This window comes from Vigna unguiculata, chromosome 4 (assembly GCF_037176805.1).
Source record: "Vigna unguiculata cultivar grain cowpea cultivar isolate G323 ecotype 2 chromosome 4, ASM3717680v1, whole genome shotgun sequence".
In the NCBI taxonomy this organism is placed as follows: domain Eukaryota; kingdom Viridiplantae; phylum Streptophyta; class Magnoliopsida; order Fabales; family Fabaceae; genus Vigna; species Vigna unguiculata.
The window spans coordinates 33,656,276-33,719,398 of record NC_140795.1 but is presented as its reverse complement, the minus strand read 5'-3'; the positions used below and the strand labels follow the sequence as shown (position 1 = coordinate 33,719,398).

At 33.5% G+C, this 63,123-nt stretch overlaps 1 protein-coding gene and 3 non-coding genes across 4 annotated transcripts; 3 read left to right on the top strand and 1 right to left on the bottom strand.

Moving 5' to 3' along the window:
* Positions 1–42,091: 42,091 nt before the first annotated feature.
* On the top strand, positions 42,092–42,165 carry TRNAV-CAC (transfer RNA valine (anticodon CAC)). The gene has a single exon. It is a non-coding gene; the product is annotated as a tRNA-Val (tRNA).
* An 896-nt stretch (positions 42,166–43,061) lies between these two features.
* TRNAV-CAC (transfer RNA valine (anticodon CAC)) lies at positions 43,062–43,135 on the top strand. Its single transcript has one exon. It is a non-coding gene; the product is annotated as a tRNA-Val (tRNA).
* Positions 43,136–44,026: 891 nt separating this feature from the next.
* Positions 44,027–44,100, top strand: TRNAV-CAC (transfer RNA valine (anticodon CAC)). Its single transcript has one exon. It is a non-coding gene; the product is annotated as a tRNA-Val (tRNA).
* Positions 44,101–53,664: 9,564 nt separating this feature from the next.
* On the bottom strand, positions 53,665–55,973 carry LOC114181443 (uncharacterized). The gene is made up of 2 exons (XM_028067905.2): positions 55,336–55,973; positions 53,665–54,134 (listed from the first exon to the last, which is right to left on the bottom strand). The coding sequence occupies exons 1-2, from the start codon at positions 55,767–55,769 to the stop codon at positions 53,879–53,881; spliced, it is 690 nt and encodes a 229-aa protein (XP_027923706.1). The 5' UTR covers positions 55,770–55,973; the 3' UTR covers positions 53,665–53,878.
* Positions 55,974–63,123: the final 7,150 nt, after the last annotated feature.

Here is a 63,123-nt window from a genome sequence, read left to right as displayed (position 1 = left end):
CTTTGAGAGTCACTCTTTCTAGAGATTTCCTCTCTCTACCTCTAGCCACCTTCCTTAGGCTAGCAATGGTTAGGAAATCCTATCACCTCTTTCACCTACCATAGCTTGCAAGTGCCTTCAAAACTTGCCTCCACTCATTCATCCAATTTCCGCTGCACCATGGAGTTCTTCATGCACCTTTGGAGCTCCACCAAGAAGAAGAAGAAGAAGTATTAGTATTAGGTTTTGAAGAAGAAGAAGTAGTATTAGGTTAAGAAGAAGAAGAAGAAGAAGAAGAAGAAGAAGAAGAAGAAGAAGAAGAAGAAGAAGAAGAAGAAGTATTAGGTTTTATCCATCCCACATCTAGAATCTTTTAAATGACTTGAATAGGTCTTGCTTCTTTTCTAAGCTTAGTTCCAATATCATAGAACTTAAAAATAGAAAAGTCAGTCATATCATTATTCATTACTTTTATGGAACAATTACGTAATAGTTTGACGTACCCTTTAATAGTGTGTATGTTGAGTCGAGATTTATGTTTTATTCCTTACATGGTTTCTCATTTTGCATAACATCCAAAGAATACAAATAACAACTACAAGGTGAATATCCTTCACCAAAGGAATAACAATAACTTTGAAGAAATGAATAGTATCATTAGAAGGGGATAAATCACACTTGAAAAAGCTTGTTGAAGCTAAAACTAGATTTAAAGGGCAATTACATTTAAAAAAAAGGATTAAAATACTCGTTAGTCCTCGTTTTGGTTTAGACATCTCAAATTGGTCCTCTTATTTTTATCAATCTCAATTTCATCCTCTTTTTTGTTAATGTGGATTAAATCGGCCCTTTCAGTTATCTATTGGCAAATGACGTTTATATATGATGATGTGGCTATAATGTGTATTATTACGTGTCATTCACTTGTGGTTTAGCACTGGAAATAGTCGTTCTTGGTTTCCCTTTTAAGGAGAGGTATGTGCCCCTAACATTTGAAGGTAAGGGTTTGAAAGAAATGGAAGTTGTCTTCTCTGTTTTGATTTGTTAATGTCTGGTAATGTCTCCTTCTCATTCTTGCTCGTCCTACACTTGTAATGGTTGGGGGATGAAAAATTCTAGCGTTTCTTCTCATGCGGGTGTGGTGAGGAGGTTCGATTTAACACTCGTTTGCTATTGCGGTGAGAAGGCAATCACAAGAACTGCTAGAATTGCTAAGAATAGGGGAGAAAATTTTGAGATTGCCCAAAAGTTCAAGGTATTATGTATGGAACTGAATTTAGTTCTATTTTTTGGTGGATGTTGTTTGTATATTTTGGTTTTTGAAAATCTAATTTTGTAATTGGTGGTATTGCTTTTTCGTTGGATAGTGTGGAGGTGAAGAAGTTGTTGGCTACAACTTTTTTTCATGGTGTAGTGAAAATGTGATTGAAGAAAGATGTGGTCGCACTATGAAGAATGATGATGATAGTGATGGTACTACGATGAAGATGGTAGAAAAGGATGGGGAAAGGAAATTATTAAATATCGAGAAATATGTTTTGACTTTGGAAAAATGGGTCAAAGTGTTATTTGGAATAGTTTGTTTTTTGTATGTATTAAACATATTCTTATTCACAATGTTGCTGAAAATTCCATGAATGTGAAAGTTCCAGCATTTCTTAATATCTTATCTTTGGAATGTAATGGATTTTCATAATAAAATATGACATGGATTTATTTCAATAAACTGTGTTGAATCATGACCTAAATTATTCAACCAAATCCAAAAGTTCATCACAGCTTAATTGTTATTGAATAATTGTATATGATATTAAGTGAACCTAATTGAAAATGATATCAAAGCTTATGTGATATTCAATCATTGCACACATATTATTGAGTCAAATTAAGAAATGATAAATGATATATACTGACTACACAAAATATGGAGTCAAACTAATTAAAAAGTTCATCACACCAAAAGTTGTTGGCTACAAAAGTTAATCACACCAAAAGTTGATCATGACTAAAGCACAAATTGTTCAAAATATGAAACATTGTAGCAGATTCACAATACTGGAAAGTGGACTGCCTATCAAAGGCCCAAAAGTCTTCATGCCTACGAATCTTAAATTAAAAAAAGTTTGAAACAAGATCTACAAAGCATATTCAAATTTGTTATCTAAAACTACTAAGGGCTTCAAAACATATCCCCTTCTAGCCTAGATTTTGTTCCTCATTGGTTGGACAAATTGGTTGCTTGATGGGTGTTGAGATGGACCGTTAAATGGTTGGGAATGTTTGGCTGATGTTGAGGCATGCGTGCGTTGTTGTTGGGTAGTTTGTGTAGGTGGCACAGGTTGTGTATGTGGTGATGGGGTTGGCATAGATTGTGTGGTTGATGCTGGTGGTGGCCCACTTTGTGTATCTATTGGTGCGATTGTTGCTGGTTGTTAAGATGGAGCAACTGATGATTGAGTTGGTGGTGGCATATGTTTTTTGGGACAAGCAGTTTTGTTATGACCAATTTCCCTACACAGCACACCTTTTGCGAATTCCTCCCTTTCGTAATGTAGTTTAATCCTTCTTCAGCTCCAAGGTTCTAATCTTCTCTTCTTCTTAAGTCTTCCAAGCATTATTCTTTTGGTTGGGGGAAAGACATCAGGATAGGTTGTAACTTCCCACACTTGCTAACCATTAACCGGGTAAACAATTGAGTTGTATGTCTCCTCGTAAGTTGACTTCCTAAACCAATGGGATATGAAATCTTCTCCTTTTAGATTCAAAAATTTCATGACATAAAGTGCATGGCAACAAGGAAGTCCAATTATGCTCCATTTCCTGCATGTGCATTCCATTTTGTGAATATTTACCACAAACTGTTCGCCAAGATTTGAAGCATGCCCCACTTCAAACAACTTCTCTACTGACCACCTGCGTATAATACAACAGAAATAGATGACTACTAGAGAAATAAATTGAAGCTTCTAATGAAGAAAGCTAAAATCTGTTAAGTTTGTTGACATAAATATATTTCAAGTTCTTACCTTGGTAACTAGTGTCTTGTTAAGCCTGATTCCTGCTTAAGCCTGTCAACAATTTTGGGACACACTAAGCCTTTAAAAGATGTCACCTTTGATTTGTTTTGGCCCATCTCTTCATGATATAAACACGAATGTCCTCCAACATGATTATGATGGGCTTAGTTCAAGTCTTGAATAGAACATTATTGAATGTCTCACACATATTATTGACTAAGGTGTCATATTGAGATCTTACGATGAATCTAGATCTCGACCAAAACCTAGTATCAGGTAAAGAAATTAGTACGTTAGTATTACTCATACAGTAAATATGATGCAAGAATTGTGGATGTGTTACCTTGGAGGAATAATAATCAAGTGTTTGAATGAGTCTTCATTAACCTCCTTAATGTCCCTCATTACTTTCTCCCAAGCTTGTGGATATGTGGCTGTTGCAGCCTTCCACATGAGACATTTTAGATATTTTCCGGGAATTGCTTTCTAAAATTTTCATACAGATGCCTAACACAAAATCTCTGGTCAACTCTAGGGAGAAGTTCTTGCATAGCTGGTAGAAGACGTTTACATATGAAAAATAGTAGTGTTAAAATTTGCATACTACATGATGTTAAAGTAGAAAATAATTGAAGTAAAACATCAATGGTTTTAGGAATAACCTTTTGTTGGTCTGATATAAAAGTCCATGATGCCCAAAATGCATCCCCACCAAGATCATTAATCAAAAGATCCAAGAACCATCTTCACGAGTCCTTATTCTCAACTTTTACAATAACATATGCTAGAGGTAGAATCTGCTCATTCTCATCTCTTCCAATTGTTGTTAATAACTCACCACCATACCTACCTTTGAGAAAGAAACCATTCAATCCAATGAAAGGTCTGCACACGTGAAATTATCTTTGCATGTCTTCAAACATGCATAAAATCCTTTAAATATGACTTCACCTTCAATGTTCTCAACATTTACCTTTATTGTGGACCCTAAATTTGTTCTCAAAAGCTCGTGTGCATAATCATATATTCTTCTGAACTATTCAGAAAATGACCCATCCACGTGGTCTCTAGCAATAGCTTTAGCCCGAAAAGCCATATTTTTAGAGATACCTACGTTTCATTTCCTACTAACCTTGTCATGAATGTCCATGACCTTTATATTAGGGTTTTCTCTAACTTTCCTCCCCATCTTCTTACTTAACCACTTTGCATTCAATAATTTGATGTTAAAATCTCTAGAACAAGTATGCTCATATATTGTTTTCCTTAGTTGCCATGACTTCATTACAGCCATATAACATAATAAGCATACAATTTGCATTTTCCCTTTGCTCCCAAACATTTCACTGAAACCTTCTTTTTGTCATTTTTTACAAATTTCAAAATTTTCCCATTTGCAAGTGCATAGGTTCTAATTGCTTCCGTGAATTCATGTTTCTTTATGAAATAAGTTCCTATTTCCAATCTATATTCGTCCATCTTTTTTTGGCATTAAAAATGTATGAAATGTCCCATAACTCTCAATATCAACATTGACCTCATCAATGTCTGAACCACTAACCAATTCATCTGAATGTAACTCAAAATCTGACCCTCCACCGTCAATCCTTACTTCATCATAATCTGAATCATTTGACTTTTGTGTTGTGTACCAACCTTCTCCAGCGGATACACTTCCACATTACTATCCCATGAATCACTATGTCCATCACAATTAATGTTTACATCAACTAGACCTTCCTCATTCATTGCTTCACCCTCACCTTCATACCCTTCCTTTGTCACATGTTCACCTACACCGTCACCTTCAGCCCCCTCCCCTAACACTACATCAGTTCCACCATCACCCTCACCTTGAGCCCCTTCCTTTGCCAACAATTCACTTGCACCTTCTTCATGGTCATGACCATCATTTTCACACCCACCTTCATCAACATGCCCATTCCTTAACACTACTCCAGCTGCAACATCACCTTCACCCTCACCCCTCTTTCCCAGTACTTCGCCTGCATCATCACCATGCTCATCACCCTCATTGACACAATTAACTACATCAATAACCTCAAAAGGACCAACCTCCCCATACCAACACCCTCAATCATGTTTATTATCTCAAGTTTCGTCATTTCGTGTACCACATACAAATGAACTTCACCATTTAACCTTGCTAAGTTGGCCATATGCGTAACCCCCTTATCATCACAAAAAAACCTCTAACATATCTTTTAAAACAGTCCCACCTCCTAAAGAGTACCAAAACTCCTTCAATGTTACATGTCCTAACTTTTTTAATCCAGCAATAACCTCAAAATACCCCCACGTATCAAGGTCGCAGAACCACATGGTTGTTTCCCCATCATATTCCAATTTCCCATTACTAATAAAGTGGTCACTATGGTGGACCACCACTACAAAACGATCAACAAACATTCTATATATACACCTGTATATATTGCCCCTAAGTCACACATTACAATGCATACCAACACATAACCATGCATTCAAATTGGGGACCACAACTTAAACAAATTTCAATGTGAAGCATGAGGGGAACAACAACATTAAAAAACACATACTACAATCCATACAGTCACTGAACCATGCATTTGAATAAGGGACCACCACTTAAACAAATTTCAATGTCAAAAATGGGGGGACCAACAACATTAAATAACATAATATAAAAGCAATAAAACATCATACCCAACCACCATAACATCACAAAACCAATACAAACCCAAAACCTATAAACGTGAAAAAACCTACACCTAATCAACTAAAACAACCAATGATCATCCACAAATTCAACTCACGCTCACCTTCAGGGTTGACGCTCAATCACGATCACGATCAACGATGGTGACGCTCTGAAATCCTCGATCTCACCTTCAACTTCACGGCCTTCGCTCATTGTGACGGGATGAAGAAATCCCTTATTACCTAATTTAGGTTTTCACTTAACATCAGCCTCACAATCCACTTTTTAAATTTCAGTCTAAGCACACAATTTTCAATCATCAAAATAATAGATAAAGCCACGTCACAAATTAAAAAATAACTTAACATTAATAATTTTAACATTGTTAATGATTGGGCTGATTTAATCCACATTTACAAAAAAGAGGAAAAAATTGAGATCAATAAAAATACGAGGACCAATTTGAGATTTCTGAACCAAAACAAGAAATAATTGAGTATTTTAACCTAAAAAAATGTGTAATGAGTTGCAACCTACACAAAAAAAAAACACAAAGCACATAGAAATATATCTATGTTGAACATTATAATTTGAAGGAATTTTATTATGTAAAGTTTCCAATAATATAAGAGATTTTGTCAGAAGAATAAATTTCATCCAAATTAACCTTCCCCAATCATATGGATTGTGAGAATTAAGAAAGAAATCCTTAGCCACCTTCAAACTTAAAGTATCATAATCATCTAAAGTCTAGTTAGAAATGTCAAGAAACATAGTGAAAATCATGTTATCAAGATTATCCAATCTAGGAATATTAGACAAAGAATGAGATAAGACTATGTGGAAATTCAAAACTAGAGAAAAAAGAATAAAGTCAGAGAAATAAATGATTGATGAAAAATTCAATTCCAAATATTTGACCTTGATCCCTAAATTGATCCTCAAGAGTTAGTTATCAATGGATGAAGAATAGAAAAAAAAATAAGAAAATAAAATGAAAAGAGAAAATGAACAATTACTAAAATTGAAAAACTAAACTAATTTTTTTCTCTCCCCTCATTAGAGCGTATTTAGGTTATATATATATATATATATATATATATATATATATATATATATATATATATATTGTGTAGTGTGAAGTAAACATAGGCCTAAATGTTAGCTCTAATTAGGTCTATAAGTCGAATTCAAAAGTCTAAACTAAAATAAGAAAATTAAACTACATAAATTTAACTAATTGTTAGCTCTAATTAGGTCTATAAGTCGAATTCAAAAGTCTAAACTAAAATAAGAATATTAAACTACATAGGTTTTTATACAAAAAATTAGGAAATTTGCATTACTTCAAAAATACCATTAAAAATAGTAGAAGAATCTAAACCTAGAAAACCATGTCTCTATTTTAAAGACCTAGAATTATAGAACTTAATGCAACCGGAATCAACCAAAAATAATATCTATGAAAAAAATTATGGCCAAAATAGTGAGTAAAGGTCAAACGAGTTAAATTCAAAGTTAAAGAAATTATATATATTAAACCTATTTTATCAATTTTAAAAGGAAATGATTAAAAACTAAAAATGAAACATATTAGAAGAATTTTCAAATTGCAATAAAGTTGTAAATCTATCCAGAAAATATGTGTCATTAGTAAAGAATAATTTTTTAGCAAATTATGGATTGTACTGATAATTTTTAATGTGTTTAAAAGTTGTATTTGTTAAATTGTTTAGCTACATGAAGTTAATTTTATGATATTTTTGTTAGCATTAGACGAGTTTGATATTGAATAGATTTTGATGACAACAAATCATATAATGAAATAGAGAAAGATAAGTATATATATATATATATATATATATATATATATATATATATATATATATATATATATATATATATATATATATATATATATATATATATATATATGTTACAAGTAAGTTTAAGATGATTAGAACTATATCTTAGATAATGTTTTGCACATAGAGAGGATTAGTCAGATCACGGACTTCATTAGATACATGAACATGACCATTAGACGATCCAGGAACGTGTGCATTATATACTTATAAAGGTGAATGCATATATGTATGTATTTTATTCAGCTAATGTGATGTGACCCCACCAAGCCCAAGCCCATTAAAAGGCCCAATTACAAGATCAATGATGAATGGGATACAAAAGGGTCTCCCATTAGATGATCACAAATTCAATGGGCTTCTTACATTCTTTACATGGGCCAAAGAGATCACAAAGACTTGAAGAAGTACATGTAAATCTAGTAGTGTAGATTTAAATTGGGCCATTGTTTGGACTTTGCTTTCCAATAATACATAAGACATGAAAGGAACATAGGATGGGTTCAAATTGGGCTCGACCCAATTCTCTTCATACATGGCCGAGATTATCAAGATAATGAGGCTCCTTTACTTCATGGTTTGACTAAGGTTGGTCATCACATCTAAAGGCTAAGAATCCTTCTTGTTCTTCAAGCCAAGATCCAAGGGGCGTGATCTTGTCTCCTTCTCCAAGCTTGATCTAAGGGCCAAGATCAAGGCCCACTCCATCCAATGGCTCTCCTTTCTCATGTGTAAATGGCTTCATATAAAAGCCAAAATTTTAGTCATTTGTAGACACTCTTGAAATTTTATGCAATAGATGCAACTTGAGTTAAGAGCACTCCTCCCTCTATTGCCTTTGAGAGTCACCACTTTCTAGAGATTTCCTCTCTCTACCTCTAGCCACCTTCCTTAGACTATCATAGATTAGAAAATTCTATCACCTCTTTCACCTTCCATTGCTTGCAAGTGCCTTCCAACTTGCCTCCATTCCTTCATCCATTTCTGCTGCCCATGAAGCTCTTCATGCACCTTTGGAGCTCCACCATAATGTTTGGTCAATAAGTGAAAGTAAAAGTACAACAAAAGAACAAGTGACATAGAGAAATATGAAGCCTAAAGTCTGAAGCAAACACATGAAAGTGAAGCTTGAGGGGGTGTGGGGTTCCTTGCGCATTATAACGTGTAGATGTGTGATTTAAGTTATAATAAACACTACAAAAAAGTTGCATATTTCTAGCTAATTCTTCTCTAATCCCTCGCTAAATGAAGTGAGAAAGTTTTAGACTTTCTAGCTAATTTGTAGCTAATTTGTCGTAACTTTGATCTCGCTAATCTGTAGCTAATTTATCGCAAATTTGCTCTCACTAATTTATAACTAATTTATCGCAACTTTGTTTTCGCTAATTTGTTGTAATTTGGTTCTTTCTAATACGTAGCTAATTTGTCGCAATTTTGTCTTTGTTAATCCGTAGATAATTTGTCATAATTATATTATCGCCAATCCATAACTAATTTGTTGCAATTCTATTAATCCCTCACAGGTATTATTTTGCTAATTGCATTTACATCATAGTTATTCACTTTCCATGATTGGTCAAGTCCATAAACCTGTGCCCATAATGAAAAGGGAGATAGAAAATAAATGATTCACAAGAGCCTTTAAACAACTCCAATATTTGCATATATATTGAAAGAGGAAAGTAGACAACTAATCCTACAATGATCAAAGTATATCCATCAATTATAAAAAATAGTACAAAAACAACATAAAAGTTTCCATTAGTATATAATGGTTTTTGGACACAAAAACATTAGAATGTATTAACAAAAAGTAATGTATTAATACAATTAAAACAAAAACAAAGTTTTGGATTCTTTGAGGCACATCTTCACTCTCGTGTCTTTAAAGCAGACAATAATTCTCTCTCAAGATATTGAATTTGCTCTTGCATCTATTATTGCATAATTGCTTGCATTTTTGCTTGTTTCTTCATTTGTGTTTGCATATCAATATGTTCTTGCAACTGTGTTTTCACTTGCTCTTGCAAATTAGATATTTATGCAGCTAATGTAGTGATTTCTTTAGTTGTTCGATTTTGAAGTTGGGGAGAGGGGCCTTCAACTATTGAGGATGAAACATGTGGAATAATCCCAAGATCTAAATTGTGACCGATGCCATAAATTCTACCCTTACTATTTCCCCACTTATTTTTATCCAAACATCAAAGTCAACTATATGATGCTTTGCTGTGTCCCCTCCATATTTTTCAATCGTAGCATTTTCATATGATTCCTACATCAAATCAATATGTTAGCAATATTATAAATAAGTAGTTTAACATTTACAAAATATACACATACTTACAATAAAGCTTTTTGCTTTGTTAGACACATATTGACCATCTTTTCTTTTATGAACTTTGTTGTTCACCATAAGAAATAGGGCATTAATATTCCTCTTCTTGTGAAAAAATATGCAATTCAAGATAACAACCAAGTGAAGCAAGAATTAATCATACACATGTTAGAAACCATACATGCATGAGTAGGTGCAACTATTATATTAGTTGTTGTATATGAATCATGGGTAATACATAATATATGAAAAATATTAGAATGGAACAGAGTGTGAGGGAAAAAATAAAGAAAAAAGACAATATTACATTGAATATGACTTGACAAGTTGGGTTGATTGATGGTATGTTAGTTATGGGGTTTGTCTTATTATTATTTAAACATACAAAATGATGAAGAGGCAACATAAGATTGGTTAGCATCAATTGGTGGGCTAGTGGTTGTTGATTGATTACCACCGGTTGAATGACTAACATCAGTTGACAATTCAAGGATGGAAGTAGCACCTAAGACAAAAAACAATGAGATAAGACATTGTATTCAAATAACTAAAAAGTTAATAAATTGGATATCATTAAAGTATTTTTACTATACTTGTAAGACTCGGGAAAAATTAAATAAATAAATAAATATTTATTTAATATAAATGCATATAAAGGAACCTTTATAGTATTTAATGCGAAGAGTTATGACAAGGAGCAATGATAGTTCAAGTGGTTAAGTGTGTGGAATGGTGTTGAGAGGACTTGGGTTCGAATCCTGTGTGTGCCATTAGTTTGATGTTTTAATTATTTATTCTATTTGACATGTATACAAGATCACGATCTTTTTACGCCTGAGGGGAACTTTTAGACCACGAATCAGATTACTAAGATTCTGCCCAAAAACCGTCTGGCAGCAATGAAGGCCCCTTAGGAGATACCAACTAGATTGAATGGGTACCTTTGGTTGTGGGTAGTTTTCTGCATGATTGATGAACCTTTGTTAGATTTTGCATATTTGAGTACCTTTAAATTGACCAAAGTAAGTGCAATTACGATGTTTTTCATATTTTTTGTGTAGTAGGGACCGCCGAGCGGTGGTTTTCAATCGTTAGGCGCAAGGTCTCTGGTTTTGTTTCGTTGAGCGACTATGTTTTTTTGGTCTGTGCACTTTTCATACAATTGCATTTTCTGGTTCGTTAACCATCTAATTTAATTGAATTTTTTATAGTGGGTTCATAACATTTTATTCTTTAGTTTGAATAGGGTGATCTTAGTTTGGATGTCTGTAGTTGGAGATATATGATACACATGATTGCTGGTTTGGAAGTCTTTAAAATGCATGATCATGTAGGGATGATAAACTGTGGGCTTCACATAATGCATGTGAAGTTATTGTAAAATTAACAGATTGTTATTGTGGGATTCATATGTATGAAATTATTGGCATGTGACAAGGTTAAATTTGGGTTGGTATGCGAGATTCAAGGGAATGTTACAACTATTATTTGAGTTATTTTATAAATTTCATGAGTTGGATGCATATTGGGTTCCGATTTTGAGTTCCTTATAACATGAATGGTTCTTATTAAACCAAGTATTGGCATAGTATAAATATATGAGTTCTTGTGTAAAATTATATATGTTTGACTCTTATGACTTGTGGAATGTGCGTTGAGTTTCGCTAGATGTATAAACATCTTTTTGGTGTTTTGGATTTGCGTGTGGGGTGAGTAGGTTCATTAGAACCTATTTTGGAGTGCCAAAAATCAGTAACATTGACGCTACTAGTGTGGCGCCAGGCGGCATGGGGTAAACCGCAAGCAATAGTGGGTGCAGGAAAGCTCTGTGAGAACACAACATCAGGTGACATAGGTGACCTGCCAAGTGGTTACGTGGAATTTTGGGTCTGGACCAAATCTAGTGGGCTGAAGCCTGACGATGTGTGGTCCTCTGCCAAGCGGTCTGCACTAATTTTTCCTAGCAACACTAGGGTTGTGCCAGGCAATACTGAGGGCGGTGATGGTTTGTGTTAGAGGTTTTACACAACTTTGGATGAAGTCCTTGAGGAGATGACTTGTTGAGGGCCCATTTACGAGTCGTAACTTGTAATGGGGAGTTAAACACGTGACCATTCTAGGTTAGAGCCTGATGGTAATGGAATTCAGTGTGAGTGTGCTAGTTGTGGCTAATACGAATGGTTTGCTTGATTGCTATTCACGATTTTAGCCAGTGGAGCTGGTAGTCTCGTGATGAATACAAATTATGGTTCATATTGGGAGCTCCATTCGATGGTAACCAACAAGTTTGTAACTAAATAATTCCCGCGCGTGGACATAGGTGGTGGCTTATAGTCGGAGGGGCGAGATGTCACTTATTGCAACATGTATCAACTTAAGGATATCATCAAAGGGTGTAGAATCAAAAGGCAGACAATAGAAGAAGTGAATGGTTGGGACTAAGGGTTGTAGGTCTTCAGAAGAGGTTGAGTTGATTTTAAATACTTTGGATGATGGCTTTAGGGTGGAGACTTGGTGGAGTATTCCTTGAGTTGTGGCTCAGAATGACATCCCTTAAGTTATGGCTCAGGATGGAGGCTAAACACGTGGTGATCCAGGGTTGTGGCCTGGTGATATTAGTAACCGGTGTGAGTGTGCGAGTTGTGGCTCGTATAGAGGGTCTCCACTTGCTTAGGCAATCATAGGTTGTGGCCAATGATGTTGCTAATCTTGTGTCGAGAGTACGAATTATGGTTCGTATTGCGAACTCCACCAGCATTACGGATGGTGGTTCGTAACAGGATACACATGTAACATCTTAGCCGGATATTACTTATTTAAAAAATTAAATAAGGTAAAATAAATTCAAACAAAATTTATAAAATATACTTTCCCAAAAATCACGGGAAAATTTTCATCTTTATTTCATAAACGCCAAAATATAAAATCCATAAATGCGTTCAACGCTTACAATTATCCAAATAGTAAATAGAAAATGATTACAAAATAAACAAGAAAATCCATAAAAGAAGTCCATGAAAATTCCCCATGTTGGCCCCTCTCCGGCTCTAAGTATCCACGAGCTCACTTGCATCGACATCTGCTCCCATGTAACGAGTTACTTGATAATCTCTAAACACACATATATAGGGTGAGCTCAAATAAAATGAAACACAATTTAAAATACAATAACAACTTCAAACCCATGACCCTTATTAGAATCCCAACTCTTAAACCTTACTTTCATGTATTGCTCTGAACGCATCTTGATTCTACACCCTTTAATGATTCCATTGATCGATCTTTGTTGCCACAAATGTCTACTCGCCCCTCCGACTACAGGCCACCACATATAGTCCACACACAGGAATAATCTTGTCACGACCACAATCTGCAACATCAAGTGGAGTTCCCCAATACAAACTACAGTCGGTATTTTTCCTAAGACTACTACTCGTCGGATAACACCGAGGAAGGCAATCTTCCATAATCCATCTATACGAGCCATTATCTCGCACACTACATTGGACTTCCAAAACCACCAGGCTACAACCTCGAGTGGCCATGTGTTACCCCAATACAAGATACACTCGTAACTAGGCCCCTAACAAAACATCACATCAAGACATCCATCCAAAGCTATATAGAATCCCTCGCGTAATCCATCGCTGCATTTGGAACTGCCTAGTGCCACACATCCACGTCGCTAGGCGCACTCGCGCTCTAGGCGGCCTAGCGGCCACCTCACACTGCCAGGTGCCACGCGCCTTCCAAGTCTCTACCAGATTGCTTCCGCATGGTAGAACCACCTCTTCCGCCAGGCGCCACGCTCCCATTAGTTCCTTGTTTTACCCTTATCGTCTGGCAGCTCATCTTGTGCCGCTAGGCTCCACACCAGTAGCGTCACTACTACTGGTTTTTGGCATTTCAAAACTAGTTCCAAGGAACCCAACACTCCACATAAAATAAAGCATCACCACAAATACTTATTCCATAATAATAACATGATTATTATGCATTCCACCCACTCACAAGCATTATAGATTCATTACACCATTTATTTGCTCAAGTAAAGCATGCCATGAAAATTCCTACCACATCACAACTTGCACATACACACAATACTCAAACAGAGCATATTACCACATCACTGTGAACATAACACAACAATTACCTCATGAATTCAGAAGCTAGAATTATGCAATCACACATGTTGTACCAAGTTTCTAATCCACATTTTTATTTTCACCAAAATAATGCATAACTTATTAGATAACGTCAAATTATAGGTAGCACATAAATGAATTCCAGACCAAGGTAGGTTCACTGATACTGTCCAAACAATGACTACACCATTTACTCTCTTTTACCCCAAGTATCACATATTCATCCATAATTAATCAATCTTTCATACAAAAATCCCCCTTCCAATACTTCTTGTCCAATACTCCATATTATGCATACAAATATTCCAGATAAATTTTCCAGAACCTACGCGAAAGAACAAAACCATTGTCCACTTCTTCACTGGTACGTCGCTTGGCGACAACTTGAGTAATGCCAGGTGGGGCCTGCAAACTTCCCTGCACAGATGCAAGACGCAAACCCCCTTATAATCATACACATTCATGCAATTTCACAGTCTGACCATACAATTATAATTCCAGCTTTCATACATTTTATTTAGGGTTAAGTATGCTTTTAATCCCCGAACTTTGAGTATAAATTGGAATTTGTCCCTGTCTGAAACTTCGATACATTTTGTCCCTAAACTTTAGAAATGAATGAATATAGTCCTTTTAACCCAATTATGTTAACTTTTTTTTGACGTGTCGAACGCTTTTCATATTAGTATTGGAGTTTTTTACACTGTTTGACACATTCTTGGTTCAATATCTACTGAGAAATATGTTTGACACTTCAAAAAAAGTTAACGTAATTGAGTTAAAATGACTATATTCATTCATTTTTAAAGTTTAGGGACCAAAATATATTCAAGTTTCGGATAGGGACAAATTTCAATTTTAAATCAAAGTTCAGGGACTAAAAACATACTTAACCCTTTTATTTATCACAACAATAATTCAATTCATAATTTGAATTCTAGGTTTCCCATCAATCCCGAGTCCCAACATCATCCCCCATGATTAACCATTTCAACATTCATTCAATTGCAATAATCACACGACTATTCCATCAAACATTGTCAATCTCACGGAAGCCCCAAAGAAACCTTAAAATTCCCAAAGAAAACCACAAATCACATAAAATGAATCATGTCAATGCACGTCACCTAGCGGACGTTCCTCACTGCCAAGCAGTTCTTAACAGAACCCAAAATCTGGGTTTAAACCCCATGAGTTGCTTGGCGGGCCTTCAATGAAAATGCATTGAAAATATTTTTAATTGCCATTCAAGAATCATTATTAGTTGTTTTTTTAGCCTTCTTGGCTACCCCTCTTCCAGCTAGGGTTTCTAGCTCTTCACCTTCCTGCCAAAAGTAATTTTAGCAAAAAGAAATATTAATTCATGTCTATCAAGGTTCAAACACATAACCATGCCAATGTCAAGCCAATGGACAACCACTCAACCACTTCATGTTTCGTGATACTTCCTATAAATCTAGGATTATAATATCACTCCTCCTTATCAAGCAATTACCAAAATAATAAACAATTAAAATAACACATAATTGTCATACATAGGACTCAAACCTAAGTCCTCTAAACATAGCCAAATACTCTCAACCATTTGAGCTAGTACTATTCTACGTCATAAAGGCTAGTATTATTTCCATAAAGGCTCCTCTACATGCATTTATTAAATAATTATTTATTTAATTATTTAAATTCCTCAAGTCTTACAATATACATGTATCTACGAGTTGTGGCTTGTAGATGGTGGAATCACGATTGTGGCTTGTGGCAGCAAAGTATATCTTAAGGTCATCATCTAAAGATGTAGGATGTGAATTACATGATGGTGGTCATGTTGTCTGGGCTTAGAGGATAAGGGTTCTCCTTCGAGTGTGTGTTTGTGCACTTTAGTTTGTTTGGGCTTAGAGGATAAGGGTTCCCTACCTTTACCACAAGTAAGCGGCCTGGGTCGAACACCCTTAACTTGATGTTAATTCGTTTTAAGTTCCCCACCCTTACCACAAGTAAGCAGCCTGGGTCCAACACCCTTAACTTGATGTTAATTCGTTTTAAGTTTCCCACCCTTACCACAAGTAAGCAGTCTAGGTCGAACACCCTTAACTTGATGTTAATTCGTTTTAAGTTCCCCACACTTACCACAAGTAAGCGGTCTGAGTCGAACACCATTAACTTGATGTTAATTCGTTTTAAGTTCCCCACCCTTACCATAAGTAAGCGACCTAGGTTGAACACCCTTAACTTGATGTTAATTCGTCTTAAGTTCCCCACCCTTACCACAAGTAAGTGGCTTGGGTCAAACACCCTTAACTTACGGTTAATTCGTTTTAAGTTCCCCACCTTTACCACAAGTAAGCGGCTTGGTCGAACACCTTTAACTTGATGTTAATTCGTCTTAAGTTCCCCACCCTTACCACAAGTAAGCAGCATGGGTTGAACACCCTTAACTTACGGTTAATCGTCTTAAGTTCCCCACCCTTACCACAAATAAGCGACCTGGGTGGAACACCCTTAATGCAAAATCGCATTTGCTTACCATAATGTTTCTTATCAAACTAAACACCCTAAAGCAAACACTACGTACATCAAACTCCCATTCACGATTATATCATACCATAAACGCGCCGCTATAACACGAGTCAACGATATCAAATAAACACTAAAGCATACACAAAGCATTCGTCACATAGCACAAAAGTAATTAGTGTACGATTTATTACAAACTTAGAATCAACATCAAATTGGAAGTATTAAAATAACGGTTCTAAGTCGCCTCTTGGTCAGCATCCTTCGCAGCTTTACCATCAACGTTCACATCCACTTCCTCTGTCCTCTTTCCCGCATCCTCCTCGGGACTAGATTTCGCCTCATCCACAAGCATACCGTCAACACCCAATTTCGTCCGGGTAAAAAAAATTATAATTTTGTTTTCAAAAAATAGATAGGAAGAGGAAGAAAAAAAAAGAACAAAAGAACAGTGAACATTGATTTGAGTATGGATATATTCCTGCTTTATTTTCATCTCATTTTACATTTAGTTTAATCTTGTTTTATTTAATCTTGGTTTCTTTATCTTGTTTATTTTATTTTATTTTATCCTTTTTATTTTATTTGATGTTATTTTTATTTTTTTATTTTAATTCTTAATTTTGATTTTAATCATATTTTGTTTACTTTTTATTTTATTTTGTTTTATTCCCTTTTCAAAAAAAATGTATGTAAAAAAATGAAATAAAAAGATAGAGGAAGAGGTTAACATAAGATCTAAGGTCTCTGATAGGTAGGGATGGTAGCTAGTTGGCCAGGGTCATCATGGATGAACAAGGAAAGAGCAGGAAGCAACATCTGCTTTCAACCTTATCCCACGTCTCAAGGTAGGAAATGAACAGAGCAGAGGCACAACAAATATCATCAAGGTCCCTTCATTCAAATGGACCTTCACCTTCTTCACTCAGGGGACTTTCCCTCATTCTGTTTTCTAAAAAAATAAAAATAAAACAGCACCTTCATCTTCCCCAACCTTCTTTCAACGACACCACCATAATCCATCATCCTTTCATTTTCACTCCACCCCAATATTCCTACGCAACACAGATTCTCTCCCATGCATACACTTCATCTTCTACCTACACCAAATAACCAAAAACAGAGAGCCTCCATTCACCTTCCCCAAAAACACTTCATTCACATAACCATGCTATCCCATCCCATTGAGCTCTCCATTACCTACATCGATCATTCATCCCCATCCACGCAAACACAAACGGAAAATAGGGAGACAAACGGAAAACAGGGAGAGGAATGAGTTGGAGTCTCAAACAAAGGCAGTCTTGATCCCGGCGGCCAAAGGGTTGGCTTCCATGGTGCTCACGAACCCAGTCGCGGTGGTCGGCACAATGGTTGCGAGTCGCAAAGCCTATGGCGCCTTTCTCTCTCGCGAAGGAAGAGAACCAAGGATTGGAGAAGAATGGAGGACCGACAGTGGCTGAAACCGGTGGCGGTAGTCTCCGGCAAGCATGGCCTTGCGACCGTGAGAGGATCTGGTGTCGTCTGCGATGACGAGGAAGAAGAGGCAGCCATTGTCTCGCACGCAGGAAGAGGAAACGAGAAGGGGGAAGATTTGGGGAGTTAGGTTCTCGCTAGCGATGCCTCCGCTAGTGGCTGGCGTTGACGGCGGCGTGTCTCTCCAACCACGGGATGTGAAGTGGCAGCACCGTGCTAGAGTTGTGGTGTGCGGAGATGAGAAGGAAGAAGCTGCTAGAAAAGGGGAAGTTTTAGTTTTAATTAGGGTTTTTAAAAGATTTGAACTTGTTTTCTTCGTGCACTCTCCATCTTAACCTCTGCACCTCTGTTTTCACTTCATACACCTCCATAATTACTAACTTCGCACCCCTGCCACACTTGTTTCACATTTTACTCTACGCACCTTTTTTTTTTCTTTATCTCACACACCTATTTTAATTTTATGCTGTGAGTACCCCCTATTATTTACTAACCTCGCACCCTACCACACTTGTTTCATGTTTTACTCTGCGCACCCCCTTTTCCTTTATCTCACACCCCTATTTTAATTTTATGCTCCGAGTACCCCCGAATATTTACTAACCTCGCACCCCTGCCACACTTGTTTCATGTTTACTTCATGCACTCTCATATTTACTTCACGCACCCTGCCTGCTTACTGCGTGCACCTCCCATATCTTATAACTCGCACCCCCTATGTCTTTGTTTCTCATTTTTGGGCCTATGTTTATGCATTACTCGTTGCACCTCCCACATTACTCTTGTACCCTACTATTATTGTTTTTTTTTACTTTTATTTTTTTTGTTATTAATTTTTTTTTCTCTTTTCCTAAAAAAGAGAAAATGAAAATATTTTAAATTATAAAAGATTACAAAAAAAATTGAAAAATCTAAAAAACGAAAAATGTTCTTTTTTGATTTATTGTGTTTGTTCGGTCGCCCGCACCGTGTTCTTTCTCTTTTAGTATCTGTCCGACCGTTCGTGTCGTATGACACATTATTTCAAGTAATTAAAAAAAATACAAAAAAATACAAAATTTTCAAAATATAAAAATATCAACATTTTGAAGCAAAAAGTCTTTTTTAAGAACTACGTGATTCTTGATTCTCCATTGTGAGATACGTAGGAGCAAGGCCAGTCCTTGTCAGGTTCACCTCCAACAAATCAAATCATTTTCCAAATAGTTTTTTAAATATCTTTTCAAGAACTACGTAACCCTGATTTCTCATCTTTAATGAGAATACGTAGGACCAAGGTAAATCCTTGTCGGACCCAAAAAATTAAAAAAATATTTTTGTTTCTTTTTAGCATTTTTGTCTTATTACTTTTTCTTGGGGAAAATTAACATTTTGAAAACCACATCGAATTTGCATTTTTAATTAAAGGTACCGCCCACGGGCGGGCGCGTAGGGTGCTAACACCTTCCTTACGCGTAACCGACTCCCGAATCCAAAATTTGGTTTTTCGCAGACTTTCTTTATTTTATGGTTTTCCATAGTTTTCCAGAAATAACTATGGTGCCGACTCCCAATATCTTTTTAAACCCGTTTTCTTTTTCGATTCGCCTTCCCGTCGCGATTCCGGTTGCGACACATACCATCCACCACATCCTTATTACATAAAACCGCGAATCATTAACATCAACATCCTTATAGAAAAAGGACGCTTGCCGCAAACCCTTCTGGAAGCCATTTATATGCTCCTAGATAACACATCTCTTCAAATCTTCCATCTCCACCTCCAACCCGTCACATTTCTCTTTCAATCCGGCCTCCAGATCCGCAATCTGGCCCTTCAACTTTTCTTCCAAGTCTAGGCAGCGCACTTTCCAAGTTGTCAGCCTTTTCCTTTCTTCTTCCCATTCTTATTTCTCCTTCTTCCAGGCCTCTTTCTCCTCAACATACTTGTCAACCTTTCATTGCAACTCTACAATTTTCGCTTGGCTCCCCCCTTCAACTCTCTCTAATATAAAGATCCCACCTGCCGGCCCAGTATCAGCGTTTTGTTGCTAAACTCAACCATAGCCTTCACTAAAGCATTAGGCTCCATATTATCAATTGAATCAATCAACGATTTCGGCATATCGATCTCGATGTCTTTTCGCACAGTTGTCTCCGGAAGCTCAATCAAGCCAGCCTCCGGTCCTTTGCCTCCGCTTGATGACCCCAGCCCCATCAAGGTGGCCCGCACTTTCTTCACATCCTTTCCTTTACCGCAACTCTGCCCTCCTCTTCGCTCCACTGTGCACATGCACATCTACCCGCGACCCTTACAAGTTGGGAACCTTAGTGCTCCCAACGACTCTAGCTTTAGCCGCCTTCTCCTTCCGTAACGCTTGGAAGAGTGTCAAATTCTTCTTTCCCATCTGTGCCATATGACCTACAACCCACAACATACAACCGTCAGAATGCTCAAACATAAAGTAACACTCAAAATTACAAAAAGATACCTTCAATATCTATAATCGGGTGAACCGAATTATAAACCCTAACTAAGCCCTTAGTGGGCATCTTATCGCTAAAGAGCATCACTGCATCCACCACCTTCTTGTTGGCCACCGACAACTCCTCCCTCGTCATCACCTTATACCTCCAAGTGTTGCCGGTCCAGAAAAATGGGAACTTAGTATTGCCGTCAGCAGTGTAAAAATGCGAACGACCAACTTGCTTTATCACCACTTTAAAGAACCCATCTTTAAAGTGTTTAAAAGATTGGATAAAAGCATTCAATCTGTTAAAACCGGGCCGACTTATAAGCGACAACCACGTCGTTGGACTTCTCGGCCTCGTAACAAAAAAGTAGTGGAATGCCCGCGGAGACGGTTACAAATACAAAGCCATACACAACGGCCGAAACACCTGCAAGTACGCCCATCTGTTTGGATGCAATTGAGTAGGAGCAACATTCAACAGCCGCAACACTGCCATGGTAAATTCATCAAACGGCAGCCGGATGTGTAGTTGTGAGAAATGACACATGTACATGTAAAAAAACTCCTCAGCAGGTCCTTCTCGGCCATGGCAGACACATTCTACAACAGTTACCCTCTTTGGCACCACTATGTCCCTTCGAGCACCTTTCTAAAAGATTGGCGTACAGTTCAGCCACGACTTCAGCAATCGCGACCATCAGAATATCGACTGTTGTGTTCGCACGTCTGCTGCAACCCACTCATATCCCGTCTTTTTCGGCCAGCTGCTTTCTGCCAACTCCTCAGGTGGATCCTCCCTAACTTCAAATATCCTCTCCATGGGAATCCTCCCCACATTTCCCGATTCCTCCCTATCACTACTATCCGATTGACTACTCCCGCTCCCCCCAGACCTCTCACTACTCGAACTCGACAAGGAAACCTTATCACTTCTACTAGACATACCTGATTCTTTTTAGGATGACGGTGGACATAAGGAAGATATCGAACAGCTCTAACGCACATAAAGTAATTGATCTCATATTTTTTACAAATGAAGTAACATGGGCACACTTTCAACAACATCTTCATTTATAAGCATGAATTCCAAACGCCACAACTTCTTCCCTCCAAAAGTCACAACCCATACCAATCGTCACAAGGCACACCAAAGGTCATGAGCATAAAAAATGACGGCACAAAACCCCTTTGGATTGGACTTTTGACACCCCTTCACCTGCCACAAACCTCTTCAAATTTTTAGCCTTAACATTGTTCATCACATTTAAAGGTTGGGGGACTGGTGTACCACACCTAGCCGGCCTAGCCAAACATGCCAACACTTATCATCCTTTTTCGTCATAGCTATACCAGCAAAGGCTGGGGGACTGGTGTACCACACCTAGCCGGCCTAGCCAAATAATAACCATAAAACCCGTCTGTGTAACCACCAAGGACGTAAATAATAGCAATCACCATACATATGTTGAGTGAAAAAAATTAACCGGCCTAAGCCACTAAAAGAGCAACAGCGGCCAAGGCCACTAAAATAGCAACAGCGGCCTAAGCCGCTAAAAGAGCAACTGGCCTAAGCCGCTAACAGGTAACCGGTCTAGGCTGGTAACTCTAGGAAACTAAGCAAGAACTTGACAAATTCAGAACATTAATGGTAAGACCCATAGGGCCCAGGATGATCGAACCAAGGGACCTGGACTAAGGCCCAAGCCCACTTACAGCCCAAACAAGGGCCCAGCCCATGACGTGACCAGACATAATTAATAATCTTTAAATATGCATAGACCCCACAAATTAAAGGTACGCATTCATTACTCTTCTAATTGCGAGATTTGACTTTCTAAGAGATCTTGCTGACTTGAGCATCAGAGTCTCTTCTACAGGTAACCTCCCTCGGGTCCAAGCCAATTCATACCGAGATATCCACAATCAACACGTATCAGTCGGGAGGAAGCCTACTGAGGAGATTGCGAACCGGAATAAGGTAAAACTTGTGTCTGACGTATCTTATTTGTTCTCTACAGGAACATCCATCTTTCTTCACCATAAAGAGCATTCATAACCATATCATGATAGGGATTTGATCTAACATAAAGAGCCTTCATAACCATATCATGAAGTGGAATTGTATTCGCTTCAACACGGTCTTGGATGACAGACGCACCATCTGTCCATCTTGATTTAACAACAATTGTCTTAAAAAGGTTGAGTACATACAATACATTGAAAATTTTTTTATTTCCCGCATGTGTTACAATGGAAATGGTTGTCATTCCTTTTACTAGAATATAACTCCCTTGAACTATCTGAACTTTTGAAATTTGTTAAGGCTTAAGTTCCTTAGAGAGTTCCTTGTCATGAGTCATGTGATTAATGCACCCACTATCAACTGGCCAAGATTCACTTTATACATTTCTTGAAAAACAAGTCACAATAAAAAGTTGATCTTCCTCTTTTTCGTTTGCACTTTTAACAACTTCTTGTTGTTGGATTTTTTTCCTACAAATCACAACTTCATGTCCAAGTTCATTGCATTTATTACATTTAGCATTAGACCTTCTCCAACACTTGAATGAAGGATGTCTATCTTGTTGCAATGCTTGCGAGAAGGATACCTTCCCTACTTCCAACTTTGTTTTCATTGTTTAAGGAACTTTCTCTATTTTCTTACATCTTGTTCATGTTCTTTATATCTCCCACCATATACATGTTCGGCTAGTAACGCTTCCTCACTAAATCTTTCTTCTCTTATAGGCATTCCTTGTTCTTATGCTTGCAAAGAATTCAACATTTATGCCAAGGTCTAGGAATCACAAGTGTAGGAAATATGTATTCCCTTTTCATACACATGCTTGGAGGAAGATTGTAAGGTGTTAAAAAGACCTACCAACACGAGTATTGGCTACTTGAAGTACTGAATAGGTTAAAACCATATGTGCAAAGTCCAAGCCTGACATTTTGTGGATCCAAAGCAAATGTAGGATGAGTTACATTATTTTTCCCAAGCTTCTGCATCAGCTAGATGTGACATCATTGATTGATGTTAATGTACTCCATCTACATGCCATCACATATATTTTGAAGTTTTAAGAACCATAAAGATGCGTTGAAGTCTTGGAATAATGCAGAAATATCTTAACACCGAGTAAGGCGTAATCTTTTCTTTTTTTTGTCATGGGTTTAAATCTTGGTTCTTTACATAATAAACAAACATTTTTATTTTCTTTGTAATATACCATACAATGATTAGGCCATGCATATCTTTTCATATCCTAATCCCAATTCATTCATCATTCTCTTGAATATGTACTAATTTTCTAGCAACATTTCTAACTCTGAAAGCATGCTTTTGATCACAACAATCATTCAATCATAATAACTAACATTCATGTTAAACTCTAACTTTAAGTTTAAAAGTCATGTTATTGTTGACAATATTGTATGCTTTTTATTAAAGGTTCATCATCATTATTTAATAAGTTAAAAAACTTCTCAACAGATAGTTTGGATCCTCTCCCACCTCTTATTCTTCTGGATTTGATCTAACATAAAAAGCATTCATAACCATGTCATGATATGCATTTGTATTCACTTCAACACGGTCTTTGACAACCGACACACCATATGTCCATCTTTCTTCAACATAAAGAGCATTCATAACCATATCATGATATGGATTTGATCTAATATAAAGAGCCTTCATAACCATATCATGATGTGGATTTGTATTCGCTTCAACATGGTCTTGGACAACAGACACACCATCTGTCCATCTTGATTTAACAACAATTGTCTTAAAAAGGTTGAGTACATACAATACATTGGAAATTGTTTTATTTCCCGCATGTGTTACAATGGAAATGGTTCTCATTCCTTTTACTAGAATATAACTCCCATGAACTATCTTAACTTTTGAAATTTGTTAAGGCTTAAGTTCCTTAGAAAGTTCCTTGTCATGAGTCATGTGATTAATGTATCCACTATCAACTGACCAAGATTCACTTTAGACATTTCTTAAAAAACAAGTCACAATAAAAAGTTGATCTCCCTCTTTTTTGTTTGCACTTTTAACAACTTCTTGTTGTTATTGGATTTTGTTCCTACAAATCACAACTTCATGTCCAAGTTCATTGTACTTATTACACTTATTACACTTAGCATTAGAACTTCTCCAACACTTGAATGAAGGATGTCTATCTTGTTGCAATGCTTGTGAGAAGGACACCTTCCCTACTTCCAACTTTGTTTTCATTGTTTAAGGAAGTTTCTCTATTTTCTCACATCTTGTTCATGTTTTTTTTATATCTCCCATCATATACATGTTTGGCCAGTAACGCTTCCTCACTAAATCTTTCTTCTCTTATAGGCCTTCCTTGTTCTTATGCTTGTAAAGAATTCAACAATTATGCCAAGGTGATCTTGGATAGGTCCTTAGTGCTTTCTAACGTGGTTATAATTGCCTCAAATCTTCCAAGTATAGTAACTAATTTTTTTCCAACAATGTGAAAATCATTAAATTGAGTACCAAGTACACTTACTCTATTTTCTATGCTTAAAAGTCTTTTAGAGTATTTCTAATGTCTTTTTATTCTTTCTTATTATGATTTTGATGCTAATTCTATAATATGTTCTAGAGAGAGAAACACTTAGATTAGTTTAGTTCTTAATAAATATCTTGCAAAAGCTATGGAAGGAAGAAAGCTACTCCATGTTCATCTTGTATACATCATCATGAGGGCCAACCCGGCCCGTTTTGGCCCAGCCCGCTTGTGGTCCGCCAAAAACGGGTCGGGTTGGGCTGGCCTGGCACCAATAAAAAGGTTGGATATTGTAACCCATCCTGTCTTAGGGCGGGCTGACCTATCTTTTTTTTATTTTTTTTAATTTTGTTTTTAATTTTTTTAACTTTTTATAAATTTTTGTTTATAAATCTATTTTATATATATATATATTTATTTATATAATATAAAAAAATATTATTTTTTAATTATTTTTAATTTTAAACATAAAAAAATTTAAAAAAAAATGGGTTGGCGGGCTGGCCCATTTTGGCCCGCTAAACTAGCGGGCTAGGCAGGCCGAGTTATAGTGGGTTGGCGGGCTAAAAATTTTAACTCGACCCATTTTGACATCCCTAGTTGGGATTGAATCTAACTTCTAAACTCTCTTTGTATTGCACCAGATGATATATGCATTGTGTTCTGGTTTTTACGTGTTGGTTACTTGATTTGTATTTCACTTTGTGGTAATTTGGCCAATCATCATACCTCATCGACACTAGATGTAGAGACATATGGTCTAGTGTTTAGATCCAATCAAGTCTCCTAATCCTTGGCATATATCAGACATGGATATGCGGGTTTAGTTGGTTTAAATAGTCTTGTTCTTAAAGCAAGGGTTCCACCACTTGGATTGGGAAATCCTGCATCTGACACCCCTAGGTTCTTTCTCCAAGGATGTGGTTAGATCTACAAGTGAAGCATACTTCTAGGAACACTAGAAATAAATAACCAATATATAGATAATTAAAGGCAGTACAATGAAGTTAAGAGGCCAGGTAAAGTCCCAACGTCTTAATTAACATCATCTCTCTCAAATATATTTTAATCTATCTTTAACAAAACCAAAAATCAAAAATAATGTTATTTTTCTCTTTCCAAACTCAGGTTAAATTATAGACCGCTAATCTAGTTACCAAATCCTTGTGGATATGACCTTGTTGCACTACAACTGACCCAATACACTTGCTGGAAAAGTTACACCCTTAATTGGGTGCAAAAAATTAACATGTTCATCAGCTTCTCCTCTTCGAAGTTTTTTAGGCTTCCTAGGTTGTGTTTTCTAAATGGGTAGGAGTAGTTCTGGTTGATTACTTTTAGGCCAAAGTTGTTGTCCATTGATTGGGGTAATTTGAGACCCACAACAAGCTTGATAAGCATATCTTCTATAATATGCATGAACATAATCCTCAGGGTTTTCTATCTTATAGTTAATTGTTGCCACAACATGTCTACAAGGTATGCCCACCAAATTCCAAAAATAACAACTGCAATTATGCTTACTTAGATCAACCACAAACTTTTCCATTGTGAAACCCCCCAAGTGACTTTAAACTCACCATCCCCTACCTACAAAGGAAGTCAATTCCCATTTTTTCCCATTTCCTTATCAAGCCTTTTTCGTAGTTTAGGCATAATAGTTCCAAAAAATGCATTTAATTTTTCTCTTAGTGTTGTAAACCTACTCATGATGTATGACCTAACCCATTCCATCATAGTAATGATTGGTTTATTTCTAGCCAGTAAAATAGTACTATTAAATGACTTAGAAAGATTATTCCTTAACACATCAAATCTTGGATAAGTGCTAAATGTGTGTTTACACCATGACTTTCTAGGAATGGCAACTAGCCAATTAAAAGAATCCGGATTAACATTCTTCAACTCACCCATTTTATTTTCCATCCCGTGTAGAAATTTGCCTTTGCAGGCCTCATCATAATATCTCTTATGACTACACCACCACCAAATTTCTTTTTGAAATTGCTATGTAGGTGCCTCAAACAGAACTGATGTTCCACGCCATTCAAATTCTCATGAAAGACTATCATAAGTCCTTGCAAACAAATGTATTACTGTGTAAAAATATGATACGAATTAATTTGTATTTTGTTAAAAATTAATTTATTGAATTAAAATGACCTTTTTGTTGACCTGAAATGAAGACCCACAATGACTTTTAATGTTCCCATTATCTGATGGAGCTCAAAGCACGATTTTGGAGAGGAGAAGCTTCATAAGGCAGCGGAAATGTGTGGACCAAGGTTGGATGCCCTTGAGCAATGCTTTGGATTGGGGAAGTGAAGCTCTAGGAAGGAGACCTATCCTAGGGAAGGAGGCTAGAGGAGCTAAAGGAGAAACTTAGTCTAACTTTGACTCTTAGGGCAATTGTGTGGAGTGATCTCAACATCATTCAATTACCAAGCAAAGAGTAGCCAAATACAAGTGGTGGAGGCTCTCATTTATAGTAGAAAGGCCGACCAAAATGCAATGCAAATTAACATTGAAATGAAATGCAAACTTGGCTTACACTACAAGAAGCCTCTTGGATCCATTGATGCAACAGATGCAAGGATCATGTGCCAACTTCTTTTTCACGTTTGATGCTCGGTGCCATGTTCAACATGTGCCTTGAGTACAACTCACGACCAAGCTTTACAATTGGGCTTGAATTAGCCCAATTTGAAAGCTAATCAACAATGTACATTTGCGAATTATTTTATAAAGCATGGCCTAACATGTGGCCCAAAAATAAAGACTATACTAATGTTTTTACATGAAACCCATCATATTTTGATGTCCTCTTTAGCCCATGAGAAAAGCATTTGAAGCCCTTGAGGATTATTACCATCTTGATGTAAGCCCTCTTGAATATTTCTCATCATACTTCTAGTTATTGGGCCTTTTAGTGGGCTTGGACCTTAAGGTGAAAGTGGGCCATGTAATTGGCTTTTTGTGGATTCATCATCTCCTCCCCCTTAGAAAGGATTTGTTCTCAAATCAAGATTTTCATCATCATCCACGGTTCCTACAAAAGGAATTAAGTCAGATATATTGAAAGTGGAGTGAACACCATACTCAAAAGGAAGATCTAATTAATAGGCATTGTCATTAATCTTCTTGAGTATTTGAAAAGGACCATCACCATAGGGATTAAGTTTGGATTTTCACAAATGTGGAAACCTTTCTTTTCTTAAAAGCAACCAAACTAAGTCACCCCTCATTGAAACTCTAAGCTCTCTTGCCTTTGTTGTTATACTTGGCAACTTTTTCGATTTGAGTTTGGATTTAGTTTCTCACGTTTTCATGTAAATCTTTTATGAACTTAGATTTAGATACCTCTTCTTTATGGACAAAATCAAAAGAAGTAGGAAGTGGTATCAAATCTAACGGTGTGATAGGATTGAAACTATAAATAATCTCAAAAGGAGAGAGTTTGGTGGTGCTATGGACCACACGATTGTATGTAAATTCAATCTAAGGAAGATACTCATCCTAAGATTTATAATTGCCTTTTAGGTTGACCCTCAACAAAGTGGATAGAGATCTATTAACTACTTTAGTTTGCCCATTAGTTTGTGGGTGACAAGTAGTAGAAAAAGATAGCTTAGTTCCTAGCTGATACCATAAGGTTCTCCAAAACTGGCTAAGGAATTTAGTATCTCTATCAAACATAATTGTTTTAGGAAGCCCATGAAGACGAACCACCACTTTGAAAAACAAATTTGCAATATTGTTAGCATCATCTACTTTGCAGCATTGAATAAAATGTGCCTTCTTTGAAAAGAGATCCACCACCACGAAAATAGAATCAACACCCCTAGAAGTTCTTGGAATTCCTAGGACAAAGTCCATGCTTATGTCCTTCCAAGGGGTGGAAGCAATAAGCAAAGGAGTATAAAGGCTAGAAGACATTGCAGTAGATTTGCCATGTAAACATGTAAGACAACTAGAGCAATGTCTTTGAATCTTTTTCCTCATATGGGGCCAAAATAATTTTTCTTTAAGCATGACTAAAGTTTTAGCAACCCTAAAGTGTCTTATAAGTTCTCATTCATGCATTTCTTGGATAAGAAGTTTTCTATGTGAACCATAAGGAATACAAATTCTTCCTTCTTTAAACAAATACCCATTGTTCACATAGAATCCTCTTTGGGACTTTGTTGACAATCCTTGTAAATGGATGAAAAATAAGGATCTTGAAGATAAAACTCACAAATATTGTCAAAGCCAAGAATTTGAGAACCTAAGGTGGCTAGAAGAGTATATCTTCTTGAAAGTGCATTAGCCACAACATTGGTTTTCCCTTTCTTATATTTGATAATATATGAAAATTGCTCTAAAAATTTCATCCATTTAGCATGCATTTTGTTGATTTTGTGTTGGCCCTTAAAAAACTTGAGTGATTCATGATTACTATGAATGAAACAAGGTAATGTTCCCAAGTATGAAAAGCCCTTACAAGTGCATAAAGCTTCTTGTCATAGGTGGGATATTTACGCAAAGGCCCATTTAATTTTTCATTGAAATATGCAATGGGATAGCCATCTTATAATAATATAGCATCTATGTCAACTCTCGAAGCATCACATTCAAGCTCAAAGGTTTTCTCAAAATTTGGAAGAGTAAGAATGTGAGCTTGAGTGAGCTTAGCCTTAATCTTACCAAAAACATGTTGTTTCCTTTCACCTCAAACGAAAGGAACATCTTTCTTTACAAGCTTATTCAAAGGTGAAGCAAGAATTGAAAAGTTGGGTACAAACCTTCTATAGAAGCTTGCTAGACTATCAAAACTACGGATGTCCCCAACATTTTTAGGAATAGGTCATTCTTAGATGGCCTTGATTTTCTCAGGGTCAACATGGACCCCATTTTTGTTGACTACAAAACTTAGGAAGACTACACTATCTACACAAAAAGTGCATTTTTCTATATTTGCAAAAAAGTTGATTTACCTTGTTAATTGAAAGAACATTCCTAAGGTGACCTACATGACCACTAAGACTCTTACTAAACACTAAGATATCATCAAAATACACTACAACAAACTTACCAATACAATCCCTCAAGACATAATTCATTAAGCACATAAAAGTACTTGGAGCATTGGTTAGGCCAAAGGGCATGACTAACCATTCATAAAGGCCAAATTTGGTCTTAAAAGTAGTTTTCCATTCATCACCCTTTTGGGTACGAATTTAATGGTAGCCACTTTTAAGATCAATCTTAGAGAAAATATTTGTTCCATGTAACTCATCCAACATACCATCAAGTCTTGGGATGTGATGTCTATATTTTATGGTGATGTTGTTGATGGTTCTACAATCACAACACATGCACCACTTGCCATCTTTCTTGGGCACTAACAACACCAAAACAACAAAAGGACTCAAACTCTTTTGCACACAAGTCTTATCCAAAAGATCATTCACTTTACTCTCTATCTCCTTAGTTTCAATTGGATTTGTCCTATAGGTAGGTCTATTGGGAAGACTAGCCCCAGGTACAAAATCAATTTGATGCTCAATTCCTCTAACAAGAGGAAGTCCATGAGGACCATCCTTAGGAAAAACATCTTGAAATTCTTAAAGAAGAACAACTATGGAAGGAGTGAGATTCTTAAGTGAAGAACATGAAATACAAGTGAGTGAAGAGTGACACAAGAGGAGATAGGAAGGTTTTTCTTCATGAAGCAAATTGAGTAAATATTTTTGAGTTAAGAGTGTTTCATGAGAAATGACCTTAGGATTTGAACTTGGAGAATTCCATACCTTACTCTTGGGACTTAAGGTAGAGTTCATGGAACTCTCTTCCTCTCTCCTAGCTTGCATTTGAGCTTGATCACTAGCAACTTGAGTAGGAGTGAGGGGGTGAAGAACAAACTTTTTAGCCTTTTGTAGAAGGGTGATCTCATTGGTATGGCCATTGTGGGTGGTGTTGTGATCAAATTGCCACGGCCTTCGTAAGAGAATATGACAAGCTTCCATTGGAATAACATCACATAAAACTTCATCTTTGTATTTTCTAATGGAGAACTTAATGTTCACTTGATGTTTAACTTTGATATCCCCATCTTCATTAACCCAATGAAGTTTATAAGGTTTGGGATGAGGTATCAAGGCGAAGTTCAACTTCTCAACCAACTTTGTGCTACAACAATTGCAACATAAGACACTATCAATTATAAGAGAACATATGTTTTTCAAAACATCACATCTAGTGTGGAAAATTTTTTCTCTTTGATCATTGAGAGGAGCACTAGGTTGATTACTAAGAAGCATCTTTATCATGAGAAGACAACCTTCATTAGGATAAGCATCTTATTTAGAAGACGCTTGTGAATGGCTACCCTTAGAGCCACTTGAAAAAGAAAACTCATCTTGGCTACTATAGAGGTCATTACCCTTTAACACAATAATTCTTTTTGTAGGGCATTGGGCAGCCACATGACCTCGGCCTAAGCACTTAAAACACTTAATTTCACTACCTCTCTTGGTAGAGGTTTCACCTTTGTCACTTACCTTTGTTGCATTCTTAGGAGTAGACTCCTTCGCTTTTGAAAAATCCTTTTTGAAATCCTTTTGTGGCTCACTTTTAGGATATGAGGGAGAAGAATCCTTGCGAGAAGGTCTTCTTAAAAGTTGTTGCTCAACCCTAATGCACATTTGCACAAGATCATTCAAATTATTGTAGGGGAGCAATTCAACTCTATCTCTTATTACATAATTGAGACCATTAAAGAATCTAGCAATGGTAAGATCCTCATTTTCTTCAATCCCATCTCTCAAAATGTATAACTCCATTTTTTGTTTATATTCCTCTACTGTCATAGACCTTTGTTGGAGTCTTTTGAGTTTATCCATGAGCTTTTTTTTGTAATAGGATGGGACATGGCAAGCATGAAGGGCTTCTTTAAGATCAGACCAATAGTCAATTTCATGAAGCCCTTTTTCTCCTTCTTTGGAGGACTAAGGAAGTCCACCAATTTAAAGCATGCCCTTGAAAGCTAAGGAGACACGTCGTTCTTCCTCTACAACATGACTCTCAAAAAGTTGTTCAACTTTTGCAACCCAATCAAGATATGCTTATACATTATCCCTACCATGAAAGTGAGGAAATTATATGCTAACTTCTTTAGGATGTGGAGGAATGTGCCTTTGCCTTCTCACAAAAGGCGATTGTCTATTAAAGTTGCGCTTCTCATCTTTTTCCTCTTCCTCATTTTCAAAGTCATTATGCCTAGAAAAGGCACGTGAAGGCCTAGGAGAGGCACGGTGGGGACGTATGGGTCTAAGTTGATTAGCAATGACTTGGAGATTAGCTTGCATGTGAGCCATTTGAGCTTTTATGTCCTTAACCTCTTGAGAGAGATGAGTAAGGACTTGAGGATTGACTTCAACCTCCTCTTCCATTGTGGGAGAGAAGTCATGGTTATCATGTTCATCTCTTTGAACTTGGGCACTTGAACAAGTGACCCTTCTTGTACTCATAATGATTGAAAAAACTTAAGAACTTCGACAAAAGGGTGAAGGAAGAGAACTTGCACAAGTGTACCTCCAGGTAAGCGAGGTAAGTCTCACGAACTTCTTAAGTACCAAGGCTAATCATTGCCAAGGTTACACTTGCAAAAGATCTCAAAAGTTCACACAAATGTTCAAGTAATAAGTAGATAGAATCACATGAGACAAAGCACACAAACAAGCAAACAAAACACAAAACAATTGGTGAGAAACTTTGGTTTTGGGAATCAAACCACTAACATGCAAGAATAAGAGAAAACAAGTAAACTAGTTATGTGGCCTATTTGTAAGGTCAGAAAGCACTTAGAACTTTAAACACACTCACCACTAAAAATAATGCACTATTGGTGATTGCAAGGTTCTACTTAAGAGATGGGATTAAACACCTTTGGCTCCCCAAGACACCTAAGTAGGCAATGATTACAATGAGCAAAAGAGAACAAATTTTGGAACACAACTAGGTGCCAAAGTGAAGGATTCTGAGAGCACAATGGTTGAAAATGATTGGCCAAAATCAAGTTTAGAAACTCACAACTTTGAAGCCATTTTACCAAAACTTTAGCAAACGGAATACTTCATTTTGCACCACTTAAGTGACCAAGAACGATAAGAGCTCAAGAACAAAATACAAAGTGAAGCAAAGGAAATGAAAGGGCTAAATTATGTTGCCAAAAGTCCAAAATCCCGATAGCAAAGTGCTTGTTGGAGCCTCTTTGTTGGTGGCCAATGATGGACCACAAATGGAGTCACTTTGGAAACACCTCTCACAAAGAAAGTAAAGTCCAAAAGAGCACAAATCAGCCATGCAAATCTGCAAAAACAAATAAAAGAAAACACAACTTTTCCAAGCAAAAGAGTTAGCACTCACACTCACAATGAAAAATGGTTCAAGACTCGCTTAAGGTGGAAAGAAGATAAGGAAGCACTTAAGAAATCAAATAAACTAAAAGTCTACTTTAAACTTCACCTCCTAAGATGCTACCACTAGCATATAAATCATTCATAGAGCCTAATCCCCCACAATATCACAGTGACTCGAGAAGACAACAATCTTGAATGAAGCAAAGAAGTAAAGCAAGAAAAGCTAATTAAGGATTCTAAACCAAAGTGGAATTGATATTAAACAAGACTTGAAAGAATGCCAAAAATACAAGCAAATAATTAAAGGCTGAAAAAAAAGGTAGCACCATAAAAAATGAACCTAAGAAGGGCACTAGAATGGAAGAGAAATACAAGAAGTACTCAAGCAAAGGCCATGGTACTCATTCCAAGTTTATGCCAAAATGAATGAATTACATCCACTTCTAAGCAAGGAAAACTTATAGCAATGTAGAGTACACAATCAAGACATTAATCATAACAACAAAGAGCTCTACAAATACTACAAAGCAAGCACAAAACATCACTGAAACGTGAAATTCTAAAACTAGCAGACTAGAAAAACGTGAAATTGTGCCTTAACTTCAAAGATTTATCATATTTTTTGTACTTAACATTTTTGAGTGATTCTTTTTTTTTTCTCTTTTTTGTCCATGTGTTGTGTAAAAGAGACAAAAATCATATTAAAATTTGGTCCAACCAGTTGTTTAGGATAAATTACAAATAGTAGGTGTGCGTGCAATGACTTTTGGAAAACTGAAAACTAGAGCAATGTGCTCACTAAAAATATAAGATGTTCTATGGAATTCAAGTGGAATGAACTTGATTATGGTCCAGAATCAAGCATAAAGCATAGAAGAACATCTATAACACTCAAAAGCACAATTCCAATCGGTGAAATGGAATGAAAATAGTGAGACTGTGCCTTACACATCCACAAGCATTACTTTGATGATCATTGCTTTATTGTGTGATGTAGGACTTGGTTCTCATCAAGCAATGGAAGAAAAACAACAATTAAACAGTACAAAACATAAAAAGAAGTAGTAAACATGACTATAACAAAATTGAAATGATAAAGTGCAAAATACAAGAGATTCATTGAATAAAAATGAAAGAAAACACTAAGAATCAACAAGAAAGGTGTTGGACTAGAACACTTGTGAACCAATAATCATGGAGATCTACAATTTGAATCCAAGGAATTCATGTAGACTCAAAGATGATCGGGTGAAATGAAAGAAAACTTGAAGAAGAACATAAAAATGGAAGGAAACAACACGAAAACAAAAAAAAAACACTAGAAAGGATGGAGAACCTTACAAAAACCTGAGACAATGGATGAAAAAGGCTTGAGTGGCTTTAGATTCCACTTGATGGAGCTCCAAGAGGCAACGAAAATGAGTGGAGCAAGGTTGGAAGCCCTTGAGAAATGCTATGGATTGTGGAAGTGAAGCTCTAGGAAGGAGACCTATCCGAGGGAAGGAGGCTAGAGGATAAGCTTAGTCTAGCTTTGACCCTTAAGGCAATGTGTGGAATGATCTCAACATCATTTAATTACCAAGCAAAGAGTAGCCAAATACAAGTGGTGGAGGCTCTCATTTATAGTAGAGAGGCCAGCCAAGATGTAATGCAAATTAACACTGAAATGAAATGCAAACTTGGCTTAGGCTATAAGAAACCTCTTGGATCTGTTGATGCAATGGATGCAAGGATCATGAGCTAAGTGTCCTTTCACACGTCTCATGCTTAGCGCCACATGCAACATGTGCCTTAAGAATAACTCTCGGCCAAGCTTTGCAATTGGGCTTGAATTAGCCCAATTTGAAAGCTAATCAACAATGTACTTGACCAATTATTTTATAAAGCATGGCCTAACATGTGGCCCCAAAATAAAGATTATACTAAAGCTTTTATATGAAACCCATCATATTTTGATGTCCTCTTTAGCCCATGAGAAAAGCATTTGAAGCCCTTGAGGATTATTGCCATCTTGATGTAAGCCCTTTTGAATATTTCTCATCATCCTTCTAGTTATTGGGCCTTTTAGTGGGCTTGGCCTTGAGGGAATGTGGATCATGTAATGGGCTTGGAGTAGATTCATCAATATCACTTCCAACAACCGCGTGAGAAACCACCTCCACGTCTATTTGCATTCGTTTTCAACAATAGCAAAGGCTAATGGGAAGTATTGGTCATTAGAGTCTCTACCCACTGCAACCAATAATTTACCACCATAGGTTGTCTTCAAGTGGAAACCATAAACACCAATGAAGGGCCTGCAACCACCCAAAAACCTCTCCTTACAACACTCTAAGCACATGTAAAAATAGCCAAACCTTGGTGGCAAAGTGGGTTGGGGTTGATTGATCTTAACCTTGAATGTTCCAGCCTTAATTTTAAGAAATTCAACAATGTAATCATATAAACGAGCATATTGGTATTGTCCATCCTCGACCAAATAGTCCATTGCAATTTGTTTTGCTTTGTCAGCCCTCCAGGGTGTTATGCCTACATTGTATGTCTTCTTCACTTCACCAATAATTTGGTTCACTGTCATTAAACCCCACATTCAAAAATATGTCTATTAACACCTAAGCAATCCAGTCTTTATTTATTTTTCTTCCCAAATACCTTTCCACAGTTATGACACCCAACAAATGTCTTAACCCTAAACATTTGTCTACCTCCAACCTTGCTCCCTATAATTAAAAAATCGCATATTTTTTTACAAATAGCTCTCACTCTCTTTTGATCATTTTTCACAAATTTAACTTCTTTACCATTTAGAACATTATGCTTCATTGGTGCACGTTTAAAATCCTTCAAAGAACAAAACTCCATTCCCAATTTAAATTTGAAGTCATTGTTCATATCTTTAGGTCTATACTTTGAAAATTTTGGCCCCACATTCAAAACACCCTCATCACACTATCCACATCAGAATCCAACTCATCAATATTGTATTCTTCATTTATGGCATGCACTTTAATTTCTTCATTAGTCACAAATGACCCTTCACCAACATTTTTGGTACTCCTCACTCTTTTTGAATTTCGTTTCAATGATTTCCACCTACCCAAATAGGGCCAATATTTTTATGAGGTGGATCATTGTCCATCCTAAATCCATCCTCATCATCTGTAACCCTTTCTTCTTCACTATCATCTAGCTTATTTGTAGCTGAACCTTTTTCCTCTTTATCCTCAATCTATTCTTCCACCACTTCCTCTTGACCCACCACATCCTCTTGACCCACCACATCCTCTTCGCCAACCACATCCTTTTGACCCACCACTTCTTCCTAACCCACCACTTCCTCTTGACCTACCACTTCCTCCTGACCCACCATTTCCTCTTGACCCACCACTTCCTCCACTTCGTCCTGACCTATTGTTGCAACCGAAATCGCGAGGGGATGACCAACAAAAAATAAAATTTGAAAAAAAATAGAGTTTGGAGTTGCCGTCATAATTTATTTTGGAAAATTACAGAAAAACCAAAAAAAAATAAGATAAGGTATGAAAAAACAAAATGTGGGTCCGGGAGTTGGTTACGCGTAGGGAAGGTGTTAGCACCCTACAATGTTCGTCCTAAGACGGTAAATTTAACTAAATGTGCAAAAATTATGTGATTTTTCAAAATGTTTATTTTCCCTAAAAAATAATAGGTTAAAATACCTTTTTGATCCCAATTTTCGTCAAGTTTTTTCAAATAAGTTCTAATTTTGGTTTTGTGTTCAAATAGGTCCCAGTTTTCGTTAATTTTGTTCAATTGGGTCTTTTTTTGCTAACACCGTTTAAATCATTAACGGCCATGAACAGTGACTGCCACGTGTCACTTCGTGGTTTTTTTGAATTTTTTATTTTTATTTTTATTTTTTTTTAATTTTTTTTAACTTTTTTTTTAAATTTTGTTAATTTTTTTTAAATGTACACGTGTCAACCTAGAAGTGTGCCACGTGTCACTTCGTGGTTTTTTTGAATTTTTTAAAAAAATTTTTAATTTTTTTTAAAATTTTTTTTAAATGTCCACGTGTCAACCTAGTAGCGTGCCATGTGTCAAAGTCAATATTCTAAATTCAATTTGGTCCCTATATTTGTTATTTTTGTTCAATTAGGTCCCAATTTTTGTTAACATTAACCAATTTGGTCCCTCTCCAAATTAAAACCAAATTTAATTTTTATATTAAAATTCATATTTTTTATTAAATATCTTTATATAATATATTAAAATTCACATCATTATAACTTTGATATAAAAATTAAATTTGGTCACATCTTCTATAGGGACCAAATTGGTTAATCTTAACAAAAATTAGGACCTAATTGAACAAAAAAAACAAATATAGGGACCAAATTGAATATAGAAAATTGACTTTGACACGTGGCACACTACTAGATTGACATGTGGACATTTAAAAAATAATTCAAAAAAATTCAAAAAAAATTCAAAAAAAATTCAAAAAAATAAAATAAAAAATTCAAAAAAACCACAAAGTGACACGTGGCACACTCCTGGGTTGACACGTGTACATTTAAAAAAAATTTTAAAAAATTTTAAAAAAAATTTAAAAAAATAAAAATAAAAAAAAATTCAAAAAAACCACGAAATGACACGTGGCAGTCACTGTTCATGGCCGTTAATGATTTAAACGGTGTTAGCAAAAAAGGACCCAATTGAACATAATTGACGAAAATTAGGACCTATTTGAACACAACACCAAAATTAGGACTTATTTGAAAAAACTTGACGAAAATTGGGACCAAAAAGGTATTTTAACCAAAATAATAATAAAAGAATGTACAAAAGAAACAAAAATATTTTTTTAATTTTTTGGGTCAGACAAGGATTAATCATCATTTCTACATATCTCCATTTACAATGGAGAATCAGGGGCTATGTAGTTCTTTATTAAAAACCTATTTGAGAAAAGATTTGATTTTTATTTGGTGAACTTAACAAGGATTGACTTCGCTCCTACGTATTTTCGTTCATAATGGAAAATCAAGGATCACATAGTTCTTAATGAAAAAAATTGATTTTTTTTTTTGTAATTTTCAAAACTTTTTTATGTTTGTTTTTTGAATTTTAAATTATTTGAAAATAAGTGTCATGCGAATGGCTAGTCAAACACAAGAAGTAAATAAAGAAAATTATTTTTTATTTTTGGTTCTTTATATGTATATTTTTTATATTTTTTAGAAAAAAAATGGAAATGAGTGTCACGTGACGCAAGCGACCGGACAAACACTAAAAGAAATAAGGAAAAATATTTTTTTATGATTTTTAGAGTAAAATATTTATAAATAGTATAAAATAATGTCCCAGCATAAAATGTCAAAGTTATGTGTAGAAAACAACACGTACAATATTATAACAAAATATAATAAAAATTGATAATTCACAAATCAAAAGAAAAGAAAAAAATAGGAATGGCATATCTTCTAAACTTTTCAATGCCTCTTTTTCTTTGTCAATCTCACTCTCTTTTTCTTTACATTACAATTACCTTTTCTCTTCTTTTTTTTTCTTTTTTTTCTACCTTCTTCAATATGTTTTATTTTTCAAAAGTAGGATAAAAAAAAGGTTTGTATGTGTGAGTGATGATGGGAAAGAATAAGAGAAGGGTAGAAAATATTTTTTTCCGATCCATTTTCATATGACAAACTATGTATTTATGTCCACACATTACAATATCAATGTAATCCTAGCCTTAATCGTAACGAATAATATTAAGAGAATTGTCATATTTGGGAATCAAATCACAAAATATCAGAGCACAATGCCAATCATGGTCAGCAATATTGATTCTATTTATCAGAATAGATATTGCTTCTAATTATTAAAATCATATCATTATTTTCTCTATTAGGAAAAAAGGGTACAAAAACAAAGAGTGGGGACAAAAATATGTTGGGTTGTTAGACTCATGAGGAAGGGTGTGATAATTAAAAACAAATTAGGTTCTTTCTTCTTTTTTTTCCTTTTTTTTCTTTTTTCCATCTCTCTTTTTTGCTAAAATTAAAATTTGAAAATCTTTAAAGAAAATTTTATTTCACCTTTTTTTAGTTACCATTAACTAAAAATTTTTTTTTTTTATTTTTTATTTGTTTTCAAAAATAAATTTATTCACCTAGACGAAATTAGGTGTTGACACTCATCACTTCGTGACCCACCACTTCCTCCACTCCACCACCAGTAATAAAGTGAACTACTTCAGACTCATAAGAAACATGTTGAACATATATATATATATATATATATATATATATATATATATATATATATATATATATATATATATATATATATATATATCAACCTCTTTTAGTTTCCTCTGCGAAGTTAGCTAACTTTATAGCTTCCTTATCATTACTCAACAGTCTTAGATTGTTTAATAGACTTTATTTTAAATCCCTCCACCAAAGTTTCACATCACCATATTTGAACTCTTTCACGGTGCCTAATGCTCCAAAGAATGACCAAAAATCAAGATCAATCCCTTTAACTACATGTATTTCACCCCCAATGTATTTCAATCCCCTAATCTTTTTGAACCTACCCATATGATGAAAAGTGACATTGAACCTCATTTCCAACCCTACATTTTAAATCAAGACAGAAACTAAAAAAAATACCCTAAATAAACTCAACAAACAACCAAACCAAACATTGCAGAAAATCAAAATGCTTTGACAAACTAACCTAACTTCCAGAAATCGTGATTTCGTAGATGAAACTACTATCTTCCAACGCCTTCTTCGTTCTCTAAATTCCTCTTCCTAGCTTTCGATAATCTTGCACAAATCAATAGTCCCTTTTGTCAACACAACAATGCCATTCTCCATTCATTCTCAAATGCACGCGCAATTTCTTTCGTCAAAAGACCAATCCTTTTCATCCTCACCAAATGGCCATTCTTTATAATTACAAGAAAACCTATTAATTATGCTACTGCACTTTAACTCAACTCACATGCAAAAAAAGAAATTTTGATGTTTTATTTACTACATGTCAATCAAACACTAGACAATGCCTAGAACGAAATCCTAACATGGCACTCTATTAGCCACATGAAAAAAAAAATTAACATCGTTGCTAAAGGAGGACTAAATCCACGAGTTTTATTACGAGAGAGACATAGATACATCAAACTTTGAAAGAGGGACAAAAACCAAAATCATTCAATACTTTAAGGACCAAAAACATAATTAACCTAAAAGATAACACAATTGAAGTCTTAAAGCAAACTTCTAAGAGGTTGAAGACATTGACAATGGAAATGTATTACTCATAAGAAATCGCCAAAATTCTAACTTGAATCGTAAATTTACAAGAAAACCTATTAATTCTGCTACTGCACTTTAACTCAACTCATGTGCAAAAAAAAAACATTATGATGTTTTATTTACAACATGTTAATCAAACATTAGACAATGCCTAAAACAGAATCCAAAATTGGAACTCTGTTAGCCACATGAAAAAAAAAATTAACATCATTGTTAAAGGATGACTAAATCCACGAGTTTTATCACGAGAGACATAGATAAATCAAACTTTGAAAAAGGGACACAAACCAAAATCATTCAATACTTTAGGAATAAAAACATAATTAACCTAAAAGAAAACACAATTGAAGTCCTAAAACAAACTCCTAAGAGGTTGAAGACATTGACATCAGATATGTATTACTCGTAAGAAATTGTCAAAATTCTAACTTGAATTGTAAATTCTACACCCTTTCTTACAAAAAAAAAGCTTTTCTTTCTTCACCCAATAATTTCCCACGCTTTCCAATTTTTTTAAAACGACCATATTATACTTGTCTATTATGTATGGGTAAGCTTTTCTTTTTAGATTTCGTTATGCATAAATCATTTGAAGAGAATAGTTCGAAATATATTTGTAGAGATTTTGTATCGTTACAGATTAAATCTTTTTTTTAAAATATATTATATTCTAAATAATAGCATACATAGATATAATACAAGTATCAAAAATTCAGGTAGTGTTACGTTGTTGCAATTTTGAATTGTGAACTTTGAATGAATTTTTACCAATTCCGGATAACGAAATTTGTTAGCTATAGGTTATAAGTAATGGAAAAATGTTATATTTAGCAAAGCTGTGATTTCTGTACATAAGAAATTATGAACATTATGACATAAAACATTGACTCACATCTGAATAATAATCAATACAACATAAAATAACAAAATGGAAATTCCATTAAGCAGTTTCAGAAGACTGTTAGTTATGTGAAATGATACAAAATAATTAGCCCTTTCTGTTTCTAACAATTGGTCTATGTTTCCTTTGGTTTCTTCTTCTCAAAGCAAAACACATTTATTTGTATCAATAAATACCAACATTTTCAATTTGAAAAATAATAATACAAATACATTTAAATTAGTTCAAACAGCACACGTCACATATATCATTGCCACGTAATGGTATTTTGCCGACTTGTACTATTCACCATTAATTATTTTAACGCTATTAGGGAAAATGACTCAATTGAACAAAGTTGACGAATATTATGATCAAATTGAACAAAAAAAAATTAAAAGAACTTAACAAATATATGGAAAAAATTAGATATTAAACCTTTAAAATAATTAGAAGTAAGGTTATATTTACTTGTTAAAAAAGTCTGGGTGGTGTAGTTGGTTATCACGCTAGTCTCACACACTAGAGGTCCCCGGTTCGAACCCGGGCTCAGACATTTGCTTCTTTTTTCACTTTTAATATTAGTGAAAATTTATGAAACTAACTTTTTCTTTTTTTGATATAAAGGACATTCAAATTTTGTTTAAGAAAGTAGATTGAAAAATGCTCATTTTTTCAACTCCAATAACAACACTAAATGTCATACATGTTTCACAAGTTCAATAACAATGCTATTGTCAAGCAAGTTTCACAAGTTAAACAATGAGTGAAACAAAAAAAGAACAGAAACAACTCAATAAGAGTAGGTGGGGAAGCAATACCGACAACAAAATACGCAAAATAGAAGACAAAGTGGGATAAAGAAGTCTATAAAAAATTACTCAACTAACAACAAGGACATTAATCAATTCATCAAAATCTAATAGCAACAAAACACACTTCACCACCGAACCCTTAAAAGAAAACGAAATAACATGATGAAATTGAAACTCACCTCTTTGATGCTTAACTTCGTCTCTCGTCACAAGAACTCGCCAAATATTTGTGAACGATGAGGAATTCCACCACCTTCAGCTCACCCAGTTGCTTTCTTCCGGAACCAAAATGCCTCAATCTCGCACTCATGTATGAAACGCTAAACGCACCAAACATTAGAAATAATTTCTCACATTTTCAATTTCAAAAATAATAATACAAATACATTTAAATTAGTTCAAATAACACACGTCACATATATCATTGCCACGTAACGGTATTTTGCCGACCTGTACTATTCACCGTTAATTATTTTAACGCTATTAGGGAAAATGACTCAATTGAACAAAGTTGACGAATATTATGATCAAATTGAACAAAAAAAAATATTAAAAGAACTTAACAAATATATGGAAAAAATTAGATATTAAACCTTTAAAATAATTAGAAGTAAGGTTATAATTACTTGTTAAAAAGGTCTGGGTGGTGTAGTTGGTTATCACGCTAGTCTCACACACTAGAGGTCCCCGGTTCAAACCCGGGCTCAGACATTTGCTTCTTTTTTCACTTAATATTAGTGAAAATTTATGAAACTAAATTTTTCTTTTTTTGATATAAAGGACATTCAAATTCTGTTTAAGAAAGTAGATTGAAAAAAGCTCATTTTTTCAACTCCAATAACAACACTAAATGTCATACATGTTTCACAAGTTCAATAACAATGCTATTGTCAAGCAAGTTTCACAAGTTAAACAATGAGTGAAACAAAAAAGAACAGAAACAACTCAATGAGAGCAGGTGGGGAAGCAATACCGGCAACAAAATACGCAAAATAGAAGACAGAGTGGGATAAAGAAGTCTATAAAAAATTACTCAACTAACAACAAGGACATTAATCATTTCATCAAAATCTAATAGCAACAGAACACATCACCACCGAACCCTTAAAAGAAAACGAAATAACATGATGAAATTGAAACTCACCTCTTTGATGCTTAACTTCGTCTCTCGTCACCAGAACTCGCCAAATATTTGTAAACGATGACGAATTCCACCACCTTCAGCTCACCCAGTTGCTTTCTTCTGGAACCAAAATGCCTCAATCTCGCACTCGCGTATGAAACGCTAAATGCACCAAACATTAGAAAAAATTTCTCACATTTTCATTTTGAAAAATAATAATACAAATACATTTAAATTAGTTCAAACAGCACACGTCACATATATCATTGCCACGTAATGGTATTTTGCCGACATGTACTATTCACCGTTAATTATTTTAACGCTATTAGGGAAAATGACTCAATTGAACAAAGTTGATGAATATTATGATCAAATTGAACAAAAAAATATATTAAAAGAACTTAACAAATATATGGAAAAAATTAGATATTAAACCTTTAAAATAATTAGAAGTAAGGTTATATTTTCTTGTTAAAAAGGTCTGGGTGGTGTAGTTGGTTATCACGCTAGTCTCACACACTAGAGGTCCCCGGTTCGAACCCGGGCTCAGACATTTGCTTCTTTTTTCACTTTTAATATTAGTGAAATTTTATGAAACTAACTTTTTCTTTCTTTTATATATAGGACATTCAAATTCTTTTTGAAAAAGTAGATTGAAAAATGCTCATTTTTTCAACTCCAATAACAACACTAAATGTCATACATGTTTCACATGTTCAATAACAATAATATTGTCAAGCAAGTTTCAATGCGAAGGGAGCACTGGTCTTCACATTTATTTTTTTCACACACATAAATCAATATATAAATAAAAATACTTTTTAATATATTTTTTCAAAATTTATCACTTTTATAAATATAAATTTTATCATCTTCATTTATATCGTTGGGTGGATTTAGAGAACAATCTTTATTTATATCGTTGGGTGGATGTAGAGAACATTCTCACTAAGTTTCTAGCAGAATTTGCTCAAACGAAAATACTCTTTTCCAGTTTTCCATGCGTCTCATGACATGTTTGGTTTAATAAAGAAGGATTCTTTTGGTAGTAGTACGTTCCACAATATACAAAATTATCACCATGATTTTTTTTATAATGTATTTCATTTTTTGTCTTGTAGCTTGATTGATTCGGTAAAAAATAAAAATATAATATAAATAATTTAAGAGACATTTAATATCTAATTATATTTATATTTGTTAACATCCTATCTCACTAAACAACTAAAACAATTATAAAAATAATATACAAAAATAATATATAAAATTATATATATTAAGGTTTTTAATAATGGTGAAAAGATAATATTTTGAGAAACAACAACAAAACAAAAATTGGAATCCCATGATCGTAAGATGAACTTATTATGTACAAAAGTTAATATAATTAAATATAGATACTTAAAATCTAAGAATATGCGGGAGATTACTTTAAAAGGTTGTTTTCTCATAAAATTTACAGTTAAATATGTTTTCTCTCTTAACTTTTAAGTGAAAATTAGAATTAGTTCATTTTTAAAACTTTAACCCAATTCAATCCCCAATTTTAGAAATGTACGGATAATTCTTTCGACCAAAGTTTGTTAAGTTTATTTGACATTTTAAATGTGTTTCATAATAGTTTCTTAGTTAATATTGAAGTGAAAATGTGTCAAACAGTATAAATAACTCAAATGATATCATAAAATGCACTTGAAACCTCAAATAAATCAAAATTTTATTAAAATAATTAAATTCATGCATTTCTAAAATTGGGAAACTAAATGAAGTCAACGTTTTAAAAAGAAACTAATTCCAACTTTCCCTGAAGATCAAGGATCAAGGGACCAAAAACATAACCCTAAATTTTATTTATCATGCAAATTTAGTTTTGTCTATTCATGATGAAATTATTAAATTTGATTTGGATAAATTTATTCATATACACTTCTACGACACGAGAAAAAAAATGAAAATGAATAATTTTTTGTATAAATTAAAAAAAAAGATTTTGAAAAAATTATGACTCCTTCTTTAAATTAACTCATATTTAATAGCTAATTTTTTTTATAAAAAAATAAAATTATATTTATTTTATCCTCACAAAGAAAAACAGCTTAAAGTATTTATTATTCTTCATTGTTCTAAGTGTAAAATCATCATCATTATTATTACTAGCAAATCTCATTTAAACTGATATCTAAATACTTTGAGATGTTGTATGCACTTTGAAAGTTAATAATATGTACAAATAATTTTATTTTTTTTTTAGTTTTTAGGGTTATAGTCAATGTTTACAACTAAATTCCTCGGTCATTAAAAGAGTAATAGTTAAATAGTTACTCGTACAAAACTTAAATGATATTTACGTACCTATTAATAAATTAGTGCTAAATATGAGTCTCAATTATTATCAATTGGAGTAGTTACCCAAATATTATTTCTAAACCAAAATATTTTGTTAATTCAATTTTTTTAAATATTTAAATAGTTTTTGTTTTTGTTTTCAATTAAACTATTTCGTTAAAAGGTATGAATAAATTAAAATTTTTGATTAAAGTATGTTTCTAATTATTTTTATTTTACTCTAAAATGGTTCATATAACACTAATATCTTACTCTATTTCTCCGAAAATTGAATAGATTCAAAGATAGTCATTTCTCACATTGCCTCAAAAGAGTTATACCTATATAATACAAAATCAGAAAATCTCACTTCCATCAAGTATGACATGGTAAATTCTATATTTGTAATATCAATCACTAAAACTTAAAAGATAAAATCTTCATCAACTTTCACAACTAGACATCTTCCTCTATATGAGTAGGAGACTAATAAAGTTAATATAATCTCTTCATGAAACCACTTCTCAATATACCACCTAATATCACATCAATGTAGTACTCTCTTCCTAAAAGTTGCATTCAGATCATAACTCACATATCACATTGTCATATAATCTTAAATTATCACATCACATCATGTCATACATTCATACATATGTATCTTAGTTCAATCCAAATCAATCTAGAAAACAAAGGTGTATTGAATAAAATCCAAAGTGGAAATAGTAGACACCAATTTGATAAAAAAAAAACAAAAAGTTCAAATTAAAACAATAGGGTGTAAAGAGAAAATGGGAAGAACCATACCCATATCCAGATTTTCCTTATTATTTTTTATTACTTGTTTTTTATTTTATTTTTATATTTCTTATGCATTTTTTATTTTTCTTTTATTTCATTCTCTTTCTCCTTTCCCAAGACGCTATTTTCCTTCTTCCTCTCCATAGCGCTATTTTCTTAAACATACATTAACAATAATTTTTTTCAAATTAATTTTATTTCAGTTCTCTATATCTTTCCGAGTCTTAAAAGTATATTAAATATAATTTTAGTTTTTGTTGAATTTGTCTTTCAGATTTTAATTTGAAAGTTTAATTAGTTTTCAAACTTTAACACAAATATTTTAATTTATTTTTTTATAAACGTGATAGTTAATAATCATTATTTAAATATTTTAACTCTATTGATATTTTTCTATCAAATCACAGTATACACAATTACAAATATTTAACATTATGAGATGGGTGATGTAAATAGTTATCACGCTAATCTTACACATTAGTGTCCCTGATTTGAGACTTATTGGGTTTAGGCAATCTCACCCACATATATTCAATGTTAAAAGATTTTAAAACAATTTCACACATGCTTGTTAAGAGCAATTCTCCTAAACCTAGTTATCATGCTAATCTTACGCTTTGAAATTTGAAATCTCACACTCGTAGACTTTTAACCAAAGATTTTTTTTTATTTGCTAGTTGGATCTCTATAGATTCCCAACCGATTTTAAATGAAATTCTGAAGAGCCTTTTACAAGTCGAAAGCTTTTAAAAAGAATTTCACAAATGAAGCATTTTTTCATGTTAAGAGCCAGCTCTCTTAAGTCTTACATTATGTCCCAAATACTCTTTGCATTTATTACTCACGCACCAAATTGTACCACTGAAAAGTTATGATAAGTCAATCGCAAAATACATGAGCAACCGTTTTGCACCAAAATGTATCCCTGACTTTTGGACCTACTTATTTAGTATTACACATGATTCAAACAGTAGATGAAGTTGAGTAAACTGTTTTAGCATGATTTGTCATTAGAGAGTGCTATCAAACCTGAAAGAAAATTATAGGGAACAATTTCTATATACAAGCCATAAATGCTAAATAGAAGTGAGTCTGAAGGTCAACTAAAGTAAATAATTGAGTAGAATAGAAAAATGATAAATAATTATACGTAAAATAAAAATAAAGAATATATTGCAGTAAAAGTTTGAGTTGAATCCTAAAGAGAAGATAACAATTTTTTTTCTGCAGTTATTTATGTGACAAGAATATAGGATAACCTAATAACAAATGTGAATAAAATGAAAGTAGATCGAAACTAAGAAGATATTTTTATTGAGAGATCAATTGTGTAAAAAATAGTGTCAGTTTTGGCATTTTTTTATTGACTTGATGTATGTTGAGCTGATGAACTGTAAATTGATCGCCACTTCTTTTATTGACACTTGTTTATTAGAGAGAATTGCAACATGTATCAACTGGAGTTTATGTTTATAAAAAGATCAAATAAGAACTGGAGCAATAACCAATACTTATAAAATTTTTGATAGTATTTGAAAACAAAAATTTATTTGGTATTATCTGACATAAAGTTCTAACCAATTTGTGTGGCATGCATCTCTATTGAAGATATGTGGCATGCATCCACTGACGGATCTTGATCAAAAGTTTTGGAGGGATCAGAATAATATAATTTTTTTATCATTTGATTGGACCATTAGTATAACACTTTAAAAAATGACTCTTCTATAAAACAATTGGATCTAGATTGGATTATTAGTATGATACTTTAAATACTTTAAAAGATGTGAAGAATATAATTTAACTTGTTTTCATCTTCACATCTTCACGTGTAGCTTCTTCCCTTTTACTACTTCTACAAAATAAATTCATTATTCTATTCTTCATCAATATATATATTTTTAAATATATTAAAAAATAATTTATCATAATCTAATAAAATATTGAGAAACATAAGTATTAGAAGAAAAATATAATATAATCAAGTCACAATTAAAAATCGGTTATAAAAAACACATAATATATTATTTTTTTTCTTCTATAATCATAGAAGGTAAGTATACAAAAGGCTCATGAGATAAAAAATAATTTTTATAACTATTAAACTAATATTTCATCATCAAGTAAGACAAGAGAGAGTTACATTTTTTTCTTCGAGAAGTAAAGGAAACAGGTGAGAAATGAGAAAAAACATAATGAGTACGTGTCTAACTTTATTTTTCTTCAAAACAAAAAACATATGATAGATGTGTACAATTTTGTCAAAATTTAAAAAGACAATGACAGAAGAAAATAAAAAATATTTTAATAAATATTTGGTTTAATTACTCTTTTGGTTATTGTTTCAAAAAATATAAGTTGATCTTCCAGATCTTTTAGTTTCAATTTAGCGGCAATTTGATATTTTTAGACGAAAACAGATAACTAATTAAACCTAAATATTTTTTTTATTTTTTATTATTTTAGATTTTAGATTCTATTATTTATTAACATTAAATGTTTTATTTTATAAAAGAAATAAAGAAAACCAATTTAATTATCATCAATTTCTAAAATATACTATTTAAAATTTTAAATATTTTAAAAATTTTAAAAATTAAAAAAATAGATATATAATTTTGAAAGAAATAAAAAATATTGGGGGGCCTAGCCCTCCCCGCTCCTATGATGCTCTGCCCCTGCATGCATCTCTATTGAAGATGGCAGAAGGATGATGATACCTGTTGGTCTCAGAATGCTAGTTCTTGGTCTACTTCACTCTGAACATGAGCAGTTGTAGGAAAACGAAATCCTGCTAGGGCATGTTATATTGAAGAACAAAAAGAATAAAAAATCTTGAAGTACAAACCTAATTGCAAAAATACAAAAGAAAAATCATAAAGTAGAAGTAGAGGAAGAAATCAATCACGATGGGTTGAGTGTGTGTCTGGATAACAACAAAAAAACTTAAACAAAAAAAGAAGAGGAGAAGAAGATAGATGATAAATGAGGAAGACAAAAGAAGATGAAACGTTTTATTTTATAAGAGGAGTATATAAACATAATAAAAAATCTTGGAAGTGTAAACCTAATTGCAAAAATAAAATGTCATAGAATAAAAAGAGAAGAAGAAATCGGCATTGAGTATTTGATTGGGAAACAAAAAGAAAAAAGAATAAATAAAGAAGAAGAAAAGATCACACTGTACAATGAAAGAAAATCGAAGTTGCATGAGGAAGACTAAAGAAGATGAAACGTTTTGTAAGGAATACACAAACATCATAAAAACTCTTGAAGTGCAAACCTAATTGCGAAAATACAAAATAATAATAGTGTAAGAGTGAAGAAGAAATCATGATGCGTTGAATGTGTGCCTATGTAACAAAAAAAGCTTAAACAAAGAAGAAGAAAATATTAGAGTGTATTATGAAAGAAAACTGAAGATTGAAGATGCATGAGGAAGACGAAAAAGATGAAACATTTTGTAAGAGGACAATAAAAACATAATAAAATATATGCAAACCTAATTGCGAAAAAAAAAAAACATAGAATAGATAAGAGAGGAAGAAATGAATAACGATGCCTTGACTGTGTGCTTAGGTAACAAAAAGAAAGAAGAAAAACTTTCCTAAAGACGGTGTGAATCACGACACAACTAGAGATGTCAAAAATATATGTACCCGTGGGTATCCGCGGATAAAACTCGCAATGGGTAGGAAACGAATATTAAAAATAGATACCCGCTACCCACGGGTGCGGGTATTTTTGAGACCCGCATGTTAACGGGGCGGGTACGAGTATCATAGTATCCGTACCCGTGGATACCCGTACCCGCTAAACTTTAATTCACAAAAATACCCTTATATTATATATATATATATATATATATATATATATATATATATATATATATATATATATATTAGTAAAAAACATTATGATATAATATTTTCTAAGCTGCACATCTTATCTTCTTCTGTTTTCATTCTTTCAGCTTTAAGTATTGGTACGTTGTCTTCTTCCAAGTACACCTCCCAGCTTTAAGTATTGGTACGTTGTCTTCTTCCAAGTACACCTCCCCTTAACATTCTTCTCTTTTTTTCCTTTGAAATTGGGCATATACATCCAGCCCTATATAGACAGTGACGTTTATGGTATGCTTGTTGTCAAATGATAGAATCAAAATAAGAATACTTGACACGTGGCAGTTGGGGTTTATTATTTGATTATTTTTTAGAAATCAATCGGAGAAAGTGAACTTGTTGATCAAAACATTAATTAAAGAATTTCATTGTGTTGGACGTCATTTTATATTTATTTTTATAATTATTTGGACGTGTATGGACTTGAGTTTGTTTTAACTTTATTTAAAATTAATGACAGTGATGTATTTTATTTTATTTTATTTGAATTTATGATTAAATATTTATTTTTTAAATAATTTTATAAATATCCACGGATACCCGTGGATATCCGCGGATATGAAAAAAATAGACAAATACCCGTAACGGATACCCAACAGATATAACTACAAATATAGGACGAATATTTATCCAACAAGTAAAATATAGAAAAGATACTACCCATACCCTACCCGCCCTGTATCATACAGGTCCTTTCTGTTTCTGACAATTGGTCTATGTTTCCTTTGGTTTCTTCTTCTCAAAGCAAAACACATTTATTTGTATCAATAAATACCAACATTATACACTGTCAGTATGCGTATATTTTCAAACATGAGGCATTTAAGTATGTCAAATCAGGAATGTACTTTCTCTTTCTCCTGCTGTATTGCAAATTCTTTTTATTTGTTCAACCCCAGCTACAGATTGTTCAACTTTCTTTTTACAATTATTATATGCACAATTATCTATATTATCTGTGGATGAATTAATGTATCCTTTGAATTCAATATTTTTATTCCATGGCCTTATTGGTCATAATTCAATCCCCATGCACCTTTCGGATCAATCCACAGAATAACTTTCGGATTAGAATATTCAAAACATAATTTCTAATTACCTAATCAGAATTAACTACCATATTTATAATAATGAATTTCACTGTTTAGAATATAATATATAATTTATAACATAAAACCTTTAAACTATATTCCCTATGAATTTCAAATAATAAAATCCAGAATAAAAAGCTAACATGTATAACGGAGACAAAGAACACTGATATTTTTCAAAAACTAGGAAACATTATGAAATTATGGAGGTGGACGAGTACGGTCATAGGTGAAAGAGAAAATATTAACAGTGCAATCTTCTGAATGGACAGCCTAAACAATATTTAACTTCTTTTGAAAGAAACCCCTAGCGTGATCTCTCCTAGTTTCATAAACAGCTGCTAGACACCACTCAAATAACAAGAAGACTTTTTTTTATCTATATGAGTTCATGAAAATAACCTTTTAAGATACTTTCGAGAGGCCAACCAATAGACAATGCAATCAAACTTGATCATTCTTAAACTTAGATTTTAAATAATTAAATGAAGGAAATAAAACAACATCATAACATTTACAAACTTTAGAAGTAATGTCACAAAAGAAATTATATGACAACCAGCAGACTTGGATCCTTGAGTTGTTGAATAAAATACTACATGGTCATGCTAGAACGAGACAGTTCTTTATCAATATAAAATACATTTTATTATTAAATTCACACAACAATTGGTTTAAAACCAGCATCTGAAAACACATCACTGATCGAGGTAGTTATAAACTACTAAAGACATGAATGCAAAGCATTCGATTGTTCAGAGATGAAACTATAAAATACAATAGAAGGACTTAGGTGCCACTCAGGGAGCTTCATAGTACTCTTAGGATTTAGGAATTAAGTCCATTGACAATGCAAGAAAATAACAACAATAATACCTACACGTTGCAACAAGTAGAAAAACATCTTTGTTAATTTTCTTCCCTGTGCTATTGTCCTTTTCACATTAATAAAAATATTAAATGTCTGCTACCAGCTCTTCATTCATCTATGACCCACAAAAGAAATTATTAAACAAATAAAATAGATTGCGTGGAATTTGTGCATTTACTCTGTTCGGATTCAATTGACAGGCATGGAGTAGTGTCCCAAGTTGAAGTATGAGATTCCAATGTGGGGTTTACAACGCCTGGAGCTCTGCAACTACAATAGTTAGCTTTTGTGGTAATATTCTCACCAGGTTTTAAGTGACACAGGTGACTTTGACAATCAGTGTTTGCCCAATTCTAGTCAAAGGAGGGAGTCAAGGCTATGTGTGTGCATAGAACATGATACGATGTTAGGATTCAATTACAAGGTATCAGATTGAAGTCTTACGTAGGACCTATTGGATTCCGAAAGGCCTAGAGCTTCAACCACAACGGATAACGTTCGTGGTGAGGTTCTGCCAAGATTCAAATCACTTGGTATCAAAGCCTTGGCGAGCATTGTGGTGGTGAGACCAACACTGTAGTGTTGGCCAAGACTAGTGAAAGGACTAGTGCATAGTCCAGCCTGTGTGGGCATCAAGACTCATGAGTGGTGGAATGTCAAGATTCAATTCTAAGGTACTAGACTTGAGTCCAACATCCATAAGTATGAAATCCCAATTTGGGGTTTATAAAAGCCTTGTTTTCTCCACCTACAATAGTTAGACTTTGCAGGGTGATTCTCTATGGTTCTTATTAATCAGTATCAGAGCCTTCCACCACGTCTCTCAACTTTACGAGCAATGCAGTGGTGACCAGTCATTGCAGCGTTCGCCTGATACTAGTCAAAGGACTCCTGCATAGCCAACTCGTATTGGATTTGAGTCCCACAACGGATGTGTAAGATTCTAATGTGGGGTTCATAAGGTCTTGAGCTCCAACTACAATAGCTAGTTTTTGTGGAGTGATTCTCAGAAGGTTCTTATCACATTCCTTTATACAAACAATAATTCTAAGTAGAATTGAGTTTGACATGATATGATCTCCAACATAAAAGCATTAGGTTTGAGATTTCTAATCCATGCAGAAGGCTATAGAAGTATATACAATTTTTTACTTGAAGAACAAACAACAATTGAATAGACAATGATGCTGCTCATTGAATATGACTAAGAAAGGCAAACATTTGAAGAAAAATTACAAGCATACATGCCTAGAGGTACTTATTTTATCTTGCCACCTCCATCCTATGCATTGCACAATCAGCAGGAATTAAATATTATATTCTATAATATGCAGATTAGTTTTATTCAGTCTCAACTTTAGGAGCAGTTTCCTTCAATGCAAGCTTTCGTTTATTTTGAATTTGGTGGACAAATTCAGAAACTAATACATGTAACTTCACAGTAGGCTTACGATTAGAAGGGATAGCATTCCCTAACCCTGCCCTTCTTAATGCACGAGCTAGACACCTTTCACCGAATTGATGATGAGTAGGGCATGCAGGAGGAACCATGGTTTTCAGTACTGGCTTATTACAAAATGAAGGCCCTGTTGGCAAACTAAATAAAGAAAATATTTGTGTCAGTAAAGTTGTCTGCTCCAGATATTGGTAAGTATTTCAAAGAAAAAAAATGTCAGAAACGTTTCATGCGTGTGGCAAATAATATATATAATTTAATTTCATAATAAAATGAAGGAACATTGCCCTAATAATGACAAAGGGATGGCTTTTGAGAAGGAACCTGACAAGTTTAATTGATTGTCAAAAGCAATAATATATATCAAAAAAAAAAAACAATAAGTCACTGCCTGTCTGCTTGGTTAAGTATGTATCTAGATTTCCATCAAGTAAGACATAACAGGGAAAGAGATAAAACTTTATATTGTTCATAGCAATTTCTACAAGTTTTAAGGAATCAGTCTTTCACAATGGATAATGTTGCTTAATATTTTTCTACTAATTCTGTCCTATTATTGAGAACTATGAACTCTCAAGATCCTTATTCTAGATGATTCAAACACGCAGTACAGAATTTGAATCCATAAAGACATGTTGATCGGTCCAGTGCAATGGGCTGAAAACTCTCAACATGTGAATCAAACTACTTTTTCAGACAGCGAAACCTGACTGGTCTTGAAAAACATTCATTCTTTGTAAACATTAGAAACTTTGATATGACATCAGTAGTCACTAGGTTGCACATTTTTTCTAATAAAGTAGATTTCGAGCACCAAAATGACCTTAGTAAGACGTGGACTCGGTGAAATATTTTGGTTCATAAACCCAGGAACTGTTTGATTTGAGGTAGCCATAACTGAAATAATGTGATGGAAGAGTGAGGCTCTAAAGTGCACGGTGGGTGAAACAAATATGATATAGTGGCTATTTATCTATGAAATTCAATTAGAAAACAAATTTCTCCAAAACAAAACTGAAGCAGAGAAAAAACCCAGAAAATGTAGAATGGTTGGAAAATGCTTGAACCTCGAATCTTGAGCAACTTACCCAAACACCCAATTCTGAAGTTCTACACTATGGTACACGAAATTAAAAATAACCAAGCTTAAACCCTAAACCTGAACCCAATCCCAAAAGCACTCTACAAAGCCAACCTTAGAAGATTAGCAACACCGACTATAATATAACTTTCATCATCTTTTTAACTTTTCACTTCAACATCCATATGTGCATTTTCAATTTGAAAAAAATCAGAAAACAGTTTTGAAAACCTTAAAAAAATAAAATAAAATAAAACTCACTTTTTAGCCACGGCTCTGCATCCATGGTATAGCCTCTGTTTGGAATCGGACAATATATGAGAGTGACAGTATGTCGTCAAAGCCATGGCCTTAGTCTTACAGCCGCTGAAACGACACCGCACGATGTCGTCGGCGCCACCGAGAGCAGGGACGCCGCCGCCGTTTTGATTGTCGATGTCGGTCTCATTGTGACCCTCCTTGAAGGGGCTCTTTCCGTAGGTCCAGCTATAGTCTCTGTACTTCGACCTCATCTCCTCCATTAGGGCCCAATAGTGGGCCCGATAACACCGCCCTAGCTGCTTCACTCGCCGGAGCCGCCGCCTGAGAACCTCCTCCCGAGTCAGAAACCGGGACTTCGCCAGCGCGGCGTCGGCGTCGGCGCCGTCAACTGTTACCGGGCGCAGCGGAGAGGAAGCGGAACCCGACTCGTCCATGGATGTTGCTGAGTCGCCAACTCGAACTGGTGAAACAAGTGACGCGGGTTTAGTGGAGGAACTCGAAGAGTTTGTTACGTTTTTTTTTCTTTTTTTTTTTTCTGTGATGGTTTGATTTTGAATCCTGTTGTTGGGAGAAACAACTTTCACTTTGCCACTGCAAGAGTGCCAGCTATCAAATGCGACAGACACAAGAGAACAAGTTAGGAGTGTCAGGACAGAAAATTCACAAATTTGATTTGATTCCTAGTGACTCAACCTGGGTTCGATTTTTTTTGTTTTTTTTTTCTTTCATTTATTTTTTCTGAATTTGTTTGAATACAGATTGAATTTTATAAATCATTGAGCCTAATCCGTTGATACATTGATAACACATTTAATTTATTAGAATTATTATATGGTAAATTTTGAAAATAAAAAAATAGTTTTATGAGTTTTAGTTATATTAGTGAAAACACACGTGTATTTATTAGTAAAAATAAAATTAATAATAATATTTTATTATTATAATTATAAAAATAAGTTATTATTGTATGTAGTTTTCTAATTAAAGACTTATTAAGTTTAAAAAACATCAAATTAAGATATTTCTTTATATTATAAACATAAAAAAAATCTTATTATATATAGTTAAAGATATACTCATGTTAATATTTTAGAATTTGATTAATTATGTTACTAATGAAGAGAAATGAAAATAAAAATAAAATGTCAAAATAAAAATAAGTGAGAAATTAGAAATTCTAATTAAAAAAATGTAAAAAGAAATAAAGCAAGATGAATAGAATAGTATAAATGAATTGAGTTTCATCACTCCTAAAAACTCTAATAAGTACTGTGTGAATTGATTATACGTATTTATCAAATCATTATAAATAATATAAAATTTTGTTAGAAAAATATTTATTATTTAAAAATATAATAATAATGATGCTAATTAAATATTAAAAAATAATAATTATAAATTATTGTTTAATTTATCAAGAATTAACTTGTCTTTATCATTACCAATATATATAGAATTTTTTTTTCAACTGTTTTGTATAGTTTAGCAGAAATCAGATCAATGATAAAATTTAGTAATATCATTTTTTTGTTGAATTTTCAATAATTAGTCAATAATATTATAATATATATATATATATATATATATATATATATATATATATATATATATATATATATATATATATATATATATATATATATATATATATATATATATATATATATATATGGAACATTCTTTTTCAAAATTTTCAATTAATATATGTTTATACACCAACAACTACGGTAACTTAATTGCAAAAGGATAAAAAAGTATGAGGTTCAGTTAGCATATTAAAAGCAGTATGATATCCTTAGCTATTTTTGTAACTAAAATATATCCATAAATAATACAATAACAGAAATATTAATTTCAAAATAAAGGATGCAATATCGAAATTTTTCACTTTTTTATATTATTATAACAAATCAAAAGTTTAGTTGTATTTTTTAATTTTTTTTTTACTCTTTTTCAACTCACCTACGTGTCACTCTTAAGTGGTATTATTATTTTTTATTTTGAATTTTTTTTAAGTTGTATCTAATACTATATACAATTCTGAATTAACAAATGGAAAGTTTTTCTATTAAATAATATATCTAATCCAATTCAATTCAAAAATTTTATTCTACAATAGGAAAAAGTGCTAACGTGTCAATCAAACAAAATTTACAGCGTTCAAAAAATAATTCAAAATGCGAAAGTTATCTCACCTTTTTTTTTTTCTGTATCTCTCTCTTTTCTTCTCAGGTCTTTCCCACTCACACACACTCTAGACTCTTCAACTTCTTCTCAACCTTCCTCTTTTCTTTGTTTTTCTCACGCGCACACAACACCTCTTCATCTTCATACTTTTCTTTTTCCATTTCGCTAACTTCTTCAGATCTGTAGTTTTTTTTGTGGTATATCTGTGTTATTCATTCTTTTCAGCTGTTTCAAATGAGAAGATATGAAGATATCATTTTTTTACCTAGATCTGAAGATGTTGTATCTCTGTTTTCGTTTATGTTATCACCTTTCTCAAGCAAACAAGTCATTTTCTTCTTATATTTTGTCAGATCTAACTTTTTCATGCGTTTTTTTACAGGTTTAAACCCAGAAGTCGTCTTTATTTTGAGTTTTCTCAAGCGAACAACTCATATTCTTCTTATATTTTCTCATATCTAACTATTTTTTGCTTTTTTCTATAGGTGTAATATGTGTCAGTGCGACTATAGTTTTTTGTATCCAGATTTTGTTTTCATTTCTACGTTTCTCAAGCGAACAACTCATATTCTTCTTTTATTTTCTCAGATCTAACTATTTTTTGCTTTTTTCTATAGGTGTAATATGTGTCAGTGCGACTGTAGTTTTTTGTATCCAGATTTTGTTTTCATTTTTACGTTTCAACAACTCATGTTCTTCTTTTATTTTCTCAGATCTAACTATTTTTTGCGTTGATGGTATTTTTATTTTTTCTACATGTCTAATATGGTTTACTGCGAGAGATCTAACTACATGTCTAATATGGTTTACAGCCTTCAAATGAAGATTTCAAACACATGCAAAAGTCTTTCTCGCTCTACAACTTAACTAGTATGTATATTTTTTTCACCTTTTATTTTTACAGGTTTAAACCCAGAAGTCGTTTTTATTTTGAGATTTCTGAAGCGAACAACTCATATTCTTATATTTTCTCATATCTAACTATTTGTTGTGTTTTTCTACAGGTCTAATATGGGTCACTACGACATATGGTTTTATTACCCATATTTCGTTTTCATTTTGACATTTCTCAAGCGAACAACTCATATTCTTCTTCTTTTTCTCAGATCTAACTATTTTTTTGCGATAATGGTATTTTATATTTTTTTCTACATGTCTAATATGGTTCACTGCGACAAATCTAACGACAGGTTTAAAAAAAATAGATCTAACTATTTTTGGCGTTGATCTACTTTGATCTAACTGTTTCTTATATTTTTCTTCTGTTTACAGGCTTCAAATGAAGATTTCAAACGCATGCAAGAGTCTTTTTCGCTGTACAACTTAACTGGTATGTAATTTGTATGAAAATCTTCCTTTTTCTTTACCAATTTATCTGTATTTTTCCACCAATACCAAGCAAACCGTTCATCTTCTTCATTTTTGTAGCTTCAACTCTATTTGTTTCATTTTTGTTCGTTGATGGTATTTTTTAATAATGCATTCTATCAACAGATCTCTTTATTTTTACCCGATTTTCGTTTTTATTTGGACATTTTTCAAAGAGTTCATCATACACTATATTTTTTACCCATATTTTGTTCTTTTTCATATCAGATCTTACATTTTTACCCAGTTTTCGTTTTCTTTCATCTTTCTAAATCAAACAATTCATCTGGAAATATTTTTACATTTGATTTATTTTTACCCGAAACAGTATTTTTAATCTTTTTCACCATGGCCATTCCTAGAACAATTTAAGAACAATTTTTATTTATAAATAATTTTTAATTCACCGTTTACTCAATGAAAACCATTTCGTTTACAAAACATTTTGTATTCCAACCCCTTAAAATACTGCTTCGAATTTTCTCCAAATCAACGTGTCAATCAGTATTCAAACGCATTAAATTTTGCATTGTTCGAGATAATGATGAATAAACTGCTCCATCATCTGCCACTGCTCCATCATCTGCCACACGTTATAATTATTAAACTTTATTATATTCCAATATTAAATACCCAATCCTGAACCAAATCAACAATAGTAAATTCATCTTCTGATATTTTTACATTGATTTATTTTTTTTCAGCTTTCTCAAAAAAACATTGAATGATTTTTCTTATACTTTTATGACGCTTCATAATTCATTTTTTGTTATTTTACGTTTTATTTTTAAATTCGTATTTATTAACCTGTCATTTATTCCAAAGCAATACCAATAATTATTGTATAGCAGACTATCTAGTATGTACAGTTACTTCCAACAGCTATGACTTCTCCTATTCTGTTTATATATATTCCCTATGTTTGCCAAATTCAAAGTCACAAATATGATTTTTCTACTGTTACCCATTTTCTTCTCTTGCAATTTTTCTTCATCACCAACCTATTCTCTTGCAATGGAATCCATGCCCACACCACAATCCATACTTTCTTCACAACTGGTTGGCGGATTCATTTCTATGTTTTTGAAAGACCAGGTATATTTTTTTATTCCTTCTCATTTATTTTTGTTATTTATATTTATTTCTTTATTCTTAACTTGCTAATCTTTTAAGGAGTTTGGACACGTCGATCGGGTGTTCATAATACGCTATTGGAAGGAACTTGGTGCTAAATGGACCGTTGTTGATTACCAAAGTAATGTTCACCATGTTACCTACAACATGGATATTCACACTCCAATGATTACCCAAGGCTGGAACCAACTAAGATTTTTCTATGCAGATCAGTCTAACAAGTTGCTTGTGCTAAAAAACGTTAGAAATTCATCTTTCGTAATCCACGTCTCTACACGTTCTGCAGATACACGAATCAAGACCAACTTCCTCAACAATGTTGCCATCCGTCGTCCTCTCTTTATGTCGAACTTAATCCATTTTCCAGTTGAACTATTCACATACTACTGTCAAGCAAGCCACCTGGTTAGTTATTATTTTTTAATATTATTTAAAATTTACATTCCTTTCTAATAATTAATATCTCTTCAAATTATTTTTTCAGTATTTGAAAAAAGAATTTGCGACTTATTTTGAAAAGAGCGGACTTTCTTATGTTGTTTTACATGGACCAAGGGGCGAATAGGAGTGTAAATTGATAATAAGACCTAGGTCTGTTAAGATAGGATCTGGCTGAAAAGACTTTTTTGCTCTTCATCAACTCTCTACAGAGGATCACCCTGAATTGTTTTTGGAAGTTGAAAGTGAAAGAACAAGCAGAAATATCAAAGTTCCTTATCCATTATTTTGGTATTAAAGTTGACAATTTTGTATGTAATTTTGTTTGAACTTCTTATATATATCAATATATAAGAAGATTTCAATTGGACTCTTATTTTGTATGCAGTTATTATATATCTGAATATATAAGTTCTGTTTGATTCACTTTTATTATATGTATTTTCTTTTTTTGTTATATATTTTGTTCAACTTCATTTTAGAATTATTCATTTTTTTTATCAAATTAATGGAAACCAGAATTTTTCAGTCAATATAAATAATTTTTAATTAGAAATTTAATTAATTAACATTAATTACCATTCCATATAAATTGGAAATTTAAACGTATGTGAAATACGATAACTATTAGTTATTAATTATTATTATTATTATTAAAATCATATAACTTAAAAATTATTTATAATCTTTTTCACCATGGGCATTCTCAGAATAATTTAAGAACAAATTTTATTTAAAAATAAATTTAAAATGACCATTTACAAAACGTTTTGTATTCCAACGCCTTCAAATACTGGTTCGAATTATCTCCAAATCAACGTGTCAATCAGTATTCAAATGCATTAAATTTTGCACTGCTCGAGATAATGATGAATAAACAGCTCTATCATCTGCTACACGTTATAATTATTAAACTTTTTCAAATTCCAATATTAAATACCAAATCGCGAACCAAGAAACGGTTCATTTTTTTAAATTTCTTTTCATTATGTTTCTCACATCTCAAGATAAAATTGATTGCATTGTCCAGAGTTATCAACACTTTTCAAGAAGATAATCATGATTGCTCTACGTAATATTATTATCACTAAAACGTTTTGATTACTGCTACCTCTCTTCACAGTCAAAAAATGTAGCGACGTCTACAATTTTCAACTTATCTTCTTTTTGTCATACTCATCTGGGTCCATCTGTGTATATCAGATTTCCATAAGTGCTTCTCCATTACACAAAGGTATGCATGTTTAACTTTTACATTTTTATGAACAACACGCTTTTATGACCTATGCTTCTGTTCATCATCTTCTCTGTTTCATCATCATCATCATCTTCTTTATTTATCATCTTCTTTGTTTCATCATCACCAACTTATTCTCCATTACAGAAAGATGAATAAACTGCTTTATCATTTGCCAAACGTTATAATTATTAAACCTTTTCATATTCCAATATTAAATACCAAATCGCGAACCAAGAAACAATTCATTTTTTTAAATTTCTTTTCATTATGTTTTTCATTTCTCAAGATAAAACTGATTGCATTGTCCAGAGTTATCAACACTTCTCAAGAAGATAATCATGATTGCTCTACGTAATATTATTATCACTAAAATGCTTTGATTACCGCTACCTCTCTTCACAGTCAAAGAATGCAGCTACGTCTACAATTTTCAACTTATCTTTTTTTTGTCATACTCATCTGGGTTCATCTGTGTATATCAGATTTCCATAAGTGCTTCTCCATTACACAAAGGTATGCATGTTTAACTTTTACATTTTTATGAACAACACGCTTTTATGACCTATGCTTTTGTTCATCATCTTCTCTGTTTCATCATCATCATCATCTTCTTTGTTTATCATCTTCTCCGTTTCATCATCACCAACTTCTTCTCCATTACAGAAAGGTATGCATTTTAAACTTATACTTTTTTATGAACCACAACCTTTTTTTACCTATAATTCTCTTCACAGTCCAGATCAAAAAATTTGTTTTATGATATTCTCTTTTTCATCATCATCATAACCATCATCTTCTCCATTTCATCATGTTCTCTGTTTTTCAATGTTTCTAAAATATTTTATACGATCTACTTAGATGACGACGACACAATGCATACTTGGTGATCAATCCATACTTGCAATATTAGGTCGTGAACTAGGTCCAGTTTGGACTATTTCTGGTAACAAGGGTCATGTGCACCATGTTACCTTTAACATGGATATTTATAATCTGAGGATTACTGATGGCTGGTGTGATATAAGAAAATTCTATTACTTAAAATCACCGAAACTATGTTACTTAAGGCATACTGGAAATTCACTTTGAGTTCCGCCTTTCTAAATACAACTACAAATCAAGCTTTTTGGTGAGGTTTCTTACCTTTTTTTTTTTATAATCTGTATACCATTCTTTATGTCTTCTCTTTATCTTCACTTTAATATAAATTCAATTTTATTTCAAATTATTTTATTTAATTTGTTTTCCGCAGGATTTGAATTCAGACCTATGTAAGTATTTTCGCAATAGTAATTTTTTAGACATTGTGCTTTGCGGTCCAGAAGTAGAAGTGCAATGCAAGTTGTTGATTAGAGCTAAATCGGTGAAGATAGGCAGTGGATGGAAAAAGTTTTGTGAACTTCATGGACTAGAGGAAAAAG

Excerpts from the sequence above, each read along its gene's own strand:
- LOC114181443 (XM_028067905.2), bottom strand. The coding sequence starts at position 55,769 with ATGGACGAGTCGGGTTCCGCTTCCTCTCCGCTGCGCCCGGTAACAGTT. Across the intron at positions 54,135-55,335 it reads TGCAGAGCCGTGGCTAAAAA|TTTGCCAACAGGGCCTTCAT; the intron begins GTGAGTTTTATT and ends TTCTTTATTTAG.